This window comes from Cupressus sempervirens, chromosome 7 (genome assembly GCF_028749045.1).
Source record: "Cupressus sempervirens isolate cs-2001-9-10 chromosome 7, ASM2874904v1, whole genome shotgun sequence".
NCBI classification, from domain to species: Eukaryota; Viridiplantae; Streptophyta; class Pinopsida; order Cupressales; family Cupressaceae; genus Cupressus; species Cupressus sempervirens.
In genome coordinates, this window is record NC_143124.1 from 515928463 (window position 1) to 516000551 (window position 72089).

Consider the following 72089-nt stretch of genomic DNA (forward strand, 5'->3'; position numbering starts at 1 on the left):
GAGCACAAGAGCCTGATTGATTGTGTCATGTTAAGCCTGGTAAAGACATGAAACTATTCTTCTGTCCTTCGAGAGAAATTTTAGAAGTTCAGAGAAGAACAAGTTTAGCAAGTCAAGTAAGTACTCATATTATAACCTCTATGGCATTCCAATTCTCTCAATACTGTCAAAATGCCTCCTAAGAAACCATTCTCTGAGAAAATTAATTATATGGATAGGAATGTCCACGATGATTTATTAGAATTACTCCCAGAATCTACTGTAGAGCCTGAATAAGTTAAAAAGTTAATTTCCTTAAACCCTAGGTTTAAAATTGTTGATGGCCTATATGACAAGGGGACCTAGGTTAGGGATGCAACAACTACTCAAACTGGCCTTATCTTATTTAAAAAGTGGTTTTTAGAAAGAAAGTTGTTTGCCGCGCATGCTAATGTTTGGAATTTTGATTTGGGAAAGTTAGTAGTCCCAAATGTTTTCATGGATTATGATTTTCTTGTAGCCATTGCTAAGAATTATGACCAAGCCATTAGGGTTATAAGAATAAAGGATGGTGTGCCTTTGGTCTCAATTACTCCTGAAGAAATTAGAGAGGTTTTTCACCTGGAACCATTATCAGACTACCATGTGCAAATCAATTTGCTAGAATTAGAGAATGAATATAAAGCAAAGAAGGATGTAATTAGGGGAGGTGCACTAAGGGCACATATTGGTACAATAGGAACTTTCTCAGTAATTACTACAGCCTCTAGAGAGCCTTTTAAGAAGAGTGTTTTCACTTCCCAGGCTGTAGAGATATATAGGACATTTGCTGAGTTTTTGGTGAAGATGAGCAAGAATTTATGCCCATTGGTTTCATGTACATGATGGTTCAGATTGCTTCCTTCAGTGTAGATGTTATTTTTGATTTTGCTTCCTTTTTGACTGAAGAAATTCACATTGGTTTAGTTGGGATTGTGAAGGGCAAGGTGGAAAAAAAATTTGGTCACTACTCTCTATTAATGCATATGTTTTTGTTCAAAGGAGTGACATATTTTGGTAATGAGATGGAACTAAATAGAGAGAAGAATGGGGAAATAATGTCAGTCCAGTTGTGGCGTGTAGATATGACCTAGGATGCAAGTAATGCTAATTTTGTAAGATTTGATAGATATTTTGCTACTAAATTGAGATGCCTCATATTGAGTGACAATCCCAGAATCCCTAGGGTACTAATGAGTCTCATCAGGCCTATGGATAACCCCCATGACTTGAAAGTTTCACATAATTGGAGAGATATCATCCCCTACCCTGTTTCTACTATTTTGAGAATTTATGGTTTCAAGGGGAACCCTCATGTTTTGCCTTACCAAGTTCCTTTGAAGGTGGGAATGGCTGAAGTTTTATGGCAATTAGGGGGAGTGGAAGAAATGTTTTTTGTTGAAAAGGCAATTAGGGTCAATTTTCCCTACCTACATAGTGGCCCATCAGTTTGTGATTACAAAAGGGGGATGGATCTTTTTGCATAAAATTTTGGAGCAGTATATGATGGCTGTCTCTCATCCCCATTTTTGTGATTCTTAGGGATTTTTCAATTAGATGTTGAGGCATAGAATCAAGTTGGGACCAGTCAAGCATGATTCTTATTATCCAGAGGATATTATAAGGAATGAATTCTCATTGCAAGAGTAGGAAACTAAAAAGGAAAAATGAAGAGTTTATTCCCGGATCTTAGAATTCATTCATTGTTTTGATAATAAATATGATCCTTTGGATAATGCTATTACAGAGGCTGACAAAATAAGTAAGCTCATGAATACCTTCCCTAAAATAATGGAGGTCGTGAATGAAAAGAAACAATTTTTTATTGATTCATATCCTAATAAGGCCAGAGAGGTCATGAGGAGGTTGGCTTTCACTCCAAATGTGAGAACTGATAAAATAATTGTACAAAAGAGGCCCAGATATACTATAATTCTAAATAAAAGGGTTCCTATAGACAAGGGCAAACAAATAATAGGATCTACTAGTATAGCCCAAGAGGAGAGACCTGAAGAGCCTAGTCCTAAGAGGCAAAAGGTAATGACAGAAGACTCAAGATGAGGAATATTCACCCACCCAGTCCCCTTTCAGGATTGGAGAAGAGCAGCTCACTGGTGAATAGGTTGAACAAATAGGATCACAGGGAGATATTTTTATTACTCAAGCAGAATTAGATGAGGGTAGCCCTCTAGGACTTCCTCTCCCAAGTTTGGATCTAACAATAGCTGATTATAGAGGCAGGGAGTTTGACCATGTATTAGAGTAGGCAAGTCATCAATTTTTGACTGATGACAGTTTTGTGAAATCAAGGGCTTTTTAGCAGTTTGCATGGAGGACAAACATGAACGTTTTCGAGGAGAAATGTAAAAAGATGAAAACAGAGCATCCAAAAATGGATGAAACTTCCATGCAAAACCAAATTAAAGAAGAAATGATAAAGGAATTAAAAAATATAAGCCCTAAGGAGGGGAGAAAAATGATAAAGGCATCTAACATTTTATTATTGCCCAATTGGGATATTGTAGATGCATTAATTTTCAATTCTGTTCCAAGTAGATTGGAGTTGCAAGACCCAAATAGAAGAGACTTCCAAGGCACTTCATTCATTGAAGATCAAGCTACATTGGTCAGTTGGTCGTTGAGAAAGGGATCTAGAGCCACACCATCACAATCAGATGAGTCTGGGTTGATGGGAAATATACTTGTAAGAAGGGTTGCTGACACTTCACATGTACAGGCAGCATATTGGAATGTGGATTCTTCTAAGTTTCTGTTGGCCACTGCTAAGAAGGAGGAACAAGTTATGTCTAAGTTATAGAATAAATATGAAACACTTCTTGAGGCCTATAATAGGGAGGTAAAAAGGAGAATTGAACTTGAAAACAAGGTAATGGGGAAATCCACAAGGCCAAGAATAACATACCCCCATCCTCTAGTGGAACCTTTTAAATCCACCCCCCTTGTAGAGATACCAGACACACCTCAAAGGCCTGAATATTATACAGCTGAGGAATTTGAAGAAGAGAAGAGAAAACTATGGGCCTTACATGTAGAGTTAAATACGCAGTATGAGGATAAGCTTAGAAAGGCTCTAATGTATTTAGTGGACAAAATTGAGTGGCCCTTATTCTTTGATCAGTTGGTAAAAGTAATAGATATATGGGAAGAATTGAAAACTCATGATGATACCCTCAAGCCTATTTTTAATAAATGGGGAAGAAGGGAAAAGGAAATCACCCTTCTATGTTATTCAATTATAAAGTCTTCCAATGAGCATGTTGAAAAATTGTATGATATTGCTAATGGCCTGTCAGATTTTGATAACAGGAGAGTTGCTCTGCAACTAAAAATTGTTTCTTATTTGAATAAGTACAAGAATCAAAAATTTGATCTATTTCCTTGTGCCTTGGATAGAAAGAAGAAATTGAAAAATAAGGAAGAGTGGAGTAAAGAATTGGATGACCTTTTCTGCACAAGGATAAATAAAGTTATTAATAAAAAGGAGCATGCCTAGTGGGCCACCATGACAGAGGAATTGGTTAAAGTCTAATTATTTTTTTATTCTTTGAAGCAAGAATTTGTTGGTTCTGAAAAGGAGGCTGGTTATATTTTAAAAAAGAAAAATGATATCCTACAGTTCAGCTGGCCAGATGATATACAATTTGACATTGGATGGTAGATCTTTTCTTGGACAAGCAGTTAGTGGAGGATAGTTCAGATGATGATGAGAAACAAGAAGGTGAGGTGCAGGTTATTGACACCTCTGCACCAGAACTGAAAAAAGAAGAAGGGGAAAAGGTAATAATGCCTACTCAGGGTGAAATCAGTGAGAACCCGGAGGAGAAAACCAATTTGGAGGTATCACAAGATCATCCTTCTTTGGCTAGCTTGGCAGCCATGTATTCTGAGGAGCCAGAATAATGCGAGACAAATCAGAAGTTGATGATTCACAATAAAAACTGGAACAGGCCTACCTAAAGGAATATTTGATACACTTGGCATTTTGTTGTGATTATTTTTGTCTTTTGTATGATGCTTTGTTCCTTGGACACTTGTCAGATCACAATTCCCCTTTGCTTGTTGCAACTCATGCTATATAAATGAGTTTTCAAGGCATTGTGATGGTCCGAGACTTGTGCAATTTTTTGTTTCTCTCAAGAAGAGTACATATTCAGTTGGTCCAATAATATGCAGAGGTTTTGAGTTTGCTTCCATTGTACTTTATGATAAGCAAATTGAAATGACAGAAATGGCAATCTATTCTGGGCATTCAATTGGTTTTCTATTGGTTATTGTATTAGTCATATGAAAAGGATAATACAAAGGGGTATTTACACTATATCTGTGTCATCAATTTCTATCTCCAATTTATGGGTTTGTTTACTTTGAAGTCATTTAAATAAGGTTTATTTGGCTGAATGCAGTCTGGATGGGTTGTATGTTGGTTTTATTGTTGCTTTTAATTCAAGCAATTATATAAATGCTTCAGTAAATCAGTAGGATTTATGAGTTCATAAAAGGGATATTGCATAAGAATGGAGACAAGTGATTGCAGTTGATTAATTCTTATACAAGTTATTTGAATTAGATCTTTTGCCAATAGTCAATTTCTTGCCCAATGGATAAGGCACTGGTCCTATAAATTAGAAGTAAACAAGGATGAATTTTGCTGCTGCATATCAAATCATCTTACAAAATCAAAATTATTTTCAATCCTATTCAAGAATTATAAATGCTAGTCTCAACTCATTTATATCTAATTCCTGAGTCTTAAGTGGCTACTATTTCCAGGAATATTTGTAAATTTTAGGAGAATTATGACCAAATCTGCTGATAAGGGATGTGTATAAGTTTGAGAGCATTGAAGAATTGAAGTGAGCTATGTATGTATGTGAGGGTAACAGATGAGAATCAGAATGAAACTAAGATAATTTTATACACAGTTGCATTAGAATTATCCGTAGGTATACCTGCCTTGGTTTAGCAGAGCCAGAAGAGTAGGAAACCATCATTTGGTTTTGTTGAAGTTGGGTTATAGTGATTATTCATATAGTTGATATTGGGAATTGGCTAATCACTAGATTGTGTGAGTCATTTCACTGTGATATTAAGCATTTTGTTTCTTGATAGTTTCAGCAGTTTGAAACACCAATAGCTCACACACTACTTGAGATCTAAAATAAAACAAGCTTCAGCAATACATTGCAATATATATATATATATATATATATATATATATATATATATATATATATATATATATATATATATATATATATATATATATATGGATCTTTTGGCACTGTTACTAAAATCATTTACCTTCTAGGTAAGAACATAAGTTTGTTTCAATATACAAATCTTCAAAAGGAATTTCATATCAGAAAAAAAAAAAAGTAACAAGAAATAAATTAAATTGCAATGCAATAGGAATAATATAACACATGATGAACACTAAACCTCAATTGAACAAAAGACTATACAGTGGCTTCAATAAAATTGATGCTACACCTAAACCATCACTTGTAGCAAGCTACTTGAAGATATGTAGTACAAACCATCCTAGAGAACAACCTCTAATTTTTAAAAACTTTTAGTTTTACTGGGTGAAGCTTTACTTTTTGTCTTGGCAAAGTCAACCAAGTCTTCAAATAGCTTATCTTTAGGTTTAACTTGTTTGTTGGAAGTTAAAGATTGTTGTGGATATGCATCATTGTAAGTTCCATCATGAATGGAGATGAAAGCTAATTTGTCTGACTAGATTCTTATAATGAATATATGAGAGCACTTCAATTTCATTTTTGAATTCTATTGCACCGTGCACTTTTAGAGATCCTTTCTTGTTCCTCTTTGTGCCCACCACTTAGCCCACATTATTGAGTGTCCTATACAAGAAAGTCTTATAGCAAGTAATTTACCCAAGATTCTTGGAGTTGTTCCACTATAAGATATGATGAAATCATGAACTAATTGCCTATTATTTAAGAAAATGAGAAACACTATAAGACACTTTGTAGTGCTACAATAATAGCCAAATCACCAAAGTAGGCATGATTTTTGGATCATATTCTCTCTCAGACACAGATGTAACATGCATTTTGGTTGTAGGTGATTTCTAGGAGCTTGGGGTTTACTATCAATTCCAACACCTTCGACTAAAATTTTTGAACAAGTCAAAAGTTGTTCCACTATAATGATTAATAATAAACTTTATCATTGTTCAATTCAAAATTGTATCATTAGCAAAAATGGTAGATAATTTTGTTCATGGTCTCAAGGAAAAAAAAGACTGCTTGACAATAGCAAGAAACAACATAGATGACTTAGAAATAGTCTATCACAATGAAAGACATATTTTGCCCATCATAACACTAGTAGTGCTCTACTGTCTCATTTTTGGTAACAGAGATACCACCCAAACATGAAGGATTTACCCCCCAAACATCTTCAAACATGAAATTATCCACTGTCTATTAGACTGGTGTCTAATCCAGGCTAAACCTCCATTAGCAATTACCATCCAACACTGCACTTACACCAAGTTTTCCCACTCTCCTACGTTTGGTTAATATAGTACAAATAAATTATCACAACCTCATTGTCTCCCACCAATAACAGTGACTACAGGTGGTAGGAGAGAATCTACATTGGAAACTTCAGAATAAGTATAGTTGGTTGTGCCTAACCAGTCACTGGTTTGAATGCACCAGTCTATTATTCCTTACTCAACCCGCGATGAAAATTAAAAAAATGTGTGGACAAGATAACAAAAATAATAAAATGTTCTCACATTAAATATTAGTCAAAATACATTTGATACATCATAGGAACTCACTGTTCCATGGGACAAAGACTGAATTGCAGAGAACAGGATTATTTTATTGATTAACTTTTTTTCACAATGCCTTGTCTCACCACCCCAACTCTACTTCTCCCCCAAACACTCGACAAATCCCTTCTAAATAACCAAACAATAGTAAACAACCACTATTGTCTAACTATCTGACTGTTACCAGTTAGTTATAAATTGAAATTTGTTGTCTAAGTTGACACAAAGTGTCAACTTTGACAACTTACAATCATATATGCCTTTAATATATTTCACTAACCTTTTCAAAGGTTTTATAACTTCACTAACCCTTCCAAAGACACCTAAAACCCTTACAAGTTGTATGTAATGAACCCATTTTGAGGGTCTTTCGTTATTTGCAAATTTAATTTGTATCTTTTTTGTCGTATTTCACCTGATATGAACTTCTCTCTACGAATATCTTGTTATGTTAATTCCTTCATCTGTGTATACTCAATGACATTTAAAATGTGCACTCAATAATTTCCTAGTCCTTATTTATCCTTAGACTTTGCAAAACTGATCGAATTTTATTGTAGAGGTTCTCCTTATCATAATAGAATTACTTGTTCGATGTCTATCCTTGTTGTTTATTTCCACAAGAGATTGAATCATTGAATTCCCATTTTGTCAACGTGCTTTGATAAATGTGTGTAAATCTCCCATCATTGGTGAAATAGGAATAATATCCTTTGGATTGGAATCGAAATATATAAATTGTTATCAATAACAGTGACTACAGAAGACATCTTATTTCACTGATGCACTCTCCTAATCGCTAACTTGGTCATCTTCATAGTTGGTCTTGACCTTCCATAAACTGTTGATTTGGTAACTCAATCTTTAGATATACTAATTTTCTATGTGATGTTCTCAAGAACAGTGGTGTCACCCCTATGAATGTCGGTTACACATATATTGCAATCCGTATGTAATCTAGTTTTATATAATTTTGTTTACTTAATTTATTCATCATCTATTTATATTATAAGTAAAATAACATAGTTAATTTTACATTATCAAACTTTCTGAATCCCATTTCTTTTTTTAGATAGAAAACTTGATCATTCATATATATATGTTTTAGACACTCACAATATGATAAATAATTATATACTATTATAATGGTATACTTACATGATAATATTATACATCTATAGTCCTTACTTTCTTTATTAATAATATTTAATTCTCAATTATATTATAATATTATCCTTGAATATGTCCATATCTTAATTTAATATCATTAATCATTTATTTATATATTTTTATACTATCATTATAATAATTATATATCAATATTATATAATAATGCTTGATGCACTACTATTAATATTTATATATTCAATATTTATTTAATAATAGTGCACATAATTTATTAATAACATTATTGTTATTATTATGTGTACGATTGATATCCATGAATCTTGATTACCTTACTAGTATTATCAATCTTTTATTTATTATATCTTAATACTATTATTATAATTATAATGTAATATCATACTGTATGATAATAACATTATTATTATTATTTTATTTATTAATAATGATTTGACCTTTAATATTACCTTATTACCTTAGTAATGTATTATTATATCAATAATATATTATTATTTATTCTTTAATAATATATTATACCATTAATAATATATCAATATTTCTTTTAATATATTATAACATTAAGAAATAATATATTTATTTATTTATAATAATTTACTTATATTACCCTAATTAGGGGACATGACAGTCCGCCCTTCCTCAAATTGCTTGTCCTCAAGTAATGATTGTTTATACTAAACCTTAATTGTGAATTCAATATACAAGTTATACATTGGAAAGAAAGCATGCATAAGGTATGCATGTAGTTAATGTCATAATGCATGAAGTAAATATCTAAATACTTGCAGACATGAAGCATACACGAAGAAGACACATTAATGCATGAAGACAAGAAGTATACACAATGCAGATACATGATGCATGAAGGCATAAAGCATACATGATGTAGACACATCATACATATTCTTGGTTGATTTTCACAATGAAGTAGAGTAAAAGGAATGAAAAATATACTTCCCCAATACTCCTTTTGATCATGGATCTTGCAAACACAAATAATTATTAGCATATAATAGCTCTAAAGAAAGGATGAGTCCCCTTTCTCATTTACATAATCCTTTCAAAGGAATCTTTCTCTCTCCTTATTACGATCATCTTGAGATGGTAGATTTACAGTGCAAAGGGTGTGTGAAATAGGCTACGAGCGGTTCCTTGGAAGATATTTGTCATGTGCCCGAAATTACTCTGCCTCTCCCTCCACCAACTCCCTACCTTAAGAGATCTTAATGTGGATGAGAAGATAATTATTTGGAAGATTTCTTCTGATCATCTTGAGATGGTAGATTGATGGTGCAGAGGGTGCGTGAAACAAGCTACAAGTAGTTCCTTGGAGGATATCTGTCAGGTGCTCGAATTTACTCCGCCTCTCCCTCCACCAACTCCCTATCTTAAGAGATCATAATGTGGACAATAAAATGAGTGTTAATCTAATGAATAGGAATCTTTCTCTCTCCTTATTATGATCATCTTGAGATGGTAGATTGACGGTGCAAAGGGTGCGTAAAACAAGCTACAAGCAGTTCCCTGGAGGATATCCGTCAAGTGCTCAAATTTACTCTGCCTCTCCCTCCACCAACTCCCTATCTTAAGAGATCATAATGTGGATGAGAGATAGACCCCTATGTACTATATAATCACATGGCTTTCCCTTCTATCATAATTGGTTAAATTCTTTCTTTTTTGGAATATACACTACTCTATGGACATGTATTTACTCTTTTGTAATGTCATGTGTAAAATCTGTAGTCACTAAACTATAATGGGTCACTGCACCTCATTTCATATATTTCCATGGTGTTTAATATTTTACTTGAGTGGTGGGACAACATTTGTCATGGCTCATGCCACATCTTTTTTGTTTCTCAAACCCATTTAATTTCTCCTAGTCTAGCAGTTTGTTGATATTATTCTCTTTTTCCATGTTTATATGTTCACATCTTTATATATATTCCATTAGATTTTCATATACTTATGTTTTCATCTTTAAATATCTATCATATATATTAACATATTAATGATACGAGAACCTTAACATATATATGATGATAATATCAAAAGAATTTAAATAACACATTTCATGATATTTAAATAACATATTAAACATCATACCTACCTTCCTAGAATCAAGTATCACTTCTTAAGGAATCTCCGCCTCCTATATAATGGCTTTGTATGATGGCTTCTCAATTTGCTTATATAATCACTTCAATAGCTTTATTGTGCACATAAAGAATGTCATTGTAGTAATTTATTAGCTTCATTTGTCTCCTTCTAGAGATCTTTATATTTCTTCTTCCATTTATCCATACCCATTTTAAATGAGTAAATATATCCTTCACAATTTATCGTATTGTAATAGAAACTTCATATTTATTTATTTTTATTAGCAATAACTTATACCTCCACATTTCTTTTTTTTACTTGACTAAAATAGAAAATCCAACTTAACCCTTATATATTTTCCTAAGAGAAAACACATGTTTCCTCTTAATATCTTCATTATTTTTACATTACTAATTAATAAAATCTATCTATTCAAAAAAAAAAATTTATTTAAATCTCCTACAATTTCGGGTTCTTAAGGCCATTAAATGATGCCAAGTGTAATTGTTTGCTGAAAGGGCTACCCTCTTTTACGTATAGAGTTTTAAACTCATGTTAGATCCCTTGATTCACTTTGTGGAAAGTGTATTGATTTGAGCAATTTAAATACTAACCATATGTATGAAATGAGATATGATCTGTATTTATATGTGTTGGCTACTAATGTGATAGCAAATATACGTACTAGTATGTTATGAAAGGAAGAAAACATTTTGTAAGGAGATGGGGATCCTGTAAGAGGCACGGTAGTGGTACTGCCGTATCACAACTGCAGGTCCACTTTATGTAAATTCCTTCTTTATAGATTTATCTGAATCAACCCATCTTAGTGTTGTATTCCTCATGAAATCAATTGATGTTCTTCTTTTTTTCTTGTTCTTTTTTTCTTTTTTTCTTCTTCTTCTATATCCATGCAATTTTTGCAGTCCCTTTCTAGACTATATTTAATCCATTAATCTGCTTCTTGCATAATTCTAGCAAATACAAGATCTAAAAATTCCAACATTCTGCACCCAAAGCTGAGAAAACAGAAACAACAATCTAACTAATCATTTTTAGTCATTACATGATTAAAATACCTCTTACTGGTAGCCAGAATCAGTTTCAACTCTAATGTAGGGGTAGATTTGGAGCAATCAATCACTGTGACTAAGCTCAGGCTGCAAATGACTGAAAATAAACTACAGGTGGCTGCTATTATTTATAATTTCACGCCCATTATGGCAATAGATGCATAAGGCTGCCTGTATTTGTTTTAACAACTAGTAAGCTTTCCTTATGATGGATTATGGTTCAAACTCCTCCAGTTGTAGTCATGTAGCTGTTGATGCACCTTTCACCTGGATGACTATCCTCTTTGAGGGAACTGTCAATTTCATGAAACAGTGCATGTGACATATGGAAATGACGTGCTCAGCTGATAGGGTTCCATTGTATCAATACCCAAAATGAGAATAAACCTATCTCTGAATTTATGAGAAGATCAATAGATCCCAATGTTATAAAAAAGTCGACCAACTCTGAAAAAGGCCTTCAAATCCTTGAAAATTTTGAACAGTGCCCCAGAGTTAACAAAGGCATTCAAAACTCACACTCTAGCTCAAGCCAAAGCAACAACACTCCCAAAACTCAAACATGCACTGCAAACAGCAATTTCAGAACATACCGAAATCTTTTTCTCATCATTCACTGTGTACACCCAAAAACTTAAAATTTATGAACTACTAACAGTAATCAGCTTGAGTGAGTCTTTGACCACTGGAACTGATGTCCAGGCTGAGAGAACTCATCCTCAAGCTAGCAGACTGCCTCCCAGTAAATCACTCCAACAGCACTTCATTTAGTTGCCAATATCCAGATGATCAAATTAGACACAAGATGTTTCTCTAAAGAAGGAAAGATTAGGGAAACAAGTTTGAAAAATACTATTCCTTCCAAGACTCCACACTCACTTTAGGGTTTCTTTTAATTTTAATTTTTAAACTCCTTATTTCTCCTTCCTTACATTATGTCCAACATGCATTTTTTTAATACTAATTTCAGAATATCTTCAACATCTCTAAATACATCATCTTTCATTTTTAGCGAAATTCCTTTCTAATGATGTGAAAAAATTATTCACCATTACACTAAGGGCATCAGAAAATCATATATAAAGCTGGATGAGCACCCTAGACACCCGTAACTGAGCCATACTCATTTATCATCATACTTAATCGACAGTTTTATATGGCAGTCATAAGTTCACTTTTGGCTCACAAAGATGCCGCTGATATTCTCGAAATGACAGTGCTTCAAAAATGAGTGGAATCCTTTAGCGTTCAATAAGGATTGTGATAGTTGATGGCCTGATTAATCTAAACTCTTGGTTTGGTTTAAACAATGTTTTAGATATGTGACAGAATTTTGGTGTCCAAAAGTTCCATCAGACCTTTCAAGACTGACAATTGTTTGACAATTGTTTTATTATGAATATCACAGGGTTGGCAGGAGGCAAAGCTTTGATACCACTTGTAATGAATCCATTTTGAAGGTCTTTTCTTATGTGCGAATTTAATTTGTATCTCTTTTTTCGTATTTCACCTGATATGAACTTCTCTCTACGAATATCTTGTTATGTTAATTCCTTCAGCTGTGTATACTCAATGACATTTAAAATTTGCACTCAATAATTTCCTAGTCCTTATTTATCCTTAGACTTTGCACAACTAATCGAATTTTATTGTAGAGGTTCTCCTTATCATAATAGAATTACTTGTTCGATGTCTATCCTTGTTGTTTATTTCCACAAGAGATTGAATCATTGAATTTCCATTTTGTCAACATGCTTTGATAAATGTTTGTAAATCTCCCATCATTGGTGAAATAGGAATAATATCCTTCGGATTGGAATTGAAATATATAAATTGTTATCAATAACAGTGACTACAGAAGATATCTTATTTCACTGATGCACTCTCCTAATTGCTAACTTGGTCATCTTCATAGTTGGTCTTGACCTTCCATAGACTGTTGATTTGGTAACTCAATCTTTAGATATACTAATTTTCCATGTGATTTTCTCAAGAACAGTGGTGTCACCCCTTTGAATGTTGGTTACACATATATTGCAATCCGTATGTAATCTAGTTTTATATAATTTTGTTTACTTAATTTATTCATCGTCTATTTATATTATAAGTAAAATAACATAGTTAATTTTACATTATCAAACTTCCTGAATCCCATTTCTTTTTTTAGATAGAAAACTTGATCATTCATATATATATATGTTTTAGACACTCACAATATGATAAATAATTATATACTATTATAATGGTATACTTACATGATAATATTATACATCTATAGTCTTTACTTTCTTTATTAATAATATTTAATTCTCAATTATATTATAATATTATTCTTGAATATATCTTAATATAATATCATTAATCATTTATTTATATATATTTTTATACTATCATTATAATAATTATATATCAATATTATATAATAATGCTTGATGCACTACTATTAATATTTATATATTCAATATTTATTTAATAATAGTGCACATAATTTATTAATAACATTATTGTTATTATTATGTGTACAATTGATATCCATGAATCTTGATTACCTTACTAGTATTATCAATCTTTTATTTATTATATCTTAATACTATTATTATAATTATAATGTAATATCATACTGTGTGATAATAACATTATTATTATTATTATTTTATTTATTAATAATGATTTGACCTTTAATATTACCCTATTACCTTAGTAATATATTACTATATCAATAATATATTATTATTTATTCTTTAATAATATATTATACCATTAATAATATATCAATATTTTTTTAATATATTATAACATTAAGAAATAATATATTTATTTATTCATAATAATTTACTTATATTACCCTAATTAGGGGACATGACATTGTACTAGGCCTAAAGACACTTAAAACCCTTACAAGCTTTTCTTTGCATTTTTTCTACATTTGATACTTTTCTTATAGGTGGACATGTCTATCACAAACATCTAACATGTCTGTCCTTAGACTTCATGGCAAAAACCCTACAAACAACACAAAAAAAATAAGGACATGAACCATCCAAACATCTCTAATAGCTTGTGGATATCCCAAAGATGCATAAGTGCATGACTTTTGAAAACCAAAAAGATAAGACTAACTTGTATAACAAGCTAATAACCAAAATGATTTTATGTTTGTGTTATGTTTGACAATGATAATGATATTTGGATTCAAGTATGAGGAAATTTGTATCAATCAATTCATTAAATATCATTTGAATACAAAGAAGATTTTAAGAGATTCAAGAGCATAATTATAAGCCAAATTTGTGGAAGACCTAAATCAAACCTAAGTGAACAGACATGTGAAGGCTTATTTTGAATATGATGAGCAGATCTAAGGCAGAATTTTTATGAAGGTATATTCCAAGTTTAGAGCATTTATTGAAAAACACTATTTCAAATCTTGGTGGATTATTCATAAGTACAAGGCAAATTTGTTGAAGATCTTGAAGGAGATCTAAGGCAAATCTACCTACATTATAAACACTTTGCATTTCAAAGGTCAGTTCCTTCTGCATTGCAGGATTTGAGGTTGGTGTCTCTTGCTAATTGAGTCTACACATTTGTTTGAAGTTATATACATACATACATATATGTGTGTGTGTGTACATAAACACACAATTCACCTACAAGGATTTCCATGCTAAATAGTATATGCATCTTGTCTTCTTTTGTTAGACATCAACTATGTGAATGCTTTCTACATTGCTTTCAGTTGACTAAATATATATAATAAAATATGTAGGTTTCTATGCCAAAGTAACTCTAATGTGGACAAATATCTAATAATTGGGATTTAAACTAAGCAAGAACTATATGTTTAAGGAACCAAAAGATGACTGCAATGAGACTATTACAAGCGAAAAAACTTTAGTCTCATTAAAGAGAATTGGGATATGTGTTTGAAGACTTAACAAATTTGAGCTTCACTTGGTTTCAAGAATACTATAATATTCTCTACTTAACAAGGCCAACCACATGAAGGTGGAAGCTCATCTGGCCTCACCCCCCTCCCCCTAACACCAATCTAAAGTACCCATTATCATTTAATTACATACTTCATTCATTCATTCATCCATTTATGAACTATAACATTCAATCAATACAATCACATAACATTCATTAATATGATATAAAATTCATTAATACACAATACTAATCAAGACTTCATTAACACATAACAATATTCATTAACATAAACTAAAAATTGCTATTACTACGCATCATTCATACAAAATTACTTAAAACAAAGTTCTTTCATAATCCAACAAGGTTTATCAAAGAAGATTTTTAAAACATTATTTCTTTTTTTTTGTTTTTCTGAGCTCTCTTAAGAAAAGCGCTCATAGGAGCATCCATATCTGCTTCATTCTCCTCTTCTTTTAGCACGTGTAATGTCAAATTATGATGGCTCCTTCTTTTCGGAGGAGCAGGAGGTTGCTGCACTAAAGGGGGCTCTATTGCAAGAACAAGTGAATGCAATAAATTGGCATACTCTCTTTCTTTTTCTAACTGTTACAAGTTTGTAATTAAGTATGAGTACAACATAAAATGCATTTTTCTTACCTGGCAATGCCACATCATCTACATTAACATTTTGATCTGCCACCACATGTTGAACACTTGGAACATGAGCCACTGCTTCAGCATGATGTTCAACATGCTCTGAAATATTCAAAAAATGGATACATGTCAAATTCCAATTGAAGATGTTAAATTGTATTCATAATTGCATAATTAATTTCCAATAGAAAATTAATATCTCCACCACTATAATGCACATCATGGCCTTCGTCAGGAGTAGGTTCTGTGGTAGGATATGAAGGCTGCAATAAAATGTTATGCACATTGTTATGTAGTCAATTTACGTTTAAAACTGATACCAAAAAAGAATCTTCTCAACTATTTAATTTCATTTACTTTTCATTTGACCAATTTACCTATGAGATATCATTTGGTGCACTAGATTCTTGGGCAAGGCTTACAGATTCTTCACATAGGTGTGCAACCAGAACTTTATAGCCTTCCTTCAAGGAAATTTTTCTATCTTCATCTGTGACCTCCACATTGAAATATGTGCCCTATATTTTTTTCTTGATAACGTCAGTTTCCATGTATGATTTCATTAAACAAAACTATTTGCAACATTATATTTTAAAAAAAATACAAAATTCATTGCTCTACTTACAAGTCGAGACTGCAGATTCATATAGCCACCAGAGCCAAGTTTGTGTTGGCCAACCTTTTCTATTCTCACTTTTGTAGCCATGGATGTGTCCTACAATCTATGAAAAATTTCAAACATCTTAGATTATATATTTACAAATATCAATAATTAGTGCATGATTACAATGTACTTAATACTATAATGACATACCTCTTTTTGCCCTGTGCTGCTTCATTATCTCTATCTTCACATAGCCTTTTCTCCTTTGCATCTTCTATTATTTCATTCCACTCCATCGGTAGAATCATAGGAGGACGATTGTACTTTGGGTTATCCTTAAGAGCCCTTCTATATTGATCCCTCATAGTCTTTATATGCTTTGCTGCTCTTTTCAGAAGTAGGCTAGTGTCAAAAATGTTTTTCCCAAATTTCTCCTCAATGGATGCAATCAGCTGATTTTTTAATTCCACAGCTTGTAAATTCCATCTTTTTAAAAATAAATAGATTTTTAGATTAATAACTTTAATATATTACAATAAATAGAAGAAAACAAAAATTATGTAGCAATGATATGAAACTACGTACCTTTTACGTATGGTGGGTCCAAATAGTCTCAATGTCATATGAAAAAGATGTTCAAAGAAAGCATTATTACCTACAAAAACATAAAAGATTTATTAGTCCAAAATGAGTAATGTAAAAGTAAACTAAATTTACACTTTAAATAATATCAATTTTAAAGCACCTGGAAGCTTTCGTTCTCTTAATGGAAACATAGTTTTCATATTCAACAACAATGTCCCTTCATACGAACTAGTACTAATCACACGAACTGCTCCAAGAAATGGATCAGCTTCAATAGTACTGCTCTCTGTTGCTCTATCAACTGAAACATCATACAATTAAATGACAATTTTAGTACTGCTCTCTATTGGTCTACCTTCCTGCCTATGTCCATGTCTCTTTATGTGTGGCTATATATATATATATATATATGTATGTATGTATATATATATATATATATATATATATATATATATATATGTATGTATGTATGTATGTATGTATGTATGTATGTATGTATGTGTATATATATATGTATGTATGTATGTATGTATATATGTATGTATGTATATATATATGTATGTATGTATGTATGTATGTATGTATGCATGGTGTGTGTATGCATGTGTTTGTGTGTATGCAAGCTTCTGTAGACATCATTTAAGTACTAATATGCTACTTCATTGTTCATCAACTTGTAGAAAAATATTACAAAATATAACACATTACAAAATATAGCAAAACAAGGTTTTACCAGTTCTACTAGGCATAGACAATGATGTTTGCATGGTCTTTGTTGCCGCTAATGCAGCAGACAATAGTGGACAACCAACTAAAGGAGGAGTTTGCACTTCATCATGAGCTGAAGAATAGAATATTGTTAGCAAAGACATTTGCAATGGATAAATATCAAATGGAATACTACGAGAAACATCCACAAATAAAAGGTAAGTGTTATAATGTTGATCAAAACAAACAAAGTGTTACTTACACAAAGGTACTGCGCAACAATCCTGACCATGTTCACCATGTGACCTCACAACTAGCACATATGTCTATACAAGAACACATAAAATTAGAGATCATGATCCATAAGATACTATAAAAGATTAATATCTATTGAACTTCTATTACTGCTTACTTTCAAAGATTGGATTCTACGGTCCAATTCTATTCTCAGTGCCTCTTTCTCCTCACTTCTATCACCCTTGATGATAATTTTAACAAGTTCATCACTGTATCTTTGCGTAATTTTTTGGGTGATGAATACAGGGTCAGTACTAAGGACAATGTCATGTAGATATGATGCCCATATTTCAAATTGCATTTGATCAGCAATCATTATAGTTTTTTCCTATCATTTGTGACATCAAATATTTGTATACTTTCATCAAAATAACTCCAAAGCCATAAAGAAAAGAACATAATAATACGAAATTTGTTTCTATATTAATATTAAAATTTACAATAATTAATTTTTACCTCTATTGAAGATGTCTGAGATGGTGCATCCATATCGCCCTGTGAAAAAAATTAGTAAGTCTTAGAAATCAGCAGCGAAATTAAAGTAATAGACTTACTAAAAAAAATATTAATAATAAAGTAGATTGTATATGTAAATCATTTTTCTTAAGTTAAAAATTTAGCGTAACTAATGTTTATACTTAAAAAAATATTTGACATGTTCTACTTAATGTTTATATGTGCACATATGGTTTGGAAAGAAATATTTGGTCATACAAGACCCTATCATAGTTGACATTGATCGTATCTGAAGATTTCATTGATCATCATGATCTTCATCCATGTCATCATCATCATCATCATCATCATCATCATTGAACTTGTCACTTTGATCGTTGTCGTCACCACCACCATCTTCATCACCATCATCATCCTCTTGATCACTATCATCACCATGACCATCATCGCCATGATCATCACCATCTTCATCACCATGATCATGATTGTCATCAGTATCATCATCATCATCATTATCGCCATTATCGTTAGCATGACCAAAATCATCACCATCTTCTTCTTCTTCATCACTAGGTAACTATCATTCTTGATAATCATTTACTTCCTCTTGTGCTTCTTCAATATCTTCTTCTTCGATCACATTATACTTTACTGGCCTTCCTCTTGGGTTATGTTTAACAACAAATGACCAACCTGGTTTATCTGGAACACCAAAGTAAAACACTTGCTTGCATTGACTTGGAAGAACATAGGGCTCATCTCCAACTGACTCAAATGACCTTGTATTAATCATAGTAAATCCATTGTCGTGTTCAATAACAGTCCTATCGGGATCATTTCAATTCAGTCGTAACCAAAACTATTTGATGACAAATAGAACTATTTTGAATGAATCAAAGTCGCATTCAAGTATATCATCCAAAATTCCATAGTATTGATTTTCAAATTTTTGAGGATGTATGTCAGTTCTAGATGAAATATTGGTGACCGCAAAGATAGTACTTATCTCAGAATCACACATTTTCTTTGTTTCATCTAACTTTTTTGTGCAAAATTTATAGCCATGGTAGTACATAGCTTTGTGGTGTTTGACCTAAAATTATTCAAACATGTCAAGAATCTTCTCATTGATTTATGAGTTGATATTAAAGTTATGTCTCATGATTAGTAATCTTATGCATACCTTTGTATCTCTTAAGTCATATATTAGATCAAGTACCATTGGCATAACATTGGGATCTCCATTACGATGAGCTTATTTAACCAACGATGCAACACCATCCCATGTTAATGAGTGACCATTTTCTCGAGACTATTCAATCCACATTGTCACCCAGTCAAGATTGTTTGCAATGTACAAGTGTAGTGCATCCCACTCACGACCAACTATAAAGAAGACAATTACACCAGTTAGAAACAACTTATATATATTAATGATGGATAAGAATTGTTAAATTATAAAAAAAAAACTTATAATTACCTCTCACCCTCCTCAATCTACCTTTCCCCATCAGGTACTCCCCTTTGAATTTGTCATTACAGTTGGGATCCCAAATGTGATCTACGTGGATACCTGCTGCAAACTTTGGAAGATATTCACTGATATACACCATGGTCTGATATATCATATATCTCTCTATCATAGAACCCTCAGGACATGCTCTTTGTCAAACTAAGCCCTTCATAAATTTCAAGTGCCTCTCAACCATCCACATTGATCTAGCTTGTACAGGTCCACACAATTCAATCTCCTCAACTTGATGTATGAGGTAGTGTTCTTGAGCATTGAAAAATGTTGGAGGTAAACACTTTTGCATTTCACACATAAGCTGTGGAATTTTTCTCTTCCAATAGTTTATATCTTTTTAATTAATTTCTTTAGATGATAACCACCTAAAAGAGATTCAACATGCAAAAACACATAGAGGAGATTTCAAATAAAATTATACAATGGATTACAAATAAAAAGCTACAAATCTAAGAAAAAACACCCTTCTAACCTCATGTATTTTTCAAGATCATATATAACTTTTTTAATAATGTTGTCAAACTGTTGTGGAAGGGATAGAGGTAGGATGAACTATAATCATTAAAAAATGATCATTTCAATATATTATTGAATAATGCAATTGGTACTACATTCAATCTTACAAATATACTATAAATAGAAAACATGACTTACCTTGAGGAAGGTATGCCAATCATGTGTCTTCAACCCTAGCTCAAAATCACCTTTCTTTGATAGAAGAGTGCTTATATTTGCAGCAAATCCTATTGGAAAATTTGTTTTTTTTATGACTTCTTTTAATGTATCACTTTGTTGCTCCATTAATAACCAAGGAAGGGCACTTGTATTTATGCGGTCTCCATTCCTATTTGATTCAATGAAAACTTTTAGTGCATGATTAGATTCATGAATGTCAGTACAAATTTTAGCAATTTGTTCTCTATCATGCCTTCCATCCAACATTTTCCATAGTGTCTCTATTACATTCTTTCTAATATGCATAGCATCAAACAAATGCTCGATTGGGAGATCCTTGTAGTATGATAACCTACTAAATTGAGTAGGATAACTTTTGATTCCTCTAGGAAGTTGGTCATTGATGCATTGACGACCTTCACGAGCATCAGTTGCAGCATTAGTAAATATAAGACAATATTGAAATACAAATTGTAAACTTTGGACGACAAATTCGACATTACCTCGACGATTTAGTCGATCGTATTCCAACTTCCATAAATGAGGTGTCATTCTTCGTGGCCTTGATGATGTCTCTTCTTTCCCATTGAAAAGATGTTTTTTGGCAATTCGATACTTATGATTATGGTGGAGAAAGTGTCTAAACTCATCAAACACCTGCTTTCCTAAACTTCTTGAATGACGACATTTCATCTTCGAACTACAAACTGGACATGCAAATTTTTTTTTGTCTGAAGACCTAAAAGATCATGTATAATTGTATTATGTACAATGATCACATGCAACTTAAGCATTCGATAGTAATGTGTAAGCACTATAACATACCAAAAATATGTAATCTTAACAATATAACATACTGCAAAAATGAGTTAGCCCAGGGGCATCATGTATTGTCCATACAAGCATTGCATGGAATTGAAATTGTCGATGTCCTATCAGTCTAGAGATGTCATACATAGTGATGCCATTCCATAACTTCAACAACTCATCAATTAGGGGCTCAATATACATGTTTATATCTTTAACTTGATATTTACCTACCAATTGAATGAACATAAATATTATGTAATTATTATAACCATTTTCATGCACTATTTATAAATTAATTTAGATAACTATAAAATAAAAAAATACCTGGCACAATCATTGACAACATTATGTGCTCCCTCTTTATGGACATCCAAGGAGGAATGTTATTGTTAATAACAAAAATAGGCCATACTGAATAAACAGATCTCATATCTCCATATGGATTGACACCGTCCACTACCAATGAAAGTTTCAAATTACGAGGTTCTTCTTTAAAGTGTGACCATGTTTCTTCTATCTCTTTAAATGTAGAACCATTGGCAGGCATTCGCATAATGTCATCCTGACTTCTATTGCGTGTATGGTAATCCATAAATTGTGTCAAGCTAGTGCACCTGAATAACTATTCAAGATGTGGAATAATGGGAATGTACCGAAGAACCTTGTGAGGCACTTTTTTTGTTATTTAATCTGACCGATATCTACTAACACGAAAATTAGGGCATTCTATTGCAAATTCATGTTGTCTATGATATAGAATGTGATCATTGGGACATGTATGTATTGTCTAATACTTCATTCCAATCTGATCCATAATGTTAGATAATTCTCAATACGAATGAGGCAAAATGTTTGATGGTGGTAACAAAAACTCACTAATCAACCTACAACAACAAATAGGCATTGTTAATATAATGAATAGCAATTGTATGCTAACATTGAAGATGACAAAAATGGCATACCTTAGCATACGTGACATTGCTACATTGGATATACTATTCATAACCTTTAAGTTCACCAACAACACTATAGCTGATAGTAGAGTTGTTTGGGAGCCTTCATATAAGGGCTTGTGTGCCTTCTCAAGTAAAGGTATATCAAGACCATCTTCATCATTATTATCAGGTTCGCTAGTACCATCATTGTGAGCCTCTTCATCACTTGCCTCAATACCATCTTCTTCAATCATTTCCTCTGGCACATTATCATCTTCTTCCATGAGAGTGTTATCCTGAGCTTGGATATTCACACCTCCATGTTCCTCCAGTAGGAAATCCACATTCAACAATGGACGAAAATTGTGGCCCCCTTTAACATGACCATATTGCTTACAATGACTCTGGGCTATTGTGATTAGAATTCTTTGATTCTTTAAGCCCTTACACTTTTTGCAAGGACAATAACATTTATCAGGTTTTCTTCGAAACTAAGCCCACAATGCAGCCATTGTCTCATTATTTTGTTCTGGGTTCATATTGTTAGGCATGGTCTTTCTTCATAGGAAAATATACCTACAAATAAATTGGACATGTTGTGATTAATGTTTATATCTACACATGTGGTTTTTGTTAATTAGTGTTTTCAAATGTAACTAAAATGATTACAAACATATCAAAAAGGACTTTCACAAGGTCTTATTACATCAATTGTTCTAACATGGTCATGTTGGTTATCTTGAGACCTTAATGTCTTCTCATGCCTTCAACCTTGACCTTGATGCTCCTACATCATTCTCCCAAGGATCAAGGAAAGTTGGATCATCATGGAATTGAGTAGGCAGACCTTCTAGGAAGTTGCAATACTTCAACCTTGTAAGTGTCATGCCAATGCAATGGGTACTAAAAAAACAATTTAAGTTGATGAGAAATAGTTGTTATGAATTCAAATTGTAAGCATCACCTCAATGCATTGGGTATTAAACAAACAATTCAAGCTAATGAGTATGGATTTTTATGAACCACAACTCATGAAATATGCATTAAGTCCACACCTATTGTTTACAATGAGTATGGGTTTTTTTTCTAAGAACATACCTATTGTTTATAGTCAGTAAGTTTCTATATCCTCTAAGAAATTTGAAGCAATGAGCCAAAGTCACACGGTTGAAGATGATCATTGTCCCCTCAAAGCGCCATCATTTGATAAATTGTTGCATTGAAATATGATCTAGAAAGGGCCTTTCCACATAGTATGTTGGCACTATTTGGCAATCATCGATCATGTGGTTATTGCAAAGAGGCTAAGGACCAAACATGGAATCATGGAGATAGTGCACAGATATACAAGGAAATTTTTTTTGCTCTTTAGCTACTAATCTTGCTTTGTGCTTGTCAATTAAAACATTATTTTTAAACTTGATCTTATTACTTTTTATAATCAATGGCTTTCTTTCCAATGTCTATCTCTCGACTCAACACATTTTTTCATTTTTCTTTCCTTCTTGCTTCATCATAAATACTTGGTTCACAAGCGCTTATGGTGTTCTTCTTGCTAAGATTATGAAGTGGACAATGACTTTAAATCTAGATAATCAAATGTTTGGCTCAAATTTTTTGGGTAAGTGTGATGATATGTAGTGCACTATAAATTTTCTCTTCAATGAAAGGATTAGCACCTCTAATTTTCAAATGGCGATCAACCAGAACTAGCTGACAATCTAACCTTAAAAATACATTTTATGCCAAATTCCAATCATAGTTAAAGACATTTAGCTATTGGAAAATGTCAAGATTATGTTTTATTTTAGATATGAAATAAAATGGGCAAGAAATGTGGAAGAACGTTAAGTTTTTATCCACCAAAACATGAGTAAAATTGTATAAACTGAATGTATTTTTAAAAATAATGTCAATTCCCTTCAAAAGAAATATTTTGCATGCAACTTGTTGAAGATATTTCAAGTTCAGCAACTCTTTAATCACAGGATCCATTATAGTTGGAAGCTTTGACCTATCTGTCAGCTGTGGCTTGGCCTACAGCAACAAAAAATTCTTAGTATATGCATCTCAACATTTAAAAAATACATCAAGCAATTGAGGTCAATTCCAGTCTGTAAATTAACTGGCATTTGTTTCTTCTTTAACATATTCAACAATCAATTACAATTAATAGGAATACAAGAGAAAAACTTGGAATTCTACTAATGTCATCAATGTTAATCTTAAGTACTAGTACAAAGCCAGTAAGAAATCTACAATTGTACCAACCAAGATATTTACAAGACTTGATCACAAAAGGTTCATTTAGCACAAAACAACTTCAAAAATATTGTATATATACACTCTTTGATGCTGTCAAAGGGAAAATTTATTTTAATGATGTTTAACGTAAGAATTGCTAGAGGAAATGATAAGCATGAAATATATTCAAGTTTTGACACTAAGGAATTGAAAGATCCGCACTCAAGAATTGCCTTGAGTATTTAAATTCACTCGAATTATGCCTTATAGCTTCTTTGAAAAACAATGATTTAGATAGTCAGTGGTATCTTAAGTACTATATACTAGTGCTTGCACCAAGCATAGGTGCAAGAGTATAGTCGATAGTGGCATGCAGTTGATTATTTTAGAAATGTGGCAGCTAGTAGCATTATTTTATAGAAAAGCCCTATACTATTATTTGGTAGGAAGATAATTAGAACCAAAGTAAACATGATGTGCACAACTAGCGTCATTTGATTGTTTTCTATTTTGAGGTGTAGAATATTTGGTGGATCTTAATATTTGTGGAAACTATTTTGAGCAAGGATATGCTAAAAATGAGTTCTTCTTCTACAACCATAAAAACATTATCAGATTCACCATCCAAACTATTGAGTTTGAACCAAATATAAATATGTATTTTACGAACAGTTGGCCTAAATGGTTGTTGTTATAATTGAGAATAACACTAAGTTTGATTTGATGAGTTTTTTTTATTGACTCATAAGTTTATGGGGCAGTGCTTGGAATTAGATACAACTACAAACATGAGAAGGGTCATTGAACTTGGAAGTGTAGACACCTAAAAAATCCTTTAGAAAATAAAGTATTTTTATTTTCTGAAAAAGTCCCTGATGACATCATCATTTATTAATTAATTATTTAATTTATTTATTTATTTATTTTTATGCCATTAAATCCCTTTATCTTAATTAAAAATATTTAATTAAGGAATCCCTCCCAAAAATGTTTAAATCTTATTTAAACATTATTTCCTTATTTATTAATTGTTTAATTAATAAATTGACCAAAAATCCCAAAATAAATAATTTATTTATTTTTTGCCCAAAACTTGGCCAATTTCCTTAAGACTGCTAACCTCTTCCAAAATCTTTTGATCCTTCTTTGATTTTGATTAAAGGCTAATCTCATCATTTCCTACCCCTAATCCCAACTCAAAATATTTAATTAAGATTAAATATTAATCCTCATGCTTATTAAAAATATTTTAATAAATATCTCCTCAACCCAAACCCTTGAAATAAATAAAACTTTATTTATTTCCTAAAAACTTTATTTATCCTCATCCTAGGAAGTTCTAGACTCTTCTAGAAAGTCTTCATCCTCATCCAAAGCCTAGACTCTTCTAGAAGATGGCAATCCTTATCTTTGACCCTAATCCTAATCCCCCCCCCCCCCCAACCTTGTCACATTCCCTAAACATGGGTTAAGACTTGCTAACCCAAGCCAAAGCCAACAAATATCTCCTCCTTCACTCACCCTCATTAAATGCCATCCACTTGCCCATCTCTAACAAGCCTAATCTAATCTTAACCCAAGCCTAATCCAAGCCTTAATCATTTGCACATTCCTAAGTCAAGCTTAAGACTTTCTTAATCCAACCCAAGTCAAATATCTCAACTCTCTCACAAATATCCCAACCATAAAACTTTATGAAGCCCACAAAGCCATAAATGACTCTTACAAGCTCATTTATTGCTCTTACAAGCCATTATGAATGTCTTTATGAGCTTTGAGCCTCATTTGTTGACCCCTCAACCCCTCTTGCTCTAACCAATGACCCTGTGACATGTGTCACTCCCTGATTGGCTATAAGGAAGCACAATCCATGTGCTCTCCTCTCATTCAATCTAAACCTTCCATAAGCTTTCTCCCATCCTTGCATCCTATCCCTTGATCCCTCAAGCCCTTTGCCTATTTAAGGAATCCTCTCCCAAGCCATTTTAACACAATCACCCATAGTAACAAAGTAATGCCATTTTGATCATGAAGTAAAGCCATAATGCCATTTTTGAGAAGCCATTTTACATCAAATCCATTCACCCAAGCCAAAATCCATCAAGAACACCATTGAAGCCTTTGGAGAATCGAGCATACATCCTATCTAATTAGACAAAGCTACTCAACAAGAGAGCTTCTCATTGAGAGAGCCCATTAATAGCTCATATTCTCAATTGAGAGCTCATCTTAGTCTATCTTGAAGTTACATTTATTTAGTTTTGTGAATACTTTTTGATTTGATATTTAGTGTTCTTTGCATTACTAATCCTCGTATACAGGAAGCAATAGCTAGAAACTATTTACTATTCCCAAGCTATTGTCTACTTGCAATTCTATATTAAAACAACAAATAAAACTAAGGCCTCACAATGTTACAATGCACTACCTTGCTATAAATTAACTTTCTAGAGTGATGACATGGTGAGTAGACCCAAGTGGGGATATATATTTTACAAATTAAAATGTCCATAACTATTCAAGCTACTATTACAAATTCAAGTAACAGTATGAAAGAAACATTTCTACAAATGCAAGAATGAAGTATGAAAAAGGGCTAGACCTAAACTAGTGCATTCTTCAAAATTTATCATGTCAATAGGAAAAATATCATATAATGTATCTCACTGAACAGATAAGCATGCAAGCCTGAAACCCAGACATCAAAAAGCTTTGGCTTAGCTTAAAAAGTTACAGCACAAGAACACAAAGTAAACAGGAATTTTCCTAGAGGACTGGAAGTGATACAAGAGTTATCTAAAAATTTGACAAAAAATAGTTGAAGAGTTGGAAATCAAGAAATGACCTAGATCTGTGCTTGAAAGCATTCTTAATCCCACTGATCCAAGTAGTAAAATTATTAAGTTTGTACTACTTAATAGTCACAAGGTTTCTAATGCAAAAGTAAAGATCTGCAGTATGTTAGTGCCTAGAAGCAATAAATATGCCAGCCAATAATAAGAATCTATTTGTTTCCATGTCTTACATATCAATAGTGACTCACTGACTTATCAATAGAACATATCAAGGACTACTTAAGTCGATGGCACTAAGTTTGAAAATTTAAACAGAATACCCATAGCTATGCATATAAAAAACTTACAGAGGTTGTATGGATATATCCATGGAGTTGTTGGTTTCTCAAGTTAACTATGTTGGATAGTAAAAATGTTTTCTAGAATTTTTTCACAAGTTTGAATATGTCAGAACTAGCAACCACTAATTTATTATGTCAAATCAATGTACCCAACATCTAGAAAATAAATGTGCAATACAATTTGTGTGCTATTCACATTAAATTGTACAAAAATGATCCCTCAATTGAGGACAAAGTATCTTTTAATGAGTACATCAGATATGTTGGTCTAATTTTTTGTGAATCAAATTTTCTTAGGATCATAAAAAAAAATCAGATGAGAAGTTTCTGATAAGTCATAGGGCTTTAGGTTTTGGCATAGTATATTTCGATACCTTTGAAAAATCTGTGAAAAGCCTTAGGTTTGTCCTTTTAAGTTTTTCCTGGTACGAAATTTTTTTTTAAAAAAACAAACAAACAACAAGGAGCGAATATTCTTTTCTCGCCTGCTTGATCACCATTGTTAAGTCTTTTGAAAAAGGAGTTTTAATCTTGCTGTCTGATCTGATTTGAATCTATGGTTGTTGCATGTTCACTATGGCAAGATGCTCATATGCTACGCATAGCGAGGTAGTGACCATCGGAGAATTATGTGTGATACTGAAAAGTGGAGTTCGATGCCATGAAATGTGTTGGCGGGAAGATCTATTGACCATGTACTATGTCCCAGACCAGTCAATTTCAAGAAGAAAGGCACGTGGAAATATTTGCAAGTGGTGTCACTGGAGTTTAATTTTATTCGACAATTCACCAAGTCGCTAACTAAAAATACTTGCAACTTGTTGGTGGTGATATAGCGAATGCCCAGATTTTCCAAAGACAATATCTTTCTGAGATCAGAAGTAATTTTGAGGATCCTGAGGAAGATATGGTGCACGTTTCACTTTTTTCCCTCTGTAGGTTATTGTCTTTTGTAGTTTCTTTTTCCAGGCATTTTTTTAAAGTGCGTACCGAAACTCACCATATCGCTAGCTGGATTTGTAGTTTTTATGCCGGTAGTGATGTAGTGATTGCTTGAAAAATGGTAATGTAACTAAAAAATCCTCAAAGGTGGGCCCCGAATGAGTGACGTGATAAGGTTGAGCTATGTAGATCAAATTACATGGTGGCATCCTGTTGAAATATCTTTGAGCCAAAAAACTTTGATTCATTGGAGCTTGCCATGTCGCTAGCCAAATTGTTGGTTTTTTTGTTGGTAGCGACATAGCGACCCACCTGAAAGTCATAAACACGATGAGGCCCAAGATATGTGATGTCATCAAGAGATTTAAAAATATATATATGTGCCAACATGTTGAGCTAGCTCAGCGATAGCAGTATCATGGACCCACTTCCCGTGTATAAAGTACAAAGATTTCTGATCTTGAGATCGAGCTAGGATCAAAGGCCATAATTAGCTCACTATGAAGAAGTGCTTGGAAGTTATGTATAGCGAGTTGGTGAGTGGTGGCCCACCACTGTTGCAGTAAATTACTGACCGCAAGATCAAATCTAGATCGACAACGCTCGTTAACTCGCTATGAGGAGATGTGCAATAAATAAGTATAGCGAGTTAATGAGCAAGGGACCCACCATTGTGTTCTTAAAGGTTGTTTCAATTATCTGCCACATGATTAAAGTAAGATCAGTGGTTATCACTAGCTCGCTGTGGAAAGGTGCTCGAAAGTTATGTATAACAAGTTAGCGAGTTGATGACACATGTTTGTGGTCATCCGTGGGCCCAGTTTGAAGCACCAGCCTTGAAGGAAAGGTACAGATGGAGGTATTTCATTGGTTTGACTACCAATGTGTTAAGAAGAAAGCTGATTCAGCCTAGTTGTCATTCCCAAGTTGTAGGATTTTTCATGAATCAATGGCACAAGTTTTAAAAAGAAAATGCAACGCCACTCTATTTTTCTATCCTGCGCATTTATGATAAATGAAAGCTTTGCATGTGGAAAAAACAAAGTATAATACAGGAGATTTTCATTAATTCTAGTCCAATGTGAACAAAGATTGTAGATTTTTTTAGCACAAGAGCCTATTGATTTCGTTGTGTTAAGCTTGGTAAGAACGTGAAAACTATTCCTCAATTGTTCAAGATCAGTTATAGAGGTTTAGAGATGAACAAGTTCAGCAAGTCAAGTAAGTACTCATACTATAACCTTTGTGGCATTCCAGTTCTCTCAATACTGTCAAAATGCCTCCTAAGAAGCCATTTTCTAGGAAAATTAACTATATGAATAGGAATGTCCATGATGATTTATAGAATTGCTCCCAGAGTCTACTGTAGAGCCTACACAAGTTAAAAAATTGATTTCCTTAAAGCCTAGGCTTAAAATTGCGGATGGCCTGTATGACAAGGGGAATTGGGTAAGGGATGCAATAACTACTCAAATTGGTCTTATCCTGTTTAAAAAGTGGTTTTTAGAAAGGAAGTTGTTTGCCCCATATGCTAATGTCTAGAATTTTGATTTGGGAAAGTTAGTAGTCCCAAGTGTTTTCATGGATTATGATTTGCTTAAAGCCATTGCTAAGAATTTTGACCAAGCCACTAGGGTTGTAAGAAGAAAGGATGATGTGCCTTTGGTCTTGATTACTCCTGAAGAAATTAGAGAGGTTTTTCACCTAGAACCATTATTAGATTACCATGTGCAAATCAATCTACTAGAATTAGAGAATGAATATAAAGAAAAGAAGGATGTAATCAGGGGAGGTGCACTAAGGGCACATATTGCTATAGTAGGAACTTTTCCAGTAATTACTGTAGCATCTAAAGAGCCTTTTAAGAAGAGTATTTTTACTTCTCGGGCTGTAGAGATATACAGGACCTTATGCCGAGTTTTTGGTGAAGATGAGCAAGAACTTATGCCCATTAGTTTCATGTACATGATGGTTCAGATTGCTTCCTTCGATGTAGATGTTATTTTTTATTTTTCTTCCTTTTTGGCTGAAGAAATTCACATTGGTTTAGTTGGGATTACGAAGGGCAAGGTGGAAAAAAATTTTGGTCACTACTCTCTATTAATGCATATGTTTTTGTTCAAAGGAGTGACATATTTTGCTAATGAGATGGAACTAAACAGAGAGGAGAATGGGAAAATATTGTCAGTCCAGTTGTGGAGTGCAGATATGACCTAGGATGCAAGTAATGCTAGTTTTGTCAGATTTGATAGATATTTTGCTTCTAAGCTGAGGTGCCTTATATTGAGTGACAATCCCAGAATCCCTAAAGCACTAATGAGTCTCATTAGGCCTATGGATAACCCCCATGACTTGAAAGTTTCACATAATTGGGAAGATATCATCCCTTACTTTGTTTCTACTATTTTTAGAATATATGGTTTTAAAGGGAGTCCTCATGTTTTTCCTTACCAAGTACCTTTGAAGGTAGGAGTGGCTGAAGTTTTGTGGCAGTTAGGGGGAGTTGAAGAAACATTTTTGTTGAAAAGGCAATTAGGGTCAATTTTCCCTACCTGCACAGTGGCCCATCAGTTTGTGATTACAAAAGGGGGATGGCTCTTTTTGCATAAAATTTTGGAGCAGTATATGATGGTTGTCTCTCATCCCCATTTTTGTGATTCTGAGGGATTTTTCAATCAGATGTTGAGGCATAGAATCAAGTTGGGATTGATCAAGCATGATTCTTATTATCCAGAGGACATTATAAGGAATGAATTCTCATTGCAAGAGCAAGAAACTAAAAAGGAAAAGTGGAGAGTTTATTCTTGGGTCTTAGAATTCATTCATTGTTTTGATAATAAATATGATCCTTTAGATAATGTTGTTATAGAGGCTGACAAAATAAGTAAACTCATGAATACCATCCCTAAAATAATGGAAGTCATGAATGAAAAGAAACAAATTTTCATTGATTCCTATCCTGATAAGGCCAGAGAGGTCATAAGGAGATTGGCTTTCACCCCAAATGTTGGAGCTAGTAAAATAATTTTACAAAAGAGGCCTGGGTATACTATAATGTAGAATAAAAGGGTTCTTATAGATAAGGCCAAACAAATAAAAGGATCCACTAGTATAGCCCAAGAGGAGAGACCTGATGACCCTAGTCCTAAGAGGCAGAAGGTAATAATAGAAGAAAGGCCTCAAGTTGAGGAATATTTTCCCACTCAGTCCCCTCTAAGGATTGGAGAAGAACATCTCACTGGTGAATAGATCGAATAGATGGGATCACAGGGAGGTATTTCTATTGCTCAAGCAAAATTAGATGAGGGTAACCCTCTAGAACCTTCCCTCCCAAGTTTGGATCTAACTGTAGCAGATTATAGTGGCAGGGAATTAGACCCTATGTTAGAGCAAGCAAGTCACAAATTTTTGACTGATGACAGTTTTGTTAAATCTAGGGCTTTTCAGCAATTTGCATGGAGGGAAAACATGAACATTTTTTAGGAGAAATGTAAAAAGATGAAAACAGAGCATCTAGAAATGGATGAAACTTCCATTCAGGACCAAACTAAAGAAGAAATGATAAAAGAATTGCAAAATATAAGCCCTGAGGAAGGGAGGAAAATGGTCAAGGCATCTAACATTTTATTGTTGCCAAATTGGGATATTGTTGATGCTTTAGTTTTTAGTTCTATTTCAAATAAATTGACTTTGTAAGACCAGAATAAAGAGAACTTTCAAGGCACTGCATTCATTAAAGAATAAGCTACATTGGTCAATTGGTCACTAAGAAGAGGATCCAGAACCACATCATCGCAGTTAGATGACTCTGGCTTGATGGGAAGCTTAATTGTGAGAAGAGTTTCCGATACCTCACATGTGCAGGCAGCATCTTGGAATGTGGAATCTTCCAAGTTTCTTTTGGATACTGCAAAGAAGGAGGAACAGGCCATGTCTAAGTTACAGGGTAAATATTAAACACTTCTTGAGGCCTATAATAGGGAGGTAAAAAGGAGAATTGAACTTGAAAACAAGGTAATGGGGAAGTCCACAAGGCCAAGAATAAAATACCCCCGTCCTCCAGTGGAACCTTTTAAATCTGCCCCCCTTGTAGAACTACTAGACACACCTCAAAGGTCAGAATATTATACAGCTGAGGATTTTGAAGAAGAAAAAAATAAGCTATGGGCTTTACATGTAGAGTTAAATATGCAATATGAGGATAAGCTTAGAAAGGCCCTAATGTATTTGGTAGATAAGATTGAATGGCCCTTGTTTTTTGATCAGTTGGCAAGAGTAATAAGTATATGGGAGCAACTGAAAACCCATGATGAAATCTTCAAGCCTATTGTCAACAAGTGGGGAAAAAGGGAAAAAGAAATCACCCTTTTATGTTATTCAGTTATAAGGTCTTCAAATGACCATATTGAAAAATTATATGATATTGCTAATGACTTGATAGATTTTGATAATAGGAGAGTTGCTTTGCAACTAAAAATTGTTTCTCATTTGAATAAATACAAGAATCAAAAATTTGATCTATTTCCTTGTGCTTTGGATAGAAAGAACCAATTGAAAAATAAGGATGAATGGAGTAAAGAACTGGATGAACTTTTTTGCATAAGGATAAATAAAGTTGTTTATGAAAAGGGGCATGCCTGGTGGGCCACCACGACAAAGGAATTGGTTAAAGTCCAGCTTTTTTTTTATTCTTTGAGGCAAGAATTTGTTGGTTTTGAAAAGGAGGCTAATTATATATTAAAGAAACAGATGATATCCTGCGGTTTAGCTAGCCGGATGACATACAGTTTAACACATGGATGGCAGATATTCCTTTGGACCAGCAGTTGGAGGAAGGCAATTCAGATAATGATAGGGAACAGGAAGATGAGGTGCAGGTCATTGACACATCAGCACTAGAATTGAAGGAAGAAGAAAGTGAAAAGGAAATAGTGCCTACTCAAGGTGAAAGTAGTGACAACCCACAAGAACAAACTGATCTGAAGGCATCACAAGATCACCCCTCATTGGCTAGCCTGGTAGCCACGTATTCTAAGGATCCAGAACAATGAGAGACAAAACAGAAGTTGATCAGTACAGCAGTAATAGGAACAGGTCTACCTAAAAGAATAGTTGATACACCTAGCATTTTGTTGTGACCTTTTTGTCTTTTGTGTAATGTTTTTTTCCTTGGACACCTGTTAATCACATTTGCCCTTTGCTTGTTGCAACTCATATCTATATAAATGAGTTTTCAAGGCATTGTGATGGTTTGAGACTTGTGTAATTTTTTGTTTTCTTTCAAGAAGAGTACATATACAGTCGGTCCAATAGTATGCAGGGGTTTTGAGTTTGCTTCCATTGTACTTTCTGATAAACAAATTGAAATGATAGAAATGGCAATCTATTATGGGCATTCAATTGGTTTTCTATTGGTTATTGTATTAGTCATATGAAAAGGATAATACAATAGGGTATTTACACTATATCTGTGTCATCAATTTCTATCTCCAGTTTATGGGTTTGTTTACTTTGAAGTCATTTAAATAAGGTTTATTTGGTTGAATGCAGACTAGATGGGTTGTATGCTAGTTTTATTCTTGCTTTTAATTCAAGCAATTATATAAATGCTTCAATAAATTAGTAGGGTTTATGAGTTCATAAAAGGGATATTGCATAAGAATGGAGATGGGTGATTGCAGTTGATTAATTCTTATACAAGTTATTTGAATTAGATCTCCCACCAATAGTCAATTTCTTGCCCAATGGATAAGGCACTGGTCCTATAAATCAGAAGTAAACAAGGATGAATTCTGCTACTGCATATCAAGTCATCTTATAAAATCAAAATTATTTCAATCATGTTCAAGAATTATAAATGCTGGTCTCAACTCATTTATATCTAATTCCTAAGTCTTAGGTAGCTGTTATTTCTAGGAATATTTGTAAATTTTAGGAGAATTATGACCAGATCTGCTGATAAGGGATGTGTATAAGTTTGAGAGAATTGAAGAATTGAAGTGAGCTGTGTATGTATGTGAAGGTAACAAATGAGAATCAAAATGAAACTAAGATAATTTCATACACAGTTGCATTAGAATTATCCCTAGGTATACCCACCTTGGTTTAGCAGAGCCAGAAGAGTAGGAAACCATCATTTGGTTTTGTTGAAGTTGGGTTATAGTGATTCATTCATTTAGTTGATATTAGGAATTGGCTAATCCCTAGATTGTGTGAGCCGTTTCACTGTGATATTAAGCATTTTGTTGCTTGATAGTTTCAGTAGTTTGAAACACCAACAAGATACACGCTACTCCTAATCATTCAAAGCACAAGCATGAGGGAAAAAATGAATAATTATTTATAGCAGGACTATCTATGAGCGAATATAACATAGCTTCAAGAGTATGAGTTATGTCTTTAGCCAGAGATGATAAAGCAAATTGCTTCTTTTCTTCTTCTTTTTTCTCCCACACAAGCATACCCATCTGCACGTCATTTGCTAGAATTAGTACATTAAATTTTCTATTTTGGAGAAATAGTTACTTAAAATGGTACTTCTAGATTGCACTAGGAAAGCTTGTATAACTTATAACAGTGCATCTCATATAGTTTCCTCATAGTATTTACATTGTTGGGGCTCCAAACTCTACAATGAAGTTCTTTTGAAAACTTGCAAGCTAAGCTTCCTTTCTTCTTTAAATAAAGTAGTAAAAAAGACTCCTGACTCAACAAGGTCATGTTGTGGATGCAAGCCATACAAAAAGATGAAAATAAACTACTGGAATGAAGAGGAAAGGAATGCAGATACAGATGTTCTACAATATATCAATCATCCCAAAGACTGAGTTCTCTTTCAATGTCTTGCAAAGCAATCTACAATAAAATGGCCACAAACCTGTGTGAATGGGTCTGGATCAAATTCTGTCAAAGGTAATGCTGCTAATTTGAGTGAAAAAGCAAATGGGAGCAGCTATGGCATATCACATTATTTGTTTTTGATCCAAATTTTTCCAACACCAAGACATCTCAAGATTCCTTGCATGCAAAAGAAATACAAAAAATGAATAGTGCATTATATCAGAAATATAAATTTTCCACAGCTTTATCCTTGCACTTAAATATATGTTAACCCTGAACCTAAACATCATCTATAAAACAACTTTGTGACCTGAAAGAATTAATAGTGGCTCTGTTTTTTAAATTGTGATGAGTAGAAGAGAAAGAGAACATTTAAAAGCATTGAATAGCTTTGGAATTCGCTTCTACAACTTTCTGATAGATAATAAACTTGGAATGATATCTAATGACCAGATTCTTACCTCCTTTCTCCTCTCCTGTTGACCCTACACCAAACTCTCGCCCATTGCAGTCATGGTGCACCCCAAAACAAAATTAACACTGTCGTGACCTTTTTTCTTATGTTCTAAAGGTCAAAATTTAAAAAAATTTACCATAGTCAAAATTTGGTCAAAATTTCAACCATATCGGGCCCTTTTTTCAAAAAAAATGAATTTAACAACCCAAATAGGCCTTTGGTCAAAAATTTTGGTCGAAAATGGGGGCCTAATGTACTAATGAGAAGAGTCAACGGTTTACCTAAGTTGAAGAAACCTGACAATATAATTTACAAACAATTCCAGTTAGGCAATATGACAAAGTCTAGTTTTAAGAGTAAGAGTCACACCTCTAAAGAAATTTTGGAGATTGTTCTTACTAACTTGTGTCGACCAATTGATGGGAAAAGATACAAAGGTGATAAGTACATTATTCTATTTGTTGATGATTATTCTAGAATAATGACAGTCATGTTTCTAAAACAGAAATTTGATGCTTTCCAAATGTTTAAGTGGTACTTAGCAAGAGTTAAGAAATAAATAGGTAAAAGCCTAAAATGTTTGAGATCTGACATAGTAAGATAATTTATATTAAATGATTTTGAGATGTTTTGTAATGATAGAGGAATCAAAAGGCATACATCTGCCCCTTGGACCCCTCCACAAAATGGAATTATTGAAAGGAGGAATTGATTTGTAATGGTCTGTGCTAGGAAACTCATGATGGAGAATAATGTTGCTTTGAAATAATGGAGAGAGGTTGTAAGTACATCTGTCTATACCTTGAATCATGTGCAAGTCAAGAAAGGTACTCATTCAACACCTTTTGATCTATGGTATGGATACTCACCCAATGTAAAATATTTTAAGGTATTTGGAAGCAAGTGTGATATTCTCAAAGATTTTATGAATGGTAAATTAGATGAAAAAAGTGAAGAAGGTATATTCCTTGGCTATTCCACAAGATATAAAGCTTATAAGTGTTTAAATACTAATACTAACAAAGTTGTGGAAAGTGCAGATGTGAAATTTGATGAATATACAAAAGTACATGAGGATGAACCTATGAAGGAACCAGAGCAATACAAATAATTTGTATACTTTTGTGATGTCTACTGATGAAGATGTTGTAAATCAAGTTGCAAATCAACAAAAAGTTTCAGTGATTGTTGAGTCACATACAATGAATGTCTAGTTGCATTCAAGAACTAAGCTATATTTACGTGTCAAGTTACAAAATGAAGTTGAGGCACATTCTTATTATTACATTAGTATACATGAAAGAGATGTTGAATTACCTAATAGATAGGTACATAGTGATTTAGAAGTTGATAGACCAAATCAAGAAAACAAAGCAGAACCAAGATTAATAAAGTATGTCAAAAGACATCACACTGTTGCATAAATTATTGGAGATAAAGATGCAAGACCAATGAGAAGAAATAGGTTGAGAAGTGATACATAATTGCTTACCATGCATGAACCTAAAATAGTGAAAGATTCCTTAGAAGATGTTGACTGGACTAAAGCCATGAAAGAAGAGATTAAACAGATTGAGAAGAATAAGACATGGACCCTAGTTCCTAGACCAGAGGATAAAAGTGTGATTGGCACCAAGTGGGTGTATAGAAACAAGTTAGATGAAAATGGTGAAGTCATAAGGAATAAGGAATTATTAGTTTACAAGGGGTATGCACAAAAAGAAGGAATATACTATGGAGAAACATTCACTCATGTTGCAAGATTGGAAGGAGTAAGAACTCTGCATACAAAGGTTTCAAAGTTTATCAAATGGATGTTAAATCCACATGTATGAATGGCATATTGGAAGAAGAGGTCTATATAGAACAGCTAGAAGGATTTGTTGTTGTTAAAAATACAAATATGATATTTAGACTACACAAAGCTTTATATGGTTTGAAGCAAGCATCAAGAGCATGGTATGAAAGGCTTCACATTTATCTTGTGAAAATTGGATTTGATAGGACTGATGATAATAGCAATCTGTACTTGAAGAGAGAAAAAGGAAAAGGTATTTTACTATCTAAAATTTGTGTTGATGATACCATATTTGGAGGTCAAGATACTTAATGTAAGGCTTTTGCAAATGAAATGAAGAAAGAATTTGAGATGTCTATGTTTGGAGAGGTCAAGTTCTTTGTTGGTTTGCAAGTACATCATATGAAATATGGTATATATACATCACTCGGTTAAAATATATAAATTAGAGATACTAAAAACTTTTGGATTGGAAGATTCTAAGCTAGCAAGCACACCTATGGTGATAGGACACAAATTGTCAAAGAATGATGATTCAACTAAGGTGAATCAAATATTATATAGGTCTATGATTAGCAAATTGCAATATGTAGTACATAGTAGACCTGATATTGCATTATTTGTTGGGATATTTGCAAGATTCTCTTATAATCCCAAAGAGAATTATTTGATGGTTGCTAAGAGAATAATGAGATATCTAAAAGGAATAGAAGACTATGGTCTATACTATAAGAAAAATGAGAAGTTTGAGTTAAGAGCCTACACTGATGTTGATTGGGCTAGAAATATTGATGACAAAAAGAGAACTAGTAGAGGAGCATTTTTCTTAGGAAAAATAATGATTACATGGACTAGCAAGAAACAAAACTACATATCTCAATCTACTGTTGAAGCTAAATATGTTGTTGTTGTAGTAAATTGTACAAACATTGTATGGATCAAACAGCTACTCAAAGGTATGAAGGAGGAAATCACTGAACTTGTGATACTTTATTGTCATAATACAAGTGTTATAAATATATCAAATAATCCTATGATGCATAGAAAGATTAAGCACATTGCAATCAAGTATCATTACTTGAGAGAGTTAGTTCAAGATAAAGAGGTGAAGATGGAATATGTGAATACAAAAGAGCAAATAGCTAATATCTTATAAAAGAATTACCTAAGAATGCTCATGAGTATCTAAGGGTAAACTAGGGGTGATAACCCTATCCAAGGCTATTTAAGAAGCATGAAAAGTGCCTCACATCAACTGAGATGATTGGCATATGTTACATATTGATGTTGTGGATCTTACTTTGGGAGCTACCTAAAGTAATCAAAGAGTTGGAGCTACAAATTAGTCACAAGCTATGTGACAAAGGAAGAAACTAAAAATGTTCATATCTACATATTAAGATGATAAATCTTTGGCATTATTGTCAAAGAGGGAGAAATACAGAAGAGGGTGTAATACAACGAGGGAAAAATCCACAAAAGGATGAAAGACAGAAAGGAATAAACATGGGATATCTACTCAGAGGGAGATAATATAGAGGGATATATAAGAGTAGATAGATAGAGATAAATACCTGAATATTAGAAAGAGGAAGTGATCAAGAGGGAGGCATAAGGATGAGTTGATTTTTTGTTGTTCAGAATAGAATTTTGTAACCTATACAGAAGGTGAAAGTTGTTAATCGAGGGAGAGATTTCAATACATGGAATTATTTTCTTTTTGGTATTGTTGTTGGTACTAGCTTGCCATCAATGCCAAAGAGGGATATTGTTGAAAATAGATTGATATAAGTATGATAATGTGTTTCAATCATTGTTTTGTTACTGATGTCAAACCTACTACTTGTTGGTAAGACAATTGTTTAGTTGATTTGAGTATTATCATTTATTTGATTGATGGAGAGGATTTGATCAAATGAGATAACAAAAGCACCTAGAGAAAATTTTGAGTTATGGTATGAAAAAGGAGTACAAAGATCAGTTAAGATAGTGATGATATAGTGCATTAATTATCTACTAAAGGTTACAAAGATTGGATACACTAACAAAGTCTAGAAGAACAAGCGAGAAGAATTGAGTCTGTCAAGCCTAACTGAGTGGACAGTAGGTGCTGAGAAAAGTTAGAGCAAGTTCAGCAAATAATCAATTGGAGCTAAGTAAAGTGAAAGTTCAAAGTATGTCAAGTGATACAGTGTAAGCTGAGTAAAGTTTAGTTGATGCCCAGCACCAATAAACTTTAGTGTTTGTCAAGTTATCTAATGGATGATGAGTGGAAGAATAGTATGGAAATTGAGTGACAACATATTGATGTTGAGTGCTAGCATTCATGTTAAATCATAGATTTGATGAATCTGAGTCGACTATTTTGTTTTCTTGAATTTTGTGAAGCGTGTGGAAGATAACTATGATGAGTTGGTGGTATAGAATTCATGGTAAACTATTTTGAGGCAAATTCAAAGAGGATTGAAGGAGAAGTTTCTAAAAAGGAATAAAATGAAAAGATGGGTAGATTCATTGAATCCTACCTAATCCCATCTAACCCTAAAATGGACGATAGAGGATGAATGAAAAAAGATCTTAATTTTCTATTTATAGAGATGGATAGTTAGAAGCAAGGTTGGTCAATGTTTGAGAACTTGAGTTAGACAAGAGGCCTACAGTATTGCTTCATTCAAAGACTGAACAAAAGAGACTACTATTGGAAAGAAAATCAAGAAGGCTTAAGAGTATGAATGTTTGAAGGGTGAACAAGCTATCAGCACTGAAGTGTTGGAAAGCCAAGTAGAATGGAGGACTGAAATAGAGATTTGCAATCTAAAAGTGAGTTATAATTTGTTATCAGATCAAGCCTTACTATTACTTTCTAATCATTGTACAAGTCTAGGGTAGATCCTTTGGATTAAGGTTGACCTAATAGTCATTTCTAAATCTTTTAATTGGGTGAAACTCCAAGTGAGTGATCTAAAGTCCTCTAACAAGGCTCACTACTAATAGGGTGATTGAAATCCTCTAACTAGGTCACATTTAACAGTGTGTATTGTAACCTTTAATAGGGTTGGCCTTTCATAGGGAATCACTTCAAAAGAGTGAGAATGAGTAGCATGTTACTGGTGGTTTTTCCCAAATTGGGTTTCCACATAAAATCATTGTGTCAAATGTGTTATTGAATCTAGTATGTTAAATACTTACATTTCTGCAAAGTTGATTTGACAGTAACCTATAAAGTTTAAGTGATTGTATGATCTAATGGAAGCATGCATGAATATGTTTATGAATATGGGTTCACTAAGCTATGAAAAGTTTTATTTGTACATCTAGGCCTTAGATAACTAATTTACCCCCCACCCCTCTCAGTTATTCTAAAGAATTCCAACAATGAGCACCTCTTATATAAGTTATAGAAGCAATTTATTAATTATGGGTGTTCATGTAAAATGATAGTACACCTAGATAGTGTGTAAGTTCCCTTGTCCAAACTATATGTTCAAACTTAATTTGTCAATGCTAAGTTTATGGAAAATGGAAAAAAAATTGTCATTTGTATTTGCATGTATTTAGAGTGAATAGAATTATATGTGTGGCAATAGACTTGTGAGTTTCCCAAAATGGGTGGTGAGATTAATAACATCAATATTTTCTATCCACTTACTATTTTCATTATCTCATATATGCCACCTACTCCTTTGTTTTTAAATTTTTGAACAACCAAACATCTTTAGACTCAACCACCACCTAGTTCAATTCTAAGAAAATGTAGCCTCCTTGCTTTTTTCATTTATGATATAATGTATATTAATAGTGTACACAATTAATTACTCTAAAGCTATTTAATTTATGTACATGATCTTGACCTACACCCATTTATATGCTTTTATAGTATACCATATATTGTATATATACATATATTCTTATGCTTACCTTATGCTATGTTGTGTTGTTTCTTGCACGGTCACATATCCACTTAATCCCAATTTAATTAAACCTACCATATTTTATCACAAATTATTTCCTAATCATTTTTATACTATAGATATTGGAACAATTGATGTTTTGTCATTGATGTCAAATCTATGGATAAGACATATTGCTACCTAATCTAAATATCATATATATTTGATTGATGAAGACCATTTGAGAAATTGCTCATAACTATAGCACCTAAAGGAAAGGTTGAAGTTATGAAAAGGAAGTTACAATGGATATTTGATTTAATAGACTTTGATGTTGAAACATATAGCTTTGGTTCAGACAAATTACATTGATCATGTGAGACTATACTCGTTCATGTGTGTGTGTGTGTGTGTGTACATGTCGATATGTTTGACTATTGATATGTATATATGCATGAATATAATCTACATTTAATTATGGTGATTGTAGCATTCAGAAACTAATAGTGCATATTATGATTGAGAAATATCTAAGAAATAATAATCATATTTATACTGATTATTAATGATTACAATGGACTTAGTTAAAGTCTTGAAAGTCATTAGTTTTGTTATGACTAATCACATTGGGTGTGACCATTCCATCGATCGAGTGTATTGGTGAATGGTCATGTCTCCATTTGGAGTCATGCCCATTCACCCATATACCTATCCAGCATTATATACATATTGTATACCACCTGATATTGTAAACATAGAAATTGATTAATGTATACAAATCGAAGGTAGTACAGGCATCGAACTTGAAGGAATATTTATATCATTTTTGCATTAAGATTATTTATGTTGTGCAGCACTTTGGATTCTCCATTGGCATTGATTGTACCTACAAGAAATATGCATACGTGAGCACTATGAAAAGAAATCTATAAGTAAAATTTTCATGGTAACAGAGCTTGGCTAAGGAAAGTTCACACTAAGTTTATTGAATTGGATTTTTACTTTAGACAATAATGCTCTCTCCCTACAAAATGAAAAACATAATGAGCTCGAACATCACCTTGAAAGTGTTGATAACTTCAAATCCTAGAAACTTCAAGTAATGATATTGTTAAAAGAAAACAAATTGGTATCATTTGTAAGAGAGGACAAAGAGGAACCTAAAGATGATCCTGAGAAATCAGAATGGATCAAGAAAAATGAAAAGGCAATGAAAATAATTGTAGATGTTGTTCAAGACCACATAGTACCTATTGTGGGAAAACATACCACAACATATCATATGTTTTGAGCTCTTGAAAGTGAATTTATAATCAATAATACAGGCAAAAAACTTGCTCTTAAAAGGTAGATGAATAGTGTAAGCATGAATAAAGGAGAAACTATAAATGCTTTCTTTATGAGAAGCACAAACTTGAGATATCAATTATCTGCACTTGGTTATGAGATTGAAAATCAAGAATTATCCTTAATAGCATTAGGACTTCCAAACTCCTGGGAATCCTTTGTACAAGGTATAAGTGCTAGGTCTAAAATCCCTAAACTAGATTTTTTAAGATTAGATTGTCTTCAAGAAGAATCAAGATTAATGAGTAAGGGAAAACACAAACCCTAGATGAAGATGTTCAAGTTCTTAATACAATTGCTCATAAGAAGGGAAAGAAGAAAAACAACAAAAGGAAAACAAATTTTCATGGAAAAGGACAATCCAAATAGAAGAAAGTTATCCAAAATCCAATTCTTTAGATGTGATCTATGCAATAAATTGTCCTGATAGATCTAAACCTCAAGCATATTTTGCAAAAATTGAGAAGTCAAATGAAGGTAATGAATATGAGAAATATGCCTTCTATTTAGCATTATCCAGCCAGATATCAACAAAAAGAAATACATGGATAGTTGACAATTGGTATTCTAGACACATCACTGGATATTAAGATAACCTAGAAAGCATGTAAATAGAAATAGATGAAAAGGTTACAATTCGTGATGATTTTGCACACTCTATAAAAGGAATTGGGACCTACACCATAAAATTGAAATCTAGAAATTCTATTCAAATTTCTAGAGTTCTTTATGTACCAAGTATTAAGAGGAATTTAATATCTATATCTACACTTGAAGATTATGGTTTTAGAATCACATTCATGGGAGGGAAAGTACTAGAATGGCCTAAAAATTAATCCATTAAAAGGGCTCTAACAATAGGAGTAAGACAAGGACTTTTATATGAGCTATGTGCTAAGACAAACCTTGCACTTATACATGAGACCACAAATTCAAATGAAATATGGCATAGAAGACTAGGTCATATCAACTTCCATGCTCTAACTTCAATGGATAAAGTAGTAACCAGAATACCCAAGTTAAACCATATTCACAATTAATCATGTAAAGGTTGTGCCTTAGGGAAAAACACTAAAAAGCCATTTCCTCATAGTTTGAGAAAAACTAAAGAAGTGTTGGAACTAATACATTCTAATCTATTTGGGCCCATGTCTATACCTTCTATAGGAGGATTCTTGTACCATTTGATATTTGTTGATTTTTCAAGAAAGATGTGGATATACTTCCTTAAATGCAAAGAATCTGAAGAGATTCTCTCTAAGTTTAAAGAATTCAAAACTATCACTCAGAGCTCCTCTAGTAAGAACATTAAAATTCTCAGAATATATAATAGGAAGGAGTATACTTCTAAAATATTTAAAGAGTTCTACAAAATAATTGGGATTAAGAGGGATTTTATAGTCCCTTACAATCCTCAACAAAATGGGGTTTCTGAAAGGAAGAACAAAACCATTGTAGAAGCTACTCAGACTATGATTTTTTATCAAAATTTGAGCATGTCTTTCTAGGCTAAAGCATCCAACACTACAATCTATATTTAGAATAGATGTCCTCACTCACATTTGGACAATAACACTCCTAAAGAAGCATTTTCTAGAAAGAAACCTGACATTAGTCACCTAAGGATATTTAGATGTCATGTATATGCTCATGTACATAAGGAGAAGAGGACTAAGTTAGAACCTTCTAGAAGAAAGGGTATTCTCATTGGTTTTAGTGAAATAGTAAAAGGATACAAAGTCTACATACCTGGATAGAAACAAATAGAACTAAGCCAAGATGTCATCTTTGAAGAAGACATTTCTTTTAGAAGAGCCAAAGCAACTGATGAACTAGATACATTTAATGTATCTCCAGATGAGACTCCTACTCCTAAGATTTAGAGGGAGTTCCCTAAAGAGACTCTAACTAAAACTAAATTCCTTCTAGAGATTCAGGAAGAGAGTCTTGATCACTATAAAAGGCTACTTTGGGCAAGAAATTAATATAGGAAGGAGATGGATTCATGGCCCCTTTCATAACCTTCTGAGAAAGCAAGAGAACTAGAATGCTTTCTTGTGTAATAGCTTGAATCTTGAACCTTCTAGTACTTCTGAAGCACTTAAACATCAAGCTTGGAGAGAGGCCATGGTGGAAGAATACTAGTCTATACTAAAAAATGATGTTTGGGACATAGTTTTGAGACCTAAGGAAAAATATGTTGTGTCTTCAAAATAGCTCTTCAAAGTTAAGTATGTTTTCGATGGCAACATTGAAAGCATAAAGCTCATTTTGTGGCTAGAGGTTTTTCTCAAAAGGAAGGATTTGACTTTGAAGAAATTTTTGCACCAGTTTCTAGGTACACTTCTATTAGAGCTATAATAGCCATTGCAATAGCCAAAGGTTGGAAAATTCATCAAATGGATGTCAAAACTACTTTCCTTAATGGGAAAATAGAGGAATAAGTATATCTAGAACACCCAAAAGGATTTGTAACTCATGATGTTGCTTCTCATGTTTGTAAATTGAAGAAGGCTCTATATGGACTTAAACAAGCTCCCTGAGCCTGATATGAAAGGATTGACAAATACTTTTTAAGTCTTGTATTCACCAAGAATGTGGTTGATCCAAATCTCTACTTCAATGTAACTAAAGGTGATATGCTAATTCTAATTTGTTATGTTGATGATCTTTTGATTGCAAGGGAATAATATCTCATTATTAGTGTAAGAAAGATTTGGCTTCTGAATTCAAAATAAAGGATTTAGGAATTCTTCATTACTTTCTTGGTTTTGAAGTAAGTTAGAAGTCTGGTAATATCTTTCTACATCAAAAGAAGTATACTAATGATATTTTGAAAAGATTTGGAATGTGGGACTGTCAACCTATGTCTACACCTATGGAAACCATCTTTCACAAGCTAAAGGAAGCAAGTATTGAATCTAGAATAGTTGATCCCACCTTATATAGACATATAATTGGGTCCTCGATGTATCTTGTAAATACTCCACATGATATCTACTATGTAGTGAATTTGTTAAGTTCGTTCATGTGTGAACCTCATGAGATTCATCTTGTTTCTTTGAAGCATATATAGAGGTATCTTCAAGGTACTATTGTGTATGTACTTAAATATGAGAATACCAATTTGGAGTTACATGGATATACTAATTTATATTTGGCTAGAAGTGTAAAAGATCAGAAAAGCACATTAGGATGTTGCTTCAGTTTAGGAGGCGATGATTTCTTTGATATGTAGAAAGCAAGCTTATGTTGCTCAAAGTTCTACTAAGACAAAGGATATTGTAGTAGTTATGGGAGCTAGAGATGTAGTGTGGCTTTAGAAGTTGCTTTCTAACTTGTTTGGTGAACCTATGAAACCTACCACCATTCACTAAGATAACCAAAGTTGTATCAAGTTATCTATGAATCTAGTATTTCATGATAGATTCAAGCATATAGAAATTCCTTACCACTACGTGAGACATGGTGGAAAGAAGAGCTATTCATTTAGAATATATTAATACATGTGATAAAATAGCTAGAGTTGATCATTTTAGAAAGAAACTTAGTTTGATTGAAATGTAAGTTTATGAGATTGAGTCTCAACTTTATAAATTTGTATTATTTAAATAAAGATTTTTAAAGTGTAAACTCTTTTGTCATATGTGTGACTCTATGACTTATGGGCCTACCCTATGTTCATTATTTAAGGTGATAATATTTTATAATGAAATATTGATTCTGATAAGATAAGGTGATGACTTTATTATTATTAGATTACTATCATGATGAATATCATGTGACTCGATATTCAAGGAAAGAGAATGATAGTTAAAAGAGCATGTTGATATCTATTGAAGATCAATATGTTTAAATTCATGGTGGATATTATGTGACTTAATATCTATGGATGTACCATGATCTTTTATAGTGGATATCATGTGACTTGATATCTATATATACATACCATAACAAGAAAGAATATCATGAGACTTGAATTTCTTATATATATCTTCAAGGTATTACTTCTTGTAATGAGAAGAATTCATATGCACTTTGTCTTCCCTAGCTAAGAGGGAGTGTTGAAACATATAGCTCCAGTTTAGACAAATTACACTGATCATATGAGACTATACTCATGTATATATACATGTCAATATATTTGACTATCCATATGTATATATACATGAATATAATCTATATTTAATTATGGTAATCGTAGCATTCAAAAACTGATTGTACATATTATGATTGAGAAATATCTAAGAAATAATAATCATATTTATATTGATTATTAATGATTGCAATGGACTTAGTTAAAGTCTTGAAAGTCATTAGTTTTGTTATGACTAATCACATCGGGTGTGATCATTCCACCGATCAAGTGTATTGGTGAATGGTCATGTCTCCATTTGGAGACATGCATATTCACCCATATACCCATCCAACATTATATACATATTGTATGTTGACCAATATTGAAAACATAGAAATTAATTAATGTATGTAGATTGAAGGCAATATAGGCATCAAACTTGAAGGAATATTTATATCTTTTTTGCATTGAGATTATATATACTATGAGCCACTTTGGAATCTTCATTGGCATTGACTGTACCTACAAGAAATATACATAATTTAGCATTGTGAAAAGAAATCAATAGCTAAAGTTTTCATTTGATAAAGCAAAGTAATTGTTTATGTCTGGAAAGCTAATCTAAGTCGAGCAAAAGAGTAAAATACTAAGGAGTGCCGAGTAATGCTAATGTCAATAAAGCTATAGTTAGTTCTGAGAAAATCTACTCTTGATTGAGCATTGCCATTGACTAAGCAAGTTAGTTGATGTCAAGCTAGAAAGCTTTACAGTGATCAAGTATTTTAATGCTGATCAAGTATTAAAATTTAGATATTATCGAGTGAAAGTAAAAGAAAAAATTCAAAGAAATCGTAAGTTCAAGCTGACTTAATTGATTTCTTGGGAGATGTAAAATGTGTTGAAGATAAGATTGATGAGTTGGATCATTAAATTGAAGAAGCTGATTAGGTAAAGGCCTAACAAATAGATTCTAGAGATTTTTCTAGAGGATGATCAAGAAGATGAATAGATAAATTGAATCAAGTTGAATCTGATCGTAAACCATAAGATCTATGGTAAATGTAGAAAATAGTAAAGCATAAATTACCTATTTAAAGAGATACAAAATCAAACATTTGGTATCATGTCTAGTCAAGCTCAGCCAGTTTGTGTATGAGCAAGTTTGTATGTAAAGAGAGACATACATAGTAAGGTTTATCAAGAACACACAAGAGTGTGAATATGAAGTGAAAGGAGAAAGCTTGCAAATATGATGTTGTTGTTGATAAGTGAATTAGAGAATAAGGCTTTAGTATTGATGAGAAGAGTGGACTAATTTCTTGAAGGGTGACCAAGCAGATCAAGATCAGAGATGACAATGGAAGACTTATTAGTGAACTAGTACAAGGAATGAATAAAGATCTAAACTAGAAAAAGTGAGTCATAATCACACAAATCAAACCTACTATTTTCTTTCTTAGCATTGGAAATAGTTTGTATTGAAATACTTTTAATAGAGGTTGACCTAACATTCATTTGAAGACTTAACAGTCTGTGTAAATCTTTTAACTAGGTGACATTCTAAATGGAATGATCAAAGTCCTCATACAAGGCCACTCCTAATAGGGTGATTAAATCCCCTAACCAAGTTACATTTAATAGTGTATATTGTAAGCCTTTAATAGGGTTGGCTCTTAATAGAGTTCACTTTGAAAGAGTGAAAAAGAGTGACATGTTGCTAGTGGTTCTTCCCAAATTGGGTTTCCACGTAAAATCCTAGTGTCAAACTGTGATAAATTTTTTATGAATGTTTACATTTGATAATATTTTTATTATGTAATGTAATTTGTAGTTTATGATAGTTTTATAGTAGAGACCAAGCAACAACAAGATAAGCTGAAGTGTTTAATGTTTAATTATTCAAGTGGTACATATAGACCTTGAGTAACTGATTCACCCCCCCCCCCTCAGACAATTATTGTAAACATTTCTAACAATTGGTATCAAATCTCAGTGCTTAAAAAGAAAATTTTGAAGGTAGTTAAAGATAAAGATCATGATGAACAAGAGAAATGTACCCAAGATGAACAAGGAGAACTTTCCTACATGGTAGACCCTAATGAAGTTGCACATATCTAGTATTAGTGATGTTGCTGTCAAATTTCTAGACAATGAATATGTAGGAGTAATAACTTCTCCTCTAACTATTGAACAATTGAAATAGAAGTTAGAACACAACCAAGCAATGTTGGAAATTGCCTCAGCCCTAAGCTATGTCAAGTTTGATAACCTAAAAGACTGCAATACTACAAAGAAGATGTAGGACAGATTGAAGACCATATATGGAGGTGATGACAATGTTCTAAGAGCTAAATCAGAAATCCTAAGAGGTAAATTTGATGACATGAGAATGATGGAAAGTGAGAACATAGTACAATATTGTACAAGAGTTAAAGAGGTTGTTAATGCTATTTGAGGTTCAGATGGAGAAATCAAAGATGAAACAGTGATAAATAAGGTATTGAGGACACTACTCCCTATCTATGCCATTAGAGTCTATGCACTTCAAGAATTGAGATGCAAACCAGGTAACAAATTGAATTTAGAAGGTGTAATTCATAGAATTATTGCTTTTGAGATGTCTAATTTTGATAACTACACACATGTTACCATTGAATATGCTTTCAAGTCATAACTGGTTATTAGCAAGAAGAAAGGGAAACATGTGAAGAGTGAAAATGATAGTTCTAATGATGAGATTGATGAACTTAAAGCCCTCATTGCAAAAATGTTTGGAAGAGGAAGAGATAAATTACCTATCATTTTTTTTATGTAACAAAGTTGGTCATATTGTTGCTAGATGCCCTAATAGAAAAGATAAGGATGAAAGGAAGGAGAGAAAGTACAAAGGAAAAAGAGATGAAAAAGACTACAGTAGAAGAAAGAATGAAAAAGTAAGAAATCTTCTTATATTTCTAAAGAAAAGATTGATATGAATCTAAGAGTAATGATGATGAAGTTGTCTATGTTGCTATCAAGGAAGATTATGATGAAGATGAGAAAACTCCATTAATTTCTTATGTGAACAAAAATGATAGATGGATAATAGATAGTGGATGTTCCAATCATATGACTGGTGATAAAGACAAATTTGAAGATATTGATCCATACAATGGTGGATGTGTTGAATTTAGTAATGATATCCCATGTGTTATAAAAAGTAAAGGTACTATTCAACTGACTAGCAAGATAACATATGACAATGTTTACTAGGTTGAAAGACTTAACTACAAATTTTTGACTATTTCACAGCTAAACAAATCAAGTAATAGAGGTTGGATTTCATGACAAAAAGGCCAAGATACATGATGGTGATGGTAAGCTGATTGGAACTAGTTAGCAGACAAGAGGTAACTTATTCTATCTAGACCTATCAAGTGAGACATATATGTTTTCACTACAAGAAGATGTTTGATTATGGCACGAAAGATTATATCATGTAAACTTTGACAACTTGGTGAATATCAGCAAGATGAAGAAAGTAAGAGCATTGAGTAAACTAAATAAACCTAAAAATGTTATGTGTAAAAAATGTCAATTAGGAAAGATGACCAAGTCTAGTTTCAAGAGTAAGACATATATTGCCAGTGATATTTTGGAATTGGTTCATACTAACCTATGTGGACCCATTGGTGTTAAAATTTACTATGGAGATCAATATTTCATTCTATTTGTAGATGGCTATTCTATAATTATGATTGTAATGTTTTTTAAAGCTAAATCTGATGCTTTTTAGTTATTCAAGTGGTATTTAGCTAAAATTGAAAAAGAAATAGGGAATATTTTGAAGTGTTTGAGATCTTAAAGAGGTGGTGAATTCATCTCACATGATTTCAATACATTATACAATGACAGTGGAATCAAAAGATAGATGTCAACACCAAGGACTCCTCCTCAAAATGGGATATCTAAAAGAAGAAACATATCAATAATGGATTGTGCAAGAACACTAATGATGGAGAAGAATGTGTCACAAAAGTATTGGAGAGAAGTGGTTAGTACTATTATCTATACCCTAAATAAAGTTCAAGTCAGGAAAGGTACAAATGCTACACCTTTTGAACTATGGTATGGTTATGCTTACAATGTTAAATATTTCAAGATATTTGGTAATAGATGCTATATACTAAAAGATAATAGGAATGGAAAGCTTAATGCAAAAAGTGATGAAGGCACATTACTAGGTTATTCCACTAAAATCAAAGCTTATAAGTGTTTAAATTCTAACAATAACAAAGTTGTGGAAAGTGAAAATGTGAGAGTTGATGAGTTTGTAGAAAGAGATGATACTTCATTAATGAAGAACCTGGAGACTATATTACATTCATCTATGTGGATGATGATGCTCTTAGCACCCAAAGTGAACAGACAAGTCAAGTTGAAAGTTTCCATCAGACTAGAGATAGTGAAGTGCAAATGCAAATTGTTGAGCAACAAAAAGTGAGTGTCGAGCAACAGACTGAAGATTTTGAGTCATAGGTAGACAATTTTGACCATCAAGTAGTGAAGGTTGAGCATTCAAAACTTGAACCAGAACCTAAATAAGGAAGAGGAAATGAGCCTAAGATTATTTTTCTAGATGAACCTAAAGAAGAATTGAGAAGGAAATGTAATGGGCACCCTGGAAATGCCCAAGAACTGAACCAACTACTGAAATAGATTTTGATGTCTTTGCATAGATTTAAAACCACATAACATGAACAAGAAGGAATTTATGCAACTTAAGATTGAACCACTACTGAAATAATATTAGTTCTCAAACTAATAAAATCAAATACATAGCAATGAATTCCAAAGGCCAAACCCCAAGGGAATGACATCTAGAATGTCACAAGAGAGGATAGATGTCCTCTAATGCCAAAATAAAATCTATAACTCACACCTCCAAGGTCTTATCAAATGTCATTCACAATAATCGAATGTTGAACAATGACTCTCCCACCTCTATTTATACTTTTCCTTCACCCTTCTAGAAGGAAATAAAATATTAATTAATTACATTTACTAGAAACTTCCCTCTTCCAATAATCAATGCACTCTCTAGAAACTCCTTCCTAGCAATACAACAATTAATTGTGCTTCTAGAAAATTAAATTACTAGAGGCTCCCCCCTTCCAATAATTAATGCACTATCTAGAAGCTTCTGCTTGCAATACAATAATTAATTAAATTAATTAAATATAAAGTCACCTTTTAATTTTAATTTATTTAATGACATTATAAGAAATTAATTTAATCAATTTCTCATTTCTCCACTTAGCCTTTGGAGAATGTAAAGGCTAAGAACTCTACTAAGTTGCTAAAAAGATGGGGACATTACAGTCCACCCTCCTTGAAATTGCTTATCCTCAAGAAATCTTGGTCCTATTTGTTGTAGCATCTACTCACTCTCCCAAGTAGCATCTTCCTCTGGCAAGTGTCTCCATTTGACTAAATATTCTTTAATCAACCTATTTTGTAGAGTCCTTTCCCTAGTATCCAGAATAGCCTCAGGAATCAATATGAGCTTCCTCTCCTCATCTAATGGTGACAATTATATATAAGGAACAACTCTCTGACCAATGGATTTCTTAAGCCCTGACACATGAAACACATTATGCATCTGATTGCCCTCTAAAAGCTCAATCCAATTGCAAAAAACTCTGTAGGGACCATAAAACCTAGGCTTCAACTTCTCTACTCTACTCTTCTTGAGTGATGACTATCTGTATGGTTGTAGCCTCAAGTAAACCACATCTCCAACCTCAAAGTTGTGCTCTATCTAGTGCTGGTCAACATACAATTTCTACTGATTTTGGGCTTGTTGTATATTCTCCTTGAGCACCCTCAAAATATCCTAACTATCCTACAAGAATTTTTTTTCTTTAGGTACTCTACTATTCCCCAAAACTAGATCCATGAAGCTAGGTGCTTTATAACTGTACAGTGCCATGAATGGAGTCATCTTGATGGACATATGATAAGTGGTGTTATAATAGTACTCTCCCATTAGTAACCATTTGACCCAAGCCCTTTGTTGTGCAATCACATAGTTCCTCAGATATCCTTCCAACCATTTATTCATAATCTCTATATGCCCATCTATCTACAGATGATAACTAGTGCTATGTGTAAGATCTATACCACACAACCCAAACAATTCCTACCAAAAAGTACTCATAAATTTACTATCTCGATCACTGACTAGGTAGCTCATGTAACCTAAATATCTCTCTGAAGAAAAGATCAACCACATGTGTTGTTGTGTAAGTAGATGGAATAGCAAAGAAGTGAGCAAACTTCATCAACCAGTCAACTATCACATAGATGCAATATTTCCCTTGTACTCATGGTAACTTGGTGATGACGTCCATAGAAATACTTTCCATTTCCTATCCAAAATGGATAAAGGCTATAACAACCCTGCAGGATATGTGTGCTCTCCTTATTCTGGTGACAAACTGCTCACTCCCTGACATGCTTCTAAACATCATCCTTGAGCCCTTTCCATGTGAATTGCTCATAGATCTACCTATAGGTCTTAAAGACCCCTAGATGTCTAGTTGTAGGTGTATCATGAAATACCTTTAGTATTACCTCCCTAAACTATGATGAAGGAATCAAATATATCCTACCCTAGAACTTAATCAATCCGTCCATCACCACATAACGATCATCATGTATGGTGCCTACAATCACTCAAGAAGCCTAACTGTCCCTCCTATACTCTGATGTAATCTTATTTCTCCAATCTCCTATAATCTCAACTAGAGCACAAATATGAGGTCCCTTGGATAAAGAATCCACCACCACATTCTTCTCACCTTTGACAAACTCAATGTCAAAGTCATAAGCCTACAACTTCATAATCCACTTATGTTGTCTATCATTCAAATGATGTTGGCTCATGAGGTATTTGATGTTGTTGTGATTAGTTTCAATAACAAACATCCCCCGAACTAGGTAGGTTTGAAACTTGGCCAATGCATGCATAATAGCCAACATCTCCCGATCATAGATGGAATAGCTCCTCTCCACTCCATGGAGCTTCCTGCTCTCAAAAAAATGGGATGCTTCTTCTACATCAAGATTGCCCCAATCCCATCACCTAATGCATCACATTGAAGCTCAAATGGCTTCATGAAGTCCAGTAGAGCCAATACTAAACATGATGACATCACCTTCTTGAAATGATTGAAGATTCTCTGAGCTGCCTCTATCCATGTGAAGGCCCCATTCCTGGTAAGGTCTCTCAAGGGTGCAGCAATCTATGAAAATCCCTTAACAAATCTTCTATAAAACCCATGGAGACAAAGGAACCCCTTAAGCTATGTAAGATTCATAGGAGTAGGCCAATCAACAATAGCCCTAATCTTTTCAGGATCTACCCAAACTCCTTCTACACTGATGATATGCCCAAGATATAGTAGCTTAGTCATCCCAAACTCGCACTTAGATTCCTTGGAATATAGTGACTCTTTCTCCAAAGTGGACAACACCATCTCAAGATGTTGTAAATGCTCCTCACAAGTCTTACTAAAGACTAAAATGTCATCAAAGAAAATCAAGAAAAATCTCCTAAGCTGCTCCCTAAATACCTGATTCATGCAACTCTAAAATGTAATAGGGGCATTGGTTAGCCCAAATGGCATAACCAAAAACTCAAAGTGGCCATAGTGACATAACCAAAAACTCAAAGTGGCCATAGTGACACCAAAAGCCTATCTTCTCAATGTCCTCCTCCCTCATCCTGATCTAATGATACCCTGACCATAGATCAATCTTTGTAAAAAAGAATGCACCATGGAACTCATTAATCAACTCATATATTTGTGGGATGGGATATCTATTCTTAATGATCTTCTTATTTAATGCCCTATAATTAATGCACATGCACATAATTCCATCCTTCTTCTTTACCAACACTACTATTGAAGCAAAGGGGCTCTTACTAGGCCTAATATGCCCCATCTCCAATAACTCCTTAATTGCCTTCTCTATCTCATCCTTGTGTTTCTTAGGATGATGATAGGGAGTAATCATAACTAGCTTAGCTCCCTCCTCAAGCTTAATAACATGCTCTATCCCCCTGTTAGGAGGAACCCCATGTTGAATCTTGCCAAATACCTTAGTGTGCCTATTAAGAATCTCCTGGATATCTGGTGGATGACTCTTCACCTATGGCTCTCATGAAGCTGGTATAGTCAAACATTCTATTGTCCACTATGTCATTATGCCAAAAAAGTCTTTGTATTCTCCTTAGGGAGACTACTTTGCAACTCCCATCTAAAAGTCCTCTAAGTACAACAGTTTTCCCTTCATGCTAAAATCACATCTCCAATTTTGCTAGATTGAGTGTGAATTTGACTAGCAAGGCCATCCATGTCATGATGAGGATGACATCATAGTCTCCCATGTCTACTACATAGAACTCATACTCCAACTCATAGCCATCTCCAAACTTGATGTGAAGATTAGATATCTTCCGAATGAATTGTTAATTTTTCACCATTAGCTACCATGACTCTAAACCTAGCGTGCTCCTTGGTCTATATGCCTCTCTTGGCTACCAATTGTGCATCTATAAAATTATGTTTGGCCCCAATGTCAATGAGTGAGATCACTTTTTGCCCTTGGATAGTACCCCTGACCTTAAATGTGATTACCTTCTAAGCCTATTTTAATTGTGCCAATGACTTCTCATCCTCAAGTATGTTTCTCTCCTTTGTACTCCTATCCTCATCTAAATTAGAGTGTTGATCCTCCCTCTCTAACTGTGACTCCTTTGTTGAGAAATATTCCATTTGATTTTCCTTAGTCTTGTTTTGGCTGAGCATCCTTGTGAAAAGATTTTTTGTCCTCCTTGTCCTTTTTCATATAAGAATCCCTATGCTAAAATCTAATCCTAGAAGAAGGTGCTAAGTCATGAGCATTTTTTAGTGCCTCCTGTAACGTAGTTGGGTCATACCCCTTGACCCAACCTCACAAGGGATTTGAGAGTCCATCTATAAACAACACTACTAACCTCCTCTCTGAAATATTTGTGACCAACACAGCTAACCTCTAAAATTCATTGATATATGTCTCAACTGATCCCCACTACTTGAGTTGTGCCAACTCCTTAAACTGTAACTCAAGATCCTTGGTATCAAATCTCTCTATGAGCTTCTCAATGAACTCCTCGTAAGATGTGATCTAATTATACTCCAAGATTACCATGCCATGGTGCCACCACTCATGTGTCAACCCATCCAAGTAAATAGCTGCATACTTTATAGCCTCCTCCTCAGGCATAGGATTTAGCTACAAATATGTATCTACCTTCTTTACCCAAGCTCATGCAGTCATCTTCCCTGAAGCATCATAATAAGGTAAAAAAAATTCCCAAGTTTCTTTCTCAGCTCAAGGTTTTGATTTCTCCCTCCTAATCTGGGCATGTGTCTCATCCTCAAGTCCATATAATCTCTGAGGAAAATATCTACATGAAACTCCAATCCACTAGCCTCCCAATCCCTTCTGAATTGATCCTATAACTTTGTAATATGTGGTTCATTAACTAGTTGAACTGGATCTCTGGGTGTGAAGGTGGGTAGAAGAGGTCTCGAGCTTGTTATTCAAGCTGGTCGTGCAAGATGTCTAAAGTTATCAGCCTCATTCCCATTGTTTCCATGTCCATTATTACCATTAATGTCATTCTTAGGACCATTGTTGTTGCCTCGGCCTCCATTATCATTGCCCCTATTGTTGTTGTTTCCCCCATTGTTATTGTTTCTATTGTTGGCATCACCTGGATTAATATTGATGCCCATCTATCTAGCCATAAGCTGCAACATCATATCCATTCGCCTATTCTACTCCTGTTGCACATGATGCCCCTCCTCTAATGTACCCAGTAACCTAAACATTACATCCTCCTGATCTGGACTGGTATTCTCGCCTCCACCTAATCATGTAGTCATGTCATCTCGGTCACCCATACTATTGTCTTATTCAAAGAACATCTCTTATGTGTCTATATGACTAGATTGTATGTCCCCTTGCATGGATGAACTAGATTGTCCACTCTACAAGTATAAACTCCTACTTTGTCTTTCTCTGGTATTGTGAAAATTATAAAGCCCTTGTCATATGCACAAACATAAATGCTTAAGACCTCCACATGATAGCAAGACTTATAGCTCTCATACCACTATAATGGGCACGTTGGAAATGCCCAAGAACTGAACCAACTACTAAAAGAGATTTTAATCTCTTTGCATAGATTTAAAACCACATAACATGAACAAGAAGGAATTTATGCAACTGCAGATTGAACCACTACTAAAATAAAATTAGTTCTCAAACTAATAAAATCAAATACATAGCAATGAATTCCAAAGGCCAAACCCCGAGGGAATGACGTCTAGAATGTCACAAGAGAGGATAGACATCCTCTAATGCCAAGAAAAAATCTATAACTCACACCTCCAAGCTCTTATCAAATGTCATCACAATAATCAGATGTTGAACAATGACTCTCCCACCTCTATTTATACTTTTCCTTCACCCTTCTAAAAGGAAATAAAATATTAATTAATTGCATTTACTAGAAGCTTCCCTCTTCCAATAATTAATGCACTCTATAGAAACTTCTCCCTAGCAATACAATAATTAATTGTGCTTCTAGAAAATTAAATTACTAGAGGCTCCCCCCCCTTCCAATAATTAATGCACTATCTAGAAGCTTCTCCTTGCAATACAACAATTAATTAAATTAATTAAATATAAAGTCACCTTTTAATTTTAATTTATTTAATGACTTTATAAGAAATTAATTTAATTAATTTCTTATTTCTCCACTTAGCCTTTGGAGAATGTAAAGGCTAAGAACTCCACTAAGTTGCTAAAAAGATGGGGACATTACAGGAAACTAACTATGTTAGCAAAATATGTGAGAAGACATCATAAACCTGATCAAATCATTGGTGATGCAGAATCAAGTGTAATGACAAGAAGAAGACTCAAAGGTGATACATGCTTATTGTGTGATTTTGAGCCCAAGTCAATAAAAGATGCCTTACACAATGATGATTGGATTCAAGCAATGAACGAGGAAATTGACCAAATTTTAGTGCCAAGACCTAAAGACAAAAATGTCAATGGGACAAAGTAGTCTTTTAGGAACAAGCTCAATGAAAATAGTGAAATAACAAGAAACAAGGCAAGACAGGTATGCAAGGGTTATGCACAAGAAGGAGTGGACTATGGAGAGACTTGAAGGAATCAGAACTCTGCTCGCATACTTAGCTTACAAGAATTTCAAGGTATATTAAATGGATGTCAAATTTGCATTTTTAAATGGTATACTAGAGGAAGAAGTATACATTGAACAACCTGAAGAATTTGTAGATCTAGACAAAAGGAACATGGTATGTAAACTAAACAAAGCTCTTTATGGATTGAAGCAAGCCCCAAGAGCATGGTATGAAAGCCTACATAACTACTTAGTGAAAATTGGTTTTGAAAGGACAAATGGTAAAAACAACTTAAATTTGAAGAATGGTAAGAACAATTAAGTACTATTATTTGAGATATTTGTTGATGATATCATATTTGGAGGAAGAGAATCATTATGTAAATCATTTTCTAATGAAATGAAAAAGGAATTTGAAATGTCTATGTTTGATGAAATCAAATTCTTTGTTGGGTTACAAGTATGCCAACTAAAATATGGTATTTTCATTTCACAATCAAAATACATCAATGAAATATTAAAGACTTTTGGTATGGAAGATTCAAGGCCAATGAATACACCTAGGTCTCCAGGACATAACCTATCTAATACTGATGATTCCACTGATGTGAACCAAACCCTTTACAAATCATGATAGGAAAATTGTAATATGTTGTTCATAGTAGGCTAGATATTGCTTTGGTAGTTGGGATAGTTGCTAGATTTTTAGAAAATCCTAAACAGAATCATATGATGGTAGTGAAAAGGATAGTGAGATATCTAAAAAGTACATAACACTATGGATTATATTACAAGAGAAGTGGTGGATTTGAATGGTGACCAAGTAGAGCAAGATTAGATATGACAATGGAAGGCTTATCAGTGAACCAACAAAAGTGAGTTGTAATGACACAGATCAAACCTATTTTTTTCTTTCTTATTAGTGTAAATAGTTTGTATTGAAATCCTTTTAACAGAGGTTGACCTAGCAATCATTTGAAGACTTAAGAATCTGTATAAATCCTTTAACTGTGTGACATTCTAAATGGAATGATCAAAGTCCTCTTACAAGGCCTCTCCTAATAGGGTGATTCAATGTGTATTGTAACCTTTAATAGAGTTGGATCCTAATAGAGTTCACTTTGAAAGAGTGAAAAAGAGTGACATGTTGTCGGTGGTTTTTTCCAAATTGGGCTTCCACGTAAAATTCGTGTGTGAAACTATGATGAATGCTTACATTTGATAATGTTTTCATTATGCAATGCAAGTAATGGTTTATGACAGTTTTACAGTAGAGACTGAGCAACAACAAGATAAGCATAACAGTGAAGTGTTTAATGTTTAATTTTTCAAGTGGTACATATAGACCTTGAGTAACTCATTCACCCCCCCCCCCCCCCCCCCCCCAACCTCCAAGTTATTCTAAACATTTCTAACATGTCACATATCCACTTAATCCCTATTTAATTACACCTACAATATTTTATCATAAATTATTTCCTAATCATTGTTATGCTATAGATATAATAAGAAAATATAAATGATAGGAGTAAGGAATAAATAAGTATGTAATGACATAAAATACACATATCATGTAAGAGAATTATGCATGCTTATGGTAAATTAAAGAAATGTGAATTAAAATGAATGTATAACATTAATATACAATAAGATATAAAAATCTCATTGTAAAATGAATAGTATTGAGTAATGAAATTTTTACTATTGACTAATTAGTATTGAAAATTGACAATAAAAATATGATTTTACACAACAAAAAGTTCAAGAATTATATTGTTTACCAAAAGATAGATATTACTACATGATTACAAGAGAGTACAATGGAATTAATTCTGACAAATTAAAATTAGTAAATAAGTACATGTGAATCAATTATATTATTTTTATTATTTAGCATTTTATTACAAATATCTTTAAATACAATCATAAAATTATAAATTTAGCTATTGTTATTTCATTTTATTTATACATAATATTGTATTATAATTATAGTATTATATTCTTAATATATTATAAATTACTAAAAGTAAAAAAAATGAAGAGAATATTACACAAAATATCAAAAGTTTCTAAATCTAAAATATTTCTATTACTCGTATTATAATTTCATATTATATATTATCTTTTAAAAATCATAATAAATAAATAACATATCATAGCATATCATTCTAATATCTAAGTATATCATTTTATAATGTAATTATAATATTTTTATAATTTAAAAAGTTACAATAAATAATTTAATACACATTCTCATTTGGCATTACATTTTCATAGTTAAACATTAGCATTATAAAACTTGCAATTTAAAGACACACTCAAAATATTTATCCACTATACGGAAGACACTATTTTTTTCATATTGTTTTAAAAAATAATTAGTTAAGAAGGCATATTAATAAACCATTCTATAGGAAAGCCTTGTTAATAATTACTCCTTTTGTGGCTAAATTCAATTAATGGTGGTACACTATTGTCTTTTTACTTGGCTTAATTAAACAAAATTGAACTACTCATCCATGTTAACCTATATAACTAAAATACAGTTATGTAATTCTAAGGAGTCCATATTAGAATATATAATCCATTGATAGAGGGGGTGAATTAGTTATCCAACTATTATCATAGTTATCAACCTTAAATAAACTTAACATGTGAGCAATATAAACTAAAACCACAACAAGATACTCATACACAATTAACACCATATATGTTAACTAGGGAAACCCTTGATCAGAGGGAAAACTTTGGTGGGGATGGTACCCACAAGATGATGTACTAATATAAATATTCCTTGTTAGAGGATGGACTTTATTAGGAGTCTATTACAACATTTAGTACATATCAGTACCTATTAGGAGACTTTGAATCCTTGTTCGGAGATTCCAACCCTATTAGGAGTTGTGTCACCCTTCTTAGGAGTTGTGGAAGACAGTTGGACCCACTTCCCAAATAGCTTCAAGGTTAAGACCAATGAACCCACTGTCCAAATGATCTCTATTTTATTCCTTGTAGAATAATAGAAATGAAATGTAATTCCTTCCTCTATCTTTGTCCTGTCAACCAAACTTCTTCTCCTTCAAATCTTGGAACCTGATCACATAATTCACATCCAATAATCCCTTGGATTGCTTATATGCATTTACCAAACACTCTGCTCCTTTTCACACTTTGAACTTCATACAATAATGGATACTTTACAAATAAGAAAACAACTTTCCTTTATACCATAACTTCATAATAATTCCTTGAGTTAGCCTTGAGGCTTTCCCAATTAATTATAATAAGATAATTAATTATAATTATAATTATAATAGCACTACTAGCTTACAGTCTATACAAAACTTCACACATGTGATACTAGGGCTTCCACACTCGTTGATGTCACCATACAACTATCCTCTGTCACTGTGTGACTACACACTTCTTCATTGCATCTTAGATGTAAGCTAGTAAACAAACATCATAATGATGTTCTCCAATACTATGTTTATGTACTACTCAATATATCAGGTACAACTATCGTACACTTTTGACTTAGACTCTACCCACTTAATCACATCATCAAGACATTTTCTAGAGCATGTCCTTCACTATACATCACCAGAAAATAAAACCATTGTCTATAGTAGTAAGGTCTCTGACTGCTATTCTCCCAATCAAAATAATGTTATGTTGACATCATTGAAAAACACACTCATGAATGCAATATGTCAATACTCTCCAATGCTTAAAAAAATTCCCCAATGTAGTATCATTAGCATTCATGCTAACAATCTCCCCCTTTTGCATTGATGGCAACACAGGTGAAAAAACATCTAGGTTCCAAGAATATCAAACTAGTACTAGGTTGTTGCTAATGTCATCTTCTCAAATCCTCTTTATCAATTTGAAATGCTCTAGATTTTAGAACCGGCATCAATTGTCTACATGCTAAAAATTCTCAACACAAGAAGTGCATATCCTTCTTTTGGATCAACGTCAATTGTTCACTTCACACTAAAAAATTCACAATACATCAAGTGCATATCCCTGCTTCCTTACATGAATCTTTCTAAATCTCCCTAAAGAGATATTTCTCCCTCATACATACTTATCAGTTCTTCTCCCCCATTGCTTAGGAGATTTTTTTCATGTAAATTCTCTCCCATTGACATCAATGTCAAAGGCCTCCATAGTAAATATTGTACACTAAGAAAAGTGCACTTCTCTAAACCCTTCTATCCAAGGTCTTCCATAGATTGGAAAGCTTGAGATGTCAGCTTAGAGCTCCCTAGTCATGGAGTGCAAGATGCATACAAATGAGCATAGAAGAAGCTCTCAACTGAGCCTTAGAAACACAACCCTTGCTAGTAAACCATGAGATGGGAGATTCTTTGAGCAAGAGTAAGAATGCAAGTGCCAAAGAACTCTTTTGTATGCAATGCAAGAATGAGAGATAAATTAAGAAGAAATGCACAATGCAACCAAGCTAAGCAAATGAAAGTGTTACATCCATACTAATTAGACTATATGAGCTAAGCTATTGCAAAAGAACTATATTAACATGCAACTAGACTAGAATGCCATATGAAAAAATGCCATGGATGAAAGAAATATAGACAAGAAATAGAAGTTCTCCACAAAAAGCTCTTCAAGAATCCCAATAGAAAACTTGCAGCACAACAATACTCAAGATTGTGGATATAAGAATGAGACAAGAAGCAAGAAGTTTTCCACAAGCAATAAGGTCTTCAAATCTTGCAGCATAATATTAGCCAAAATGTGATCCCCTTTCCATTTTGGAATGCCTCCTATTTATAGATTTTTTTCAAAGAGTTTGGGGTAGAGTTTAGGATTTACCATGGTGAGATTTAGATGAATTAAAAATCATTTGTATGAGACACACTTTGAATAGAATATTCATAGAGGAGAATCCATTAGATTTTATAATTCAAAGTGGGGATCCCACTTTGAATAAAATATTTATAATGGAGATCCCATTATGACTATTCATAATATCAAATTCATATTAGATTTTATAATTCAAAGTGGGGATCCTACTTTGAATAAAAAAATTCATAGTGGAGATTCCATTATGATTATTCAGAATATCAAATTCATAGTGGAGAGCCCATTAGAGTTTTATAATTTAAAGTGGCAATCCAACTTTGAATAAAATAATCATAGTGGAGATCCCATTAGGGATTTTATAATTCAAAGTGGGGATCCCACTTTGAATAAAATAGTCATAGTGGAGATCCCATTAGGGATTTTATAATTCAAAGTGGTGATCCCACTATGAAGAAACAATGATATCATGGATCCCACTATGAATAGAATATTCATTTATGGACAAAGGGACCCTTATCAATATAAATTTGATTTCAAGGATAATGACTCATTTCCTTTTATTCAGAAATTAATATTCATGTGTCATTTGTGAATGGGTTCAATTTAATCGATTTGTTTGATTTGTTTGAACCTATTCCTTAGAATGTAGTTCTGCATTTAGAGATGTGACCAATTTTGCATTATTACACGTACCAATTGTTACATATACTTCTCTAGCTCTTCAACCAGCTCAAGTGTCCAAAGACATTGTTCATTACAATACCAAGAGTCGTCAATGACTTAGTTCTCAACAAATACTCCCCCATACAAGAAGCACCAACATTTAGTCCAGTCTAACAATAGTTCTCTATACCACTGGACTGATGCAGGGGCATAACCACAAGCATACCTCTCAAGTACTCAAATGTATCTTTAGGAAAAGGCTTCATAAAGATATTTGAAATTTGATCTGTAGTACTTACATACTCTAATCCGATCTCCTTTTCTGCTACCTTTTCTCTCAAGACATGATACTTAATAGATATATGCTTCATCTTGCAATACAAGATTCTTAGACATACTCACTATACTTTTGTTATCATAGTAAATGATAACAAGTTCTATAAACTCAATCCCAATATTCTTCAACATCTACTTCATCCACATAACTTGATTACAGTTATTTGTTGCTACAACATATTCTACCTCAGTTGTACTCTACAAAATACAATCTTATTTCTTACACAGCCAAGAAACCAATCTTCCTCCAAGAAATAATACTCCACCATTGTGCTCTTTCTATCATCCATACTGCGTGCCTAATCTGCATCAGTATATGCACACAAAGTGAAATCACTTGATCTAACATACTAAATACCAGAATTAGATGTTACCTTCAAATATCTAAATATCCTCTTTATTGTTGCATAATGATACTCTTTAGGATCATCTTGGAATCTGGCTACAATCCCAATTGCATTTTCTATATGTGGTCTGGTGTGAGCCAGATATTGCAATCCTCCAATCATGGGTCTATATTTATGCTACTCAATCGTAGGTGTCTCATCCTTGCTAGATAACTTGTGACCAATTATCATAGGTGTACCAACAAGCTTGCAACTCTCCAATCCAAATCTCTTCAACAAGTCTTTCAAGTACTTAGCTTGTGAAATGAAAATACCATCACTATCCTACACAATCTACAATCTTAGGAAGAACTTCATTTCTCCTATCATACTCATTTCAAAGTCATTTTTCATCTCTTCAGCAAATTTATCACTTTCTTCATCATTTCCTCCAAATATCATGTCATCAAAAAATATTACAATGATTAATAAACCATTATCAACTTCTTTCATATACAAATTACCATCTATCATATCTTTAACAAATCCAAGCTTTGTCAAATACTTATCCAACCTTGCATACCAAGTTCTAGGCACTTTCTTCAAACCATATAAAGCTTTCTTTAGTTTGCATACCATCTCCTTTTCATCTGTCAAAGGAAATCCATCAGGCTGCTCAATGTAGATTTCTTCTTCAAATTCTCCATTTAGAAAAGCTAACTTGACATCCATATGATATACCTTGAACTTCTTATTTGCTGCATAATTCCATTCTAGATACAGGGGCATATTCTCCTCATAATCTATGCCTTCTTGTTATGAGTAACCTTTGGAAACAAGTTTGGCCTTGTTTCTTACAACTTCTCCTTGCTCATTCATCTTATTTTTGAATACCCATTTGGTTCCTATCACATTCTTTTCTTTAGGTCTAGGAACTAACTGCCATGTCTCATTCTTCTCAATCTAATCCAATTCTTCCTTCATTTCTTGAATCCATTGATCATCCTTGCATGCTTTATTTGTGCTCTTAGGATGAACTTGAGAAATTAGACACAATTCCTCACTCACTCTATTTCTTGTCATCATACCTCTATCTTTACTTGCAATTATCTGCTCTAGAGGGTGATTCTTTGTCATGTTTCTATTAGAGGTAGGATTTGACATCTCAACTCTTATCTCATCTCTAGGTTCACACCTCTCTTCTCCTTTATGCTCAATAGATAGTACATCATTATACAAATCATTTTTAGTCTCAAAGAAAACTTCAGCATTCTATCTAACAATTCTAGACTTGTCTTCTTCATTTGAATTATAATCTACCATCTTTTCTTTACTACCAAACTTTTCATCAATAATAGTTACCAAAGTTGTCTCTTCTAATTCTTCCTTTTTCTTAGCCAATTCACTCTTACCATCACAACTATTCAAGAATCTTTCCATACTAGCTTTAAATTCTTCCTCTTCATCAGAAAATGAACTCTTTGTATATTTTGTTACTCTCTTAGGGGATGTATATGAAAAATGACCAAACCCTTTACATGTCCAACAAAAAAAAATTTACATACCTTCTCGTTCCCTTTTCATAGGAAGATTAACACCTTCCTTGATCTTCATATCTTCTTTCGATCTGGTTCTATCTTTTCTTCTTCCTTCATTCTTTTGTATGCAACAAAAGGATTCTAGATCAAAAAAGCCAATGCTCAATTTTGTACACAATTCTGATATCTCACCAAGAAGCTCCATCTTCTAGGTGTCAAAATTTCCTCCATCTAACTTAGGACTATCCTTTCTGAAATAAATCACCACTAATCTCCCAAAGTTGGGGGTGGAGGAATCAGTTATCCAACTATTATCACAATTATCAACCTTAAATAAACTTAACCATATGAGCAATATAAACTAAAACCACAACAAGATTCTCATACATAATTAACACCAGATATGTTAACTAGGGAAAACCCCAATGGGGCAAGATGATTTACTAATATAAATATTCCTTGTTAGAGGATGGACCCTATTAGGAGTCTATTACAACATTCAGTACATATCAGTCCTTGTTAGGAGATTCCAACCCTGTTAGGAATTGTGGAAGACAACTAGACCCACTGCCCAAATAGCTTCAAAGTTTAGACCAATGAACCCACTGTGGAAATGATCTATCTATTATTCTTTATAAAATAATAGAAATAAAATTTACTTCCTTCCTTTATCTCTATCCTATCAACCAAACTTCTTCTCCTTTAGATCTTGTAACTTGATAACACAATTCACATCCAATAATTCCTTGGATCACTTACACATATTTACCAAACACTGTACTCCTTTTCGCACTTCACACTTCATACAGCAATGGATACTTTATAAACAAGGAAAATAACTTTCCTTCATACCATATCTTCATAAAAATTCCTTGAGTTGGCCTTGAGGCTTGCCCAATTAATTATAATAATATAATTAATTAATTATAATTACAATAGCACTGTCAACTCACAATATATATTGGGCGGGGGCCCTAGCTCAGTTTGCTAAATCTTCCCTATTGCAGGGGGTTGGTTACGGGTTCTAGTCTCCCCCATCCCCGTGGTACCGGTGGGTGTGTCGCACCAGCGCTACCGGTCACATTAAAAATTTTACCAGGCGCATTAAAAGATTTAAAAAAAAAAAATTCACAATATATACAAAACTTCACACGTGCAATACTAGGGCTTGCGCACTCATTGATGTCAACATACAACTATCCTCTATTATTGTGTGACTACACACTTCTTCATTACATCTTGAATGTAAAATAGAAAACAAACATCAAAATATTGTTCTCTAATACTTTATTTCTATATTGCTCTCAATAAATTTGGCACAACTATTGTACACCTTTGATTTAGACTATGCACACTTAACCACATCATCAGGACATAGTCTAGAGCATGTCCTTGTGCATCACCAAAAAATCAACCATTTTTCATGCTAGTAAGATCTTTGACTACTATTCTCCCTTTCTTTACAGAAACAATGCTATGTTGACATCAATGACAAACACAATCACGAATGCAACATGTCAATACTCTCCAATGCTTGGGATACTTCCCCAATGTAGTATCATCAACATTCATGCTAACAACCTAATATGTATAGTACATAAAGTACAACTATGCTATCATTTTTTTTTTGCAACACTAATTATGTTTAGATTGTACTATCATTGATATACATTTAGCATGGAGGTAAGCATAGTGTATGTGTACTTTCATGTCACATAATGCTAATCACTTGTCTAAATTTATAGGAAAAATTCATTATCTTTAAGAAATGTCTAAAACTCTTATGTGCAATCAAACTTATCAACAATGGCAACTTAGATGTGCGCTCACATCTCCAAGTGTTTGGAATCTCGACATTTGGTCAAGAAACTAGGGAAATAACTACATACAAGTGAAAGCTTTCTGAAGACCTCCACTTATTAAAAAAAATGACCTTTCCAAAGAAGTTTAATGATCTTATAACTTTGGAGAAAATTCAAAAGGGCTCTATTTAATACATTTCACCCACTATAGTATTCCTACCATTTGTAACTCAAGGTAAGCCAACATCTACTAGGATTATATTCCATTCAACCCTTCTTGATTTATTATGCAATTATATTGAACATTACTAATACTATTAATTTATTTTATTATTTAGTTGGATTGTAATCTATGACTTAGAGGTTCTATGCATAGGACATGGTATCATTAGTGCTCCTACCTTCTTGTTATTAGTCAATGAATGACATGCAACAATGTCAGACACATTGGTACCTCAAAACATATGACTCCCAATACAACCCAATCCAATACAACCTATTTCAATACAACCCATAACATGAGACAATCATACACAAATACCACTAACTACAACTTGGGCTATCACTATACACAAATCAAAAGGGTTGACCCTAGATAGAGCCACAATCAATATAGGTAGAACTAGAAGACAAGGCCTTACCTTCACTGTACTCTCTAAAGTCAAATCTCTTGAAGGACTTCATATAGATCCTTTCTTCTCTTTTGACTACTTTTGCAATAAAGAAGAAGCTCGTATGCAGTTGTTCTCACATACAACTCAAGTCTGTAAAGCTACTTCTACACAAAATGATAATGTTCAACATTTGCAATCACTTCCTTTGTTCAATTTTTTTATGTTCTTTTCAACCTTCATTACTATTGTATTACTCTATTCTATAGGTTGACAAATATTAAGTGCAATGAAGGTGCACTAAGAAATATTGGTGGTCAGAAATTACCTTTTCAATGTATGTCAAGTTACTTTTCAATGTTTCTTTCATTTCTATATTCTCCTATCAATTAACACATTTTTTTCTTTTTTTACATCTTGACATTGTAACCTTGCCACATACACAAACAATTAGTTTTTTCACCTTTTGTACATTACTAACAATCTAATAAATTAATATTGCATGTACCTTAAGTAAAATATTTCATGATACATTTTTAAATCCTTCTCAAAGGTTACTATTGTGTACATGGTTCACTTATAAAGGTTGACATTTATTAAGTACAATTAAGGTGCACTCACAAATAATATTTCTCAAAAAAAACTCAAGTATGTCAAGTTACCTTTTCAATGTCTATTCCAATGTATGTCAAATTAATTTTTAATGTCTTTTTCTTAACTATGCTTTCTTCTTGATTAACCCAACATCGTGTTACAACCTTACCACATAGATAAAAAAAAATATTTTGTTTACTTTTATTGTTAAACAAATTATTGAATTAATATTGTATACCTTAAATATTGTATTTCATGATACAATTTCAATTCCTTTTCAAAGATTACTATTATGTACATGATGCACTTCAATAAAATAACTCATTCATACAATATCTACTTTGCTTTTTCCTTGTAATTATTATTTCATGTCAATAAGTTATTAGTGAACACCTTGCACATCCTTTTGGTGCAATTGTTAGTTATTTAATATTGGGGGAAAGAATTAAATACTCAATATTAAATGTGGGGTCAATAGGTTAGGTAGCACATGATTTATGTAATACCACTTGGTGGTTTTGTGGGACTTGCTACTATATAAGAAGCCACAAGGGTAGTTGTAGAGACAAGATAAAAAGACAAAAAAAGAAAAAAGGAAAATCAAGAAAGACAAGGCTTGACAAGATAGCCAAAGGGAGCATTTTTGAAGGTTGGAAGCATGACATAGGATGTGTGGATTCATGCTTGTTCACATGGATTGCTTGGTTGTGGCTATGCATTTGAAGTCTTCCATGGTTGTATGGCAATAATATTTTTGTTGAATAATACATGGTGATTGATGCTTTTGGAGGTTGGGTTCTTTCTTTCAATGAGGGTTTCCTAGGGTATATCTTGTGTCACATTTTTTATGAGTATATTATTTATTCTCTTGCATGTGAATTTTAATTAAATATTCATTTAAAATCTAATATGGGTTATGTGAAAATGATAATATTTTTGGTTGCAACTTTCCTTACATATGGTACTACTCAAAAAAAAAATTCCAAAGATTATAATGTTAACATAAATTAAATTTACTATGACTTCGTATTTTTGGTTTTACTAAACATAGATATTTTACCACATGTCAATCTTTATGTTTGACATTTATGAAAAAATAATAAATGAGAGAAACAAATTTCTTAACAATATACATGCTCTAGATGTTAAAGTCTTCTTTCTATTAAAAAAATGCAAAGTTCAAACTAGACAAATACACAACAAGTGACAAGCTATGTGTTGAAAAGAAGATTGTTGAAGTGTGGAACCTATCATGGAACAATCATTATTTTGTGACTGATGTCAAACCTACTACTTTTTGGTAAGGAAATTGTTTTTTGGTATGAATGATATGATTTGATTGATTGATGAAGAGGATTTGAAAAGAAAGGATAACAAGAGTACCTAGAGAAAGGTTGATTATATGGTGTATTAAAAGAACACTAAGACCAAGTAAGACCTTAATGATATGATACATTGTTCATCTGCTTAAGGCTAAAGCAAAGGCTACTTAGGCAAAGACAAGAAGAAGAGTTTGCAATAAAATGTGTCTGCTAGGCCTGATTGAGAAAACAATGCAAGTCGAGCAGAATTCAATATGTGTTAGAAAGAAAGTTGGTATACACAGAGAAAGGAAAGATTAGTAGGTGTCAAGCATCAAAGAAGTTAGTAAGTTTCAAGCATCAGTGGAATAAAAGTGATGACCAAGCAAGTAAGACTTAGTTCATGTCAAGCAACCTAATGTTGGCCAAGCATTAGAAGATTGTTATTGTTGAGTGAACAATGTAATTGTCGACTGACAGCAAAAAGAATTTTAATCAAATATTTGACAAATTTGAGTTGACAAAGTTGACTTCTTGAATTGTATAAAGCATGTTAAAGATAAGTATGATGAGCTGGTGGCACATAATTCAAGATAAATCATTTTGAGGTAAATCTAAATATGATTGTAAGAGAATTTTCTAGAGGGAACAAAATAGAAAGAAGGGAGAATTCAATGAATTTAACCTAATCCTAAAATGGAGATTGAGGTTAAGTGGAAAAATATCAAAGTTCTCTATATAAGAAGATACAAGGCTAGAAGTAATGAGTGTGTGAGTGAGAAAGAAGAGACTAAAGGTGTTGCTTCATATGGTGGCCAAAGGAAAGAATATGCAATTAGCATACTAAGCATGAAGGCTTAAAGAGTGAACAAGCAATCAAAGATGAAGTGAATGAATGCCAAGTAGAATGGAGGACTAAACCAAAGATATGTAATCTACAAGTGAGTTTTTTTGTTATCAAATCAATTCCTACTACTACTTGCTAACAATTGCATCATTCTAGATAAATCCTTTGGATCAAGGTTGACCTAACAGTCATGTGTAAATCCTTTAATCGACAACATTCTAATAGAATGTTCTAAAGTCCTCTTACAAGGCTCACTCCTAACAGGGTGATTAAAATCCTTTAACCAGGTCACATTTAACAGTGTACATTGTAACCTTTAACAAGGTTGGCTCCTCACAAATCTCACTTCAGAAGTGTGAAAAGTGGCAACATGTTACTAGTTGCTTTTCCCAAATTGGTTTTCCACGTAAAATCCTTGTGTCAAATTGTGTGAATGATTTTTTAATGTTTCATGTTTACATTTTTGCAAAGTTAATTTGACCTAAGACAGTAATCTACATAGTTATGGAGTTATTGGATGATCTAATCAATGCATGCACATGTATGTTTGATGAGTATTGAAATTTTTTATTTATACATTTGGACCTTGGATAACTATCACCCCCCTCTTAGTTATTCTAAATATTCCAAGACTTGGTATCAAAGCCATTAGTGCTTGTGAGGTAAGAGTTTGAAGGTACTTGAAGCTAAAGATCAAGATGTACAGAAAGGAGGTACCCAAGTTAAACAAGGATAACTTTCTTGCATGGAAAAGTTTGATGAAGTTGCATCTAGGAGGACTTGGAGATTTTGCATTGTCAACTGTAACCACCAAATTTGTGGAAGTGACTGGAGCCCTAAATATACAACAACTAAAAGAGAAGAAAGAACATAATTAGGCAATGTTCAAGATTGCATTTGCCCT